The sequence below is a fragment of the Python bivittatus genome, unplaced genomic scaffold (assembly GCF_059951505.1).
Source record: "Python bivittatus isolate LINGU-HERP-01145 unplaced genomic scaffold, Pbiv_v1 ctg000340_np1212, whole genome shotgun sequence".
Lineage (NCBI taxonomy): Eukaryota > Metazoa > Chordata > Lepidosauria > Squamata > Pythonidae > Python > Python bivittatus.
The window spans coordinates 446,365-513,143 of record NW_028277056.1 but is presented as its reverse complement, the minus strand read 5'-3'; the positions used below and the strand labels follow the sequence as shown (position 1 = coordinate 513,143).

The 66,779-nt window shown below is 61.2% G+C and overlaps 4 protein-coding genes across 11 annotated transcripts in view; 3 read left to right on the top strand and 1 right to left on the bottom strand.

The window, feature by feature from the left end:
* Positions 1 to 5,092, top strand: part of CUNH11orf42 (chromosome unknown C11orf42 homolog) — a 5,905-nt gene extending 813 nt beyond the window's left edge. The window contains exons 2-3 of the mRNA XM_088140864.1: positions 3,704 to 4,409; positions 4,962 to 5,092. Of these exons, the coding sequence (XP_087996990.1) occupies positions 3,704 to 4,409; positions 4,962 to 5,092 (837 nt within the window). The remainder of the gene's footprint in view (positions 1 to 3,703; positions 4,410 to 4,961) is intronic.
* A 560-nt stretch (positions 5,093 to 5,652) lies between these two features.
* On the bottom strand, positions 5,653 to 24,957 carry FHIP1B (FHF complex subunit HOOK interacting protein 1B). 8 transcript variants are annotated; one of them, XM_088140333.1, is made up of 14 exons: positions 24,279 to 24,328; positions 24,027 to 24,074; positions 13,194 to 13,340; positions 12,786 to 13,078; positions 11,981 to 12,592; positions 10,665 to 10,823; positions 10,074 to 10,160; positions 9,529 to 9,696; positions 9,160 to 9,239; positions 8,564 to 8,733; positions 7,469 to 8,386; positions 6,715 to 6,893; positions 6,464 to 6,626; positions 5,653 to 6,159 (listed from the first exon to the last, which is right to left on the bottom strand). In XM_088140333.1, exons 4-14 carry the CDS (start codon positions 12,924 to 12,926, stop codon positions 5,723 to 5,725), a joined length of 3,114 nt encoding a protein of 1,037 aa, XP_087996459.1. In that variant the 5' UTR covers positions 12,927 to 13,078; positions 13,194 to 13,340; positions 24,027 to 24,074; positions 24,279 to 24,328; the 3' UTR covers positions 5,653 to 5,722. The 8 variants fall into 8 exon arrangements, with proteins under 8 accessions (XP_087996459.1, XP_087996456.1, XP_087996454.1 ...); XM_088140330.1 differs by lacking the exons at positions 13,194 to 13,340; positions 24,279 to 24,328 and adding an exon at positions 24,754 to 24,957; XM_088140328.1 differs by lacking the exon at positions 13,194 to 13,340 and having other exon boundaries at positions 24,279 to 24,357.
* Positions 24,958 to 29,743: 4,786 nt separating this feature from the next.
* Positions 29,744 to 35,700, top strand: CNGA4 (cyclic nucleotide gated channel subunit alpha 4). The gene is made up of 5 exons (XM_007443151.1): positions 29,744 to 29,895; positions 29,986 to 30,099; positions 30,483 to 30,589; positions 33,438 to 34,433; positions 35,300 to 35,700. Exons 1-5 carry the CDS (start codon positions 29,744 to 29,746, stop codon positions 35,698 to 35,700), a joined length of 1,770 nt encoding a protein of 589 aa, XP_007443213.1.
* Positions 35,701 to 48,863: 13,163 nt separating this feature from the next.
* Positions 48,864 to 55,732, top strand: CCKBR (cholecystokinin B receptor). Its single transcript, XM_088140832.1, has 5 exons — positions 48,864 to 49,052; positions 50,007 to 50,258; positions 50,481 to 50,736; positions 53,129 to 53,256; positions 54,514 to 55,732. The coding sequence occupies exons 1-5, from the start codon at positions 48,938 to 48,940 to the stop codon at positions 55,047 to 55,049; spliced, it is 1,287 nt and encodes a 428-aa protein (XP_087996958.1). The 5' UTR covers positions 48,864 to 48,937; the 3' UTR covers positions 55,050 to 55,732.
* Positions 55,733 to 66,779: the final 11,047 nt, after the last annotated feature.

Sequence of the window (66,779 nt, the reverse complement as noted above, 5' to 3'; positions counted from 1 at the left end):
GGGGGCCGAGGTGCACACCGTTGTCGCCGTTGCCGCTCAGAAGGATGCGGAGACCGAGGGAGCTACTCTTGTGTCCCGCAGGGGACGTGCCATGTTTTCCATTCTGAACAGAGCAAGAACTACCCACGAGCTGACTGCCCATTCCACCCCCTCTAAAGAGAAGGCGGATGGCCAAGAGAAAAAACTGTCCGCTCCCAACTGCCAAGGAAGATGGGAAATGCTTGAATTGCGCACAGGGAGCAGGCAGCCAGGAGCAGGGCACGAAGAGGTGGGGAGGGAGGGGACCCGAGAGAGGAGCTGGAGCTCTGGAACAGATTCCAGCTCCTCCGCCCCTGCTCTGAGGTTTCCAGGCCCCTGAAGAGGGACTAAGCAGGGAGGAAGGACGGGTGCTGGGGATGGTGGGGATTGGAGGCTCCCCCCCCCCCCCGGTGGCCGATCAGCCAGCGAGCCTATCAGGCGAGGTGTGCCTTCCTGGGCACCCGGCTGGCATTTGAACAGACATACCTTGGGACCCTGCAAGGGATGACGAAGAGCTGCGGAGGTGTTTGCAAAGGACGTGGCTGGGAAGAGCGGGAAGGTGAAGAGTGAGGTGGGGGCAGCGCCTGGCAAGGAATGGGTTGTGCCTCGGGGGAGCTGGGAAGGCTTTAAGCTGAATCCCGTAGCGGAGGGAGAGGAGAGCCGGGAGAGTGGCAGGACACCAAGTCTGGGGCTGCGCTTTGAAGGTGGGTCAGGTGTGGAGGTGCCCAGGAACGAGCGTGTAAATACAGGAAGGGAATGGTTGCGTGTCCCAGCTACTCAAGTCTCTCTGTACGAGTGCACAGAGTATCCAACAGGTATGTAGACCTTTGAGTATATGGGTCAAGTCAAGAGCATTGGGATAAGAAAACGAGAGAGGGAAATCCAGAAGGATCCTGTTCTGGAAGTGGTTTAGACTGCCAAGTCCTGCAGAAGATCTGGAAAAATACTGTCCTGGAGCAGATTACAGACCTTTCGGACAGGAAAGACGTAAGAAAGAACAGGAGACTTTAGCAGCCCAGACATCTGTTGGAAAACCCACTCGGCCAAGCCTGTAAGGTCCCAAAAATTCCTCAGAAGACATGCCAACGGTTTCATTTTTCAGAAAGCTGAAGAGGAAAAAGCAAAAACCCATGATCCCGCATCCTTGGCACCGATGCTCGGTTGAAACACCTCCAGCAAAGGAGAGTCCACCCACTCCCAGTGAAGTTTGTTCCCTTGCTGAACAGGAAAGCTTTCCTGAAGCCCAAACGAAACCTTCAGCCTCCTAATTTAAGCCCTTGACCTGCCTTCTGCAAGGACACTAAGCCACTCTGCCCCATGTTCTATGGGGCAGCCCTTCAGAGGCTCAAACGCAGTGGTCACCTCTTCATGGCAGTCTTCCCTTCTCCAGGCTGAACATCTCCAAGGCCTTCAGCTGCTCCCCTTTTTTTCTTCCAGGCCCTCATCATCTTGGTTGCTCTCCTCTGAACAAGCTCCAGTTTGTCCATGTCCCTCCTCCGAGGTGGGGCTAGAAGCTCAGTCAACGAATATGGAGCGAGGCTACGGGACCTAGAGATCAGAAAAGATTTGCATACCTTCCTGAAAAAAGGGAGGTGTAAGACGATGTTCAAGTTACCGAGCCATCGTTCTGATTCTAAGATCTTATAAAAACAGAGCCGTACAGGGAGAGAAAAGGGCCGCACAAGCAGGCAGGTTTCAGAACAGACAGCAGGGCGTGAAATCAGATAGCAAATGTAGGGCAGGTCATGTACAGTGCAAGGAAAATTTAAAATGTTCTTTATTCACTACATCATGCCAAATTCAGGCAAATGGGAGCATCCCAACACCTGATCATTTTTTGAGGAACTCTTCCCCTGCACAAGTTTTTACTATAAGAACTGAGTCTGGAGAAGTGAAGTGATTTAGAGTAGCATAGAGAACACACACTGACCCCACATCTGCTTAACTGCAGAGCATATACCCTAAGAATGGCAGAAGGACCTCAGAATCCTCAGGTTGGAAGGTCTCCTGGTCCAACCTGCTGCCCAGGGCAGGAACCCTCAGACCAGTGATTCTCCACCTTGGCAGCTTCAAGGTGCGTGGGCTTCAACTCCCAGAACTCAGGCCGGCTGGGGAAGTCTGGGAGTTGAGGTCCACACATCTCAAAGTTGCCAAGGTTGAGAAACACTGCCTTAGACCACCCTGGGGAAAAGCTTGTTCTGAACACCTCCGGGTGGAGTCCACAGTGGCTCTTCCACGGCTTCACAGCTGGAACCGAACGGAAAGGCCAAATGTGAGACGTGCACCGCTGCATGACCCAGAAGTAAAGCTGAAAAGAGCCCTTAAAGGAAGGAAGAAGGCTGGCTTGCTCCTGAGAGGACAGCAAGCAGGAACTCGCACACTTCGGGTGGGGGGTGCAGACGGATGAAGGACGACGCAAAGCGCCTCTGTCGGCCAAGACCAGGGCAAGTCAAGAAGGGAGGACCAAGGATAAGGAGAAAGGAAGAATCCAGGAAGGGCGGGAGGCGGGCCACGAGGGGGTGACCTGGGGCTCGGCTCGCTGGCAGCACACTTCAGCAACCCAAAGCCACTTCTGCTTGGCCCGAGGGTGCAAAAGCTGGAGTGCTGGAAGAAAAGAGCGGCACGGCTTAGAGAAGGGCAAGAAAGGGCACTCCAGCACACCACTCTTCAGTACTTGTAATGCCACGTTTACTCCAGAAGCCACCGGAAGAGGCCAGAGAGGGCAGAAGCCCGTTCCCAAGGAATCCAGACCCGATCCCTGCGGGGCAAGCCAGCCTTCGAACAGTGGCCGCTGGTCTTCCACGTAAATTACGCTCTGCCGCTCGTTCCAGGAAAACCTCGGCCTTTTGGAGAACGGTCAGGCAGGCCGCCTCAGAGGCAGGAAACCAACCGGAGGTTCCGTCGTGCAGGACTGAGGGTGTGCGATGCTGTAAGATGTGCATCGCTCACGGAGCCATGTTCTGTTCTCCATTCTAGGCAAACATTTCTCAGCAAATGGATCTACAGACCCAGTTTTTTCTTCAGGAAGACCACCAGTGTCCTCCATCAAGGCTTTTTAGTGCAATAAAACTCCAAGACCCTTTTGAAAATGCCCATTTTGCTGGGAATTCCTTTCATTTGCACCCTTTCTCCGCAGCAGTGTGTGAGAGGGGAATTTGGTTGGTTTGGGTGCCCCACAAGGAGGCATTCGGGTGGCTTGGCTCATTTTTCGTTGCCGTTTCAAGCTCTTCCACCCTGTTCCAGATGGCATCAGGGGAACAGAGGGGTTTGGGGAAGTATAATATTGAACGGAGGCAGTTCTTCCACGTTCTCCTCTAACCCACCCCGCTGTTGACAGGACCCTTTTTATTGGGAAAGGGTCTGCTCTGGCCCACTCTGCCCCTGCGCAGTTCAGAGATGGCTACTTCTCCTGAAAGGGACAAAGCCAAGTAGGCCCTTGTCCAGAGGGGGCTGACCCTGCCCACCCACCCACCCACCCCCCGTTCTGCCTCCCTCCCCCCCCGGGCCCGGGGCCCATGCTAAGACTTCCAGTGTGCATGCAGAAGAGAGGGACTTCCTTGGAGCACAAGCAACCCTTCAGCTGCCCAGGTTGCAGAAGGCAGGGCAGGGCAGGGCAGGGCAGGGCAGGGCAGGGCAGGGCAGGCCCCCTCCCCGTGACGCCCTCTCCCTTTGGTCTCCCTGGCAGGTCATCGAGGAGCGCTTTGGGCCCACCGTCATACCGGTCCCCTTCCTGGAAGATGCCGCCTCCTACGACCTCCTGACGGTGCTGATCAAAAAGCCGCAGCTGGGACAGAACCTCCTGCGCAGGCGGCGCTGCCTGGTGCCCATTGGGCCCCTGGAGAAACTGCTGCCCGGGGGCACCGCCACGCGGGAGCTGACCCACTGCACCCGCGAGTACAGTGCCCGGGTGAGGGGCGAATCCCGCTACGAGGAGACGCGGCTGGTAGACGGGGCCCTGCGGCACATCCGCCTCAGCATGGCTGGCGTCCATAAAAAGGTCGCCTTCCTGGTGCTGCGTCCTGGGGCGGTGGCCCTGCGCCCCGACCTGCCATGGCTGCGCTCCCAGAGCAGCATCTATGTGGTTTACGAGGTCTTCTACGCCAGCAGCCTGTCGCTGGCTGTCACCCAGGGGGCCGAGCACCGCCACTTCCTCCAGGAGCAGCCTCTCCCCGTAGCCTTCTCCTGCCTCAAGTTCGCCCTCAGCCACAAAGGTGTGCTGGGCTCCCAAAAGCCCATGGGCCACACCCTGCCCGCCCGGGCCGCGTGGGTGAGGATGGCAGTGCTGGAGGCCTCTCCCCCAGCCAGGCCTCTGGAGCCCCCCCTGCCGAGAGACGGCACAGCCCTCCGCAAGCGATGGAGGGCCCTGGGCAGGCCCCTGCGGAGAGTCGCAGGTGAGAACGGGGGACGCTGCCCCCACTTCTCCTCCCCAGGGGATGGGGGCACTGGGCTTTTGGACCTCCAAAAGTTAAGCCCAGGAGGGTCTGTTTTCCCCAGATCTTAGAACTCCCAAAGGCTCACCGAGCTCCCAGACACGCTTCAGCTATGCGATCCTCCTCTGGGACGCCAGGGCACGAGGGCGCTGCCATCCCGGCTGCCTGCAGGGCCACCTCCCCTTCCCTCTTGCTCAACGGTCTCCCTGGAGCCGAAAGGGGCCTTCCTGGCGCGGCCTGCCTGGGAGCGGGCGACGGGGCCGGGAGCAGGCCTGCCCGCTGGGCTCTCCCCCTTCCTGCCCTCTGCCCCTCGCCACCAAGGGAGAGGGCCCCCCCACGCCCCCCTTGCTCCAGCAGCTGCCCACCCGCATGCTTAGGAAGAGCCTACGCAGAGCCTCCCCGCGCCTGTCCTCAGCAGCAGGAGGAGGAGGACCCGGGCATTCCTGGGAGGGGCGGCCCCCGGGGGCCCTGGGGCGCTGCCACAACGACCCCCTTGTCCTGCGTCTCCACCAGGGAAGTGGCCGTTCAAGCAGCGGCGGGCCAGGCTGGGGCCCTCCTGCAGCAGCCTGGCCGACCCCGAGAGGCACTCCATGTCCCTGCCGCTCCTGCAGGGCATCGTGGCCGAGAGCGACACGGAAGAGTGACGCCGGCAGCAGCCACGCCCGCAATAAAGCGCCTCGTTTGCACGCAGCAATGCTGAGACTCTGGCCTGGCGGGGGGCGGTTCTCCAGGCAGGGGACCACGGCAGTGGATTTTTCTTAAGCAGGGCAGGTGGCAACTCCCCGCCCCCCCGAGACCACCCCAGAAGACAACGGTCTGGCTCTGCCAATCCAAAGAGAGGGCCAGCCCCGAGCGCCCACCCTGCGAGATGCTTCCCTGCCTCGGGTCCTTGGCAACCTGGCACCGGGGGCACCTTCCACACCATGGCTGCCCAAAGGCTTGTTCGGCCTACCTCATGCGGGGAGCTTGAGGCGCCCGCCCCCGCAGGGAAAGGAGACCCCCGCAAAGGAGCACAAGGCTCCCCGGCTTTGCTTAAGGAAAGATGCCCCTACCAGAGCCCCGGGCGCAGAGGAAGGGAGAAGGGCAAAGAGCAGCGCTGGGCATCAGGACCTCACTGCCCAAGGAGTCCACATCTGGACGGGCACAGCAGGGGGCGGCTCCCTTGCAGCGCACAGACATGCCGCGGAGGAGAGACAGAGACAGCTTCTTTTATATATATATATATCTATATATATATATATATTGCCACAAACAAGTTCTCCAGAAAAAAACATTCATTCCCAATAAATTAAAAAGGTCCATGTCCTGGTAAGGAGCTTTAAAAAGGGGGGCCTCCCTGCAGGGCACCGCACCCCGCCCCAGCGGGCCCGGCAGGCGAAGCCGGGGCGGTGAGATGCCAGGGCGAGGGCACCCCAGACTGTCACTCCACCGGGGGCTCCAGCAGGAAGGGCGAGGTGACGGCGTGAGCCTGGGCAATGGCAGCCAACTCCTTGAGGAACTCGCTGAAGATGACCGCGCAGTAGACGGCGTTCTTCACCCGCAGGGCCTCGCCCTGCTTCTCTGCGGAGCTGCGGAAGAGGGCGCCCCCCGACAGGGCCTGCAGCACCTGGCCCTCGCGCACGTGCTGGAGGGCCAGCTGGGCGGCCTGGCGCGCCCGCGTCGGGCTGTTGGTGTGACGCATGATCAGCTCCCCGATGGTCGGCTTCCGGCTCTTCACTGGCAGGAGAGTGGACGCGGGTCAAGACTGGCCAGGGGCGCTGGGTCCCAGGCAGCTTCGGGGTCCGCAGCCAAAGGCTGAACCTCTGGGGCGGCCCTCCTCCTCGCCCTGGCTGCTGGGGTGCCATGCCCTCCCTGCCCTCGCGCAAGCAACCGCAGCCATTCCAAGGAGCCCCCTCCCGCCCCGGCCACCCCTCCACGCGCAAGAGACCAAAGCAGGGAGCCACGGCCAGCGCCTGGGCCACGCCTTCTCCCCACAAGTTGGCTGGCCTCTCCCGGCCACGCCCCACATGGCTCACCAAGGGCCTCGGAGCGGCGCAGGGAGGGCACGCTGTTCGGGGCGTCGGAGCAGTCCGGCTTGCCACGCGCAATCAGGAACCTCTTGGCCTTGAACAGCAGAGATGGGAAGTCCTCCTGGCTGGCTGCAAAGCCCTCGATTTTGTTCTTCACGGAGCCCAGGACCTGCGGGAGAGAAGCAGGACCCCTCAGCCCTCTTTGCAGGGAGGGGCCTCGGTGGTGCTCCCCAACGCCCCACCCATCGCAGGGCTACCTGGAGGAGGGATTTGACGCTGGGCTGGAAGACCATGTTGGTGTTGAGCAGGAAGGAGCGCAGGAGGGGCTGTGGGTAGCAGGCCAGCTGAGCGAGGAGCCCCGTGAGCAGGAAGTTCACGTAGAGGGAATTCTGCAGCATGTTCTCCAGCTTGGCCAAGAGGATGCCCAGGAAGGGGCCTGTGGACAAAGCCTGCGATCAGGCAGGCGGGCTGAGCCCCTGGGCTGCTACAGCAGCAGCAGAACACCCCCCGCCCCCCCACTGAATCGGGGAAGGAAGGAGCACCGGGATCCCACCCCCCAGAAGCTCCCAGGGCCTCCAGAACAGCCAGCCGTACAGCAGAGCCCAGGACATCGGAGGGCACACGTGGGGTGGGCAGTCCCAGACTCTCCAGGCTAACAGAAGGCCCGGGGGCAGGAGGGGTGCTGATCCTGCCTCTCAGAAGGCCCGTGCTGGACTCGGAAAGGCAGCCTGAGAGGGGGAGGACTCCCCCCCTCCACTTCACTCTACTGCCTTGGCCGGGAACCACTGTAACTAGAGTGTACCGAGAGGCCACCCGACTCCAGATGACTCTGCGCAGCGGCTTACGTTAAAAAAGCAAGAACAGTTAAAAAGAAACCTAAACAGCTCGTAAGCACCCAAAGGTTTACGAGGGTCTTCCCCGGGACGCCAACGTGACGGACAGGCCGGGTCCCCGGCACGAGGCCAGCTTGCAGAAGGGAAAGGATGACCCTGGGCTCCTGGAGAAACTCACCGGTGAACGGCTGGCTGGGAGGCTGCCCCGAGGTCCGGGGAGGGCTGCTGATGATCTGGGCCAGGGGGTCAGCTGGCTGGGCTGCTGCGGTGCCCTCGGGGTAGGAGGAAAAGTGGCAGTAGGCCTCCTCTTCCTCGTGGGAGAGTGGGTCGGGCTCGGCGGGGGGGCCTGACACAGCGGCTTCCTCGGCTTGGCCCCCATTCGCCATCTCGTCTTCCAGCTGGCACAGCTCCAGGTGGAACTTCTCAACCGCTAACGGCCCTCCGTTCTCCAGGGGGGCCTGGCTCAGCACCTCGTCCGCAAGCAAGTCCAGGCAGGGCGTGCTCTCCCAAGGGCCGGGGGCCGGGACCGAGCCGTTCTCCAACGGGCTCTCCTGGGGGCACCAGCGGACCTTCTTGAAGCCCGTGTCCACGTGGGCCCCGTTAAGCAGCGCGCTCTTGTCTTTGGTGTCCGGAGGTGGGGGAGTGCTGGGCGGCAGGCTGACAGGGGCCTCTTCTAGGCTTGCCCCCCGCTTTTTAGTCCGGGGGGAGGCGGGCGCAGGGTCCAGCGGGCCAGCCCTGGGGTGGACGGACGCGTTGGCTGCCGAGGCGGCGTCCGGAGGCGGAGCTAAGCTGCCGGCACCAGGCTCCTCCCCATCGTAGGGGGCCGACCAGACGCGGCAGGCCCAGACGCAGTGGTCGATGTTGAGCCGCGCATCCCTCAGGTATTCCAGGTAGTTCCCTTCCAATTCCGAGACCTCCTCCCATCTCCCAGGACGGTGACCGGGGCTCCCAGTGGGCGTCCCTGGAGACCGGGGCGTGGGACTCGGGGCCTCAGTGCTGACACTGGACTGGCGGGTGAAGAAGGAGATGCGAGACGGCGTGGAGGGCCTGGGGAGGGTCACCACGGAGGAGGAGTCCACGCTGGGGCTGCCCTGGCCTGGGGGCCCAGATGAGGTGAGGATCAGTGAGGGTCACCTCCACCGGGACCCCAGCACAGCAGCTCAGGACAGCCCCCGTTCCTCAGCAAGAGAGGGCTGTGCCTGCTCCAGGAAGTCCTGATGAGAGCGCCCTCCCCCCAGCCCTCTCCAGGACACAACCCCAGCAGACCCCTCACCTTTGGACCAGGTGGCACGTTCCTCCTCCCGCTCAGGCGCGGGCAGGCTCTCCGGGCAGCAGCAGCGGGGGATCAGCGAGAGGAATTTGGCAGCGGCCTTGCCGTACAGGTCCAACTCCTTGACTGCCCGCTTCTGGCTCAGCATGACGTGGCTGCAGGGGATCAGGTACCTGGGGGGAGGACAGCAGCCCATGGGCAGAGCGCTAGTGGCGCCATCTGCAGCGTGCCAGAGGCCCCACCAGGGGGAGCTCCTCCCCCAGAGATGCCCAGCGGATGCACAGAAGGCGGGCCTGGTGCAGGGCAGCTGTTCTAGAGGGAGCAGGCTTTCCCGCCCCTCCTCCTGAAGGAATGCCCAGCAGGCCTTCAGCTTCTGGCTTCAGCACTGCTGGAGGGCCCCCCACCCTCCCTTCCCCACAAAGAAGCGCGCTCTGCACCCCCCCGCTTTGGGGAGGGGCAACAGGCCCTCCCCACTGCAGGAGGGGGCCCTCCCAGCGGCGAGCCCCCAAGCTCTGGCTGGCACTGCCTCCTGGGCAAACAAGCACCTCCATCCAGGGCCCCCAGAGAGGGATTCTGCCCGGCAGGGAGTCCCCCAGTACCTCAGCACCAGCTGCAGCAAGACGTCCTCGCAGTGGAGGCCGATCAAAGTCCGGAAGAGGCTGAGGGAGACCATGCAGAGCTGGGGGAGCAAGGAGGCGGCGCAGGATGAGATGAAGCAGCCCCCCCACCCCCCACTGACGGCCAGCAGCCCCGCTCCTCCAGGGGGGCCTTCCTGAGCTACAAAGCCGTCCTGGCAAGTCCAGCTGCGGCCACTTGAAGGCAGCCTCCCCGGAGACCGACTCGGTGAGGGGGACGCCTGCTTCCCCCCTTCCGCGGTCGTGAGGAACTTGAGGGGAGACCCCAAGTCGCGCGTTCCTCGCGGCCTCCTGTCGCCACCCGTCACGCCCGCGCCAGACTGGCTGCCTCACCCGGGAATTGCTGGCGATCCGCGCCACCAGCGTGTCGAGGATGGTGCTGCTGTCGTGGCGGTGGAGCAGCAGGAAACGCAAGAAGGTCTTCAGCAGGGCCGTCTCGCTGACGCTGCGCAGGAAGAGGTCCAAGTAGGCCGTGCTGGCGATCATTTCCTCGATGGACGTCTGGCGGACAGAGGCACCTCAGCAAAGCTGCTCCCGCCGCGGAGGTCTGCGGCCGGGAGGACTCGTTGACCCAGCGAGGGGAGGGGAGGGGAGGGGAAGACGGCGCCCGTCTCCTCCTGAGCAGAGGCCGCCAGCAGCGCCGTATTACAGCTCGTGAGCTCCGCCTTTGGGGACAGCAGCCCCGGGCCCCCCAGCCCGGCGGCCATCGATCGTTCTGCCGCACCGCAAGCCTCAGAGCCGCAGGTGCCCGACCAGAGGACGGCCTGGCCCGCTGCTGCCAGAGGACAAGGCCCATGGAAGGCAGCTCACCCAGGTGGCATTCTGCTCCTCTTCCGAGGGGAGGAGAGAGGAAGGCCCAACCTTGCTTGAGCTCTCACCTTGTGCAAAGCCGGGCCCATAACTGGCACCAGGAACCCGTTATGGATGTAATCCACCAGCTGCTTCTGGACCAGGGGGTGGGCCACCTGCCAAGGGAAAGGGGCAGGTGTCGGAAGCGGTGCCCGGCCCGGAGGCCAGAGACGAGAAAGAGCTCAGGGCTGCTGCACCCAACAGGTCCGACTCAGCCAGCCTGGGCCTCACCAAAGCACCCCAGAAGGGCAGCCGCCTCTCCCAAAGCTCGCCCCCCGAATCTCAGCGCCCCACCCACAGGCCTTCCTCGGAAGAACAGCTCCAGGCACCCTGACGCTCTACTCCAGGGGGACCCTCAGCTCATTGTTCTGCCCCAGGACCTCTCTGTAAAACCCTAGAGGGGGAGGGCCCACAGAATCCAGCATCCGAGCGAAAGCCGCCCCAACAGAGAGGGTGCCTAGCCCCGTTTGGGCACAGCCGGCGGCAGAGAGACCTCTCTCGTTCGCTCGGAGCCTGCAGGAGCCGAAGCCCCGAGTCTGTGCTTGCCCCCTGGACTCCGAAAGGGCTGGATTTGGAGGGGCTCCTGGATCCCCCTCTGCCCCAGCCCTCAGCAGCCTTACCTGGATGACTGCGTTGCAGAACTCCAGCGAGTTCATGAAGAGGACGAGCGAAGGGACCCCGATCCAGTCCTCGCGGCGCAAGAAATGCCAGTCGTCCCCTCGGACTTCCAGTTTGCGGGGCAGGGAGGAGTAGAGGGCGCTCAGCCCCGTGGCCAGGACCTGGGCAGAGATTTGAGCTCCTGTCAAAATGGGGGGTCCCCTACACGGGACCAGGACATGGAAGAAGGCTGCACGGAGTGTCACCGTGGGGAGAGAGGGAGGGACAAACTGCCCTCAGTGCAGACAACGCCCAACCGCCCTGTGAAGCGGCCGCATTTTTACCAATTTGATTTCTACCCTGCCTTTATTTAGGAGTGCTTCTCAACCTCCCGCTCCCAGAATTCCCCAGCCAGCCAAGAGAGACTCTCTGGTGGCTCAGCCTGGAAGAGCCTGCTGCCCATCCTGGGCAGGAAGCGGCCCAGACCATCTCTGGGAGGAAGGTGCCCGGGGCTTGTGCGGGCCAGGCCAGGGTGTGCCAAGAGTGGGGAGTCCCCTTCGCACTCATCTGGAGGAGGGGGAGGGGTACACGGCCTCCCCCAGTTGCGGGTTGCCTCATCTCCTTCCAGGCAAACGGGCAGCCACCACCTCGGCTCTGTGCGCACCACAGAAATGCCCCTGTGGGCTGGGCCTCCCCTGGCAAGAAGCACCTCCCGCAGGCCGCTCAGTTCGGACACCCTTCCGACACGCAGGCTCGGCCACGCCAGCGCAGAACCAACCGCCTGTCGGAGAGCAGCAACCACGCACCCACCCCGCCGATCGACCCCTCAACTCCTGGCGCTGGACCAGGGTCTGCCAAATGACCGGGCACAGCAGCCCCGCAGAGGAACAGCAGCCCAGAGGCAACGCGCAACGCTCTTTGCTATTTCTGGCCTGACATTTTAAATCTCTTCTCCTCCACAGCCTGCAATTCTTAAACCCAACGTTTATCTTCATTTCTAAAACTGGTTAATCACCCTTTAGCAACAGCTCTCAGGGTAACAAATATAACCAAAACCTCAGCTCAAAATACATACAGAAGCGTAAAAAAATAAAGGAATTAACATAATCGCTTTAGGGCAGCTGTTAAATAATAATTACAAGATCGTACTGCAACGCAAGCACGTGAATTTAGAACAAAAGCTGAAGGCCTACTTTGCAAAAACCAAGAGAGGCTCTGGAAGGAACCTGGATGCCAACCAAACGAGCAGGGCAAAGGGCACCCGTGCCTCCCCTCGGCTGGCAGGAAAGAAACTGCCGGCGACCGAGCAAGTCGGGAGAAGGGCCTCCGGGTCCCTTACCGGGCAGAAGTAGGAGTGCTCTGTGATGTACCGCGCGACGGTGTGGCTGCCGGCTGACATCGCCATGAGGAGGAGCAGCGCGTCACGCGCCTGCTGGCCCACGACCCCCTCGTGGTGGATGAAGGGGATGAGCAGGGAGAACAGGAGCAGGTTGGGCGGGGCCTGCTCCGTGGGGCTGTGGAAGAAGAGCTCCAGCAGCGGGGGGTCCCGGGCCACGGAGACGCACAGCTGGTTCAGCAGCAGCACCAGGTTGTTCTCCAGGAGGGGCGAGGCCGGCTCGGCACACAGGCCCAGCAGCCGCCGCAGAGGCGCCAGCACGGCCTTGTGGCGCAGCAGCGGCTGATGCGACTGGCTGATCAGCATCTCGAACAGCTTCAGCAGCTCCACCTTGCGCTCCTCGGGGACGTCCCGCTGCAGGTGCCACCCCAGCAGGTGCTCCAGCACGTTCTCCGACACCGCAAACTCCAAGATGGGCCCCATGGCCATCTCGGCACGCGGGCGCTCCTCCGCCAGCAGGGTCACCATCTGGTAGGTGTTGTTGCGCACGGCACTCAGGTCGTCAGCAGCCCCCGGGGCCATCCGGGGCCCGCGCTTCTCCAGGATCCTCAGCACCTACAAGGAGAGCAGGCGGGGCTGGGCTTGGCTCCTCCCCGCCAGGGCCAGACCCACCACCAGGGGGGCACTGGCTTGGGGAGGGTCTCCTGCACACCCTGCTCCGTGCGCACCGGCTTCGGCCACCGGGGCTCTGCCCGCCTCTCCGCGCTCCCCCCGCCTGAGCCCAAAGCCACTCACCTGAGCCACTCACCTGAGCCCAGTGGTTCTTGAAGACCATCAGGCAGGTTTCGGGGTCCGCCATCACCGGGCCCTGCAGGCTGGCAGCCCGGCTCGCCCGAGGCCCAGCCGCCGCCCGCGGGTTCAGTTTGCTGAGCCAGCTCATCTTCTCCATGGGGAGGGGCTCCCCACACCAGAACGGCAGGAATGGGAGGGGGCTGCAGGTAGGTCAAAGGTGGCCCTGAGGCTGAGTGGGGCACAGCAGGCGAGGAGAAGCTGCCAGTCTACCGGCTGGAGTAGCCATGCTGCTGCAGAGGCGGTGCCGAGCTGCAGACACAAGGAGGAGAGAATGCAGGCTGTGGGGGGGCGGGCGGGCGGGCTGGCTGCCTTGGCACAAGAGCCCCCAGGGCTGGAGAATCTGAGCTCTGGAAAGGAGACCAACCAGTAAAGGAGAGGGGCAGGCGCAGCTGGCAGGCAAACAATTCGGAGCCTTTTGCAGGTGGAAACGAGCTGCTCCCGACCCCCAGAGAGGAGGGAGGCCTTGCAATGCACTTGCTGCAGACCCTTCAGGAGAGTAAAAGGAGACCCTCTGGAGCAGAGGGTCGGGGTTAGAAGCAGGTGGTCCCAGCCCTCCCTTCCAGGTGCCCGGACCCTCCTCGCCAGGGAGCAGGAAAACCAGCTTCCCAGGAAGAAGACGGCTCTCCCAAGGGATGGAGGGCAAATTCGGCGGGCGTCCCCAAAGGCAGCCAAGGGCTCAGCACCCTCCGAGCCGTTTGGCCTGGCAAAGGCGGCACGTTCTTGACTGAGTAGCAGCCCCGGAGGAGGAACCACAGCTGCCCCGCCAGCGTGAATAAGCAACGTGGGAGACACCTGGGAAGTCCTTGGCCAATTGCCAGCAGTTGGCTTGACACACACCCCCAGTGGGTTGCATGCAGCACATGCGTACCCAAGCGCCCCGGAGGGCCCGGGCACAAACCCTAACCCTAACCCTAATCGGGGGTCTTCTCTGGACGCCAAGGAAAAAGGGGACGGATCCAAGGAGAAGGGGAAGCAAAAGCCGCACGACGGGCAGTTACCATCTGAGCAGTCCTCGCACAAGAAGGCCCTCGTTCGACACTTTTGTAATGTCGTGCCACCACAAGCCGAATCAGAGCTCAGAACGCCCTTCTACAGATGGGCAGTGCGAGGGTTCACTGGCAGCTGGGTGCAAAGTTCGGAAACGTCCCTCTCACCCCAGCTGGAATGTGTCCCTCATCCAGGGCACGGCCGGGCCATCCCTGGATGAGGGGCAGACCTCCTAAAACGCCCACAAAACCACCTGGAGGAGCAAGAGAGTTGCCCCCCAAGACGTGAAACGGGCCCTGCGCGCAAGAGTTACAGAAATCAGTCTCCGCATTTCCAGGAGCTGCAGTGCCCCCAACCTCACAGACAGCTGAGTTCACATGAGCCGAGGGGCACAGCCTGACCTCCCACCCGGGGGCCGCCGTAGCTGCTCCGGACAAGGACCTCGGCTGCCTCACCAGAGCGACCGCCAGGCAGATCTGCCAGAACCCAGGCCCATGCCCCGTCTGCAAGAAAACTCTGTGGAAACCTTAAAGACACAAGGACCCAGCAGCCACAGCCAGCTCCGGGCCAACGAGGGTCCGGCTCCCTGGCCCCCGAGCTGCTACAGCGGGGAAGCGAGCAGGCTGGCTGAGGGCCCGGCTCCAGCTTTTCAACCCACAAGGTCCTGGGCAGTCAGAGGGCCTGGGGAGACGACCCAGCCATGCATCCGCCAGAACAGGCCGGCATCGCCAGCCGGGGGGTGCTGCAAGAAAAGCCTGTCAGCTCTGCCGCCAGCCAGGGACTGGGCAGACGGAGCTCCCCACAGCCTCGGAGGCGACGCCGGCCAGAGGGCGTTGCGAGAGACGTGGTCCATGTCCGCCAGCCGAGGCAGAGGGACAGCCAGGGCCGCGGCACCCACAGCAGACAAGGAGGGATGGCAGGAGCGCAGCACCGTGTTCCCGGCCTCACCATGCGGGCCATCTCCGAGCCTGCCCAGGAGGGGAGGGGAGGGGAGGGGAGGGGCAGGTTCTTCCCTGGGCTTCAGAGCAAGAGGGGCCATCAGTCCCGGGTCTCTCTTGGCGCTTCCTTTGCGAGGAGGAGACCGCCAGCATCAGCCCTCATCCACCTTCACGTGCTGGATCGTGAAAGCTTCTCACGTACACCGAAACAGCCACGTGTGCTACCTTAAAAGGGCACTCTGTGGTGACACGACGACCATCCCCAAGAGCCAGACCCAGAGGCGCACCCCACGACAACACAGGGCAAGAGAGCTGGGCAACCTCTCCTGACTTACCGGCCGCCCGCACGTTCAGGCCCGCTTCTACTGCAGTCCTGGATGTGAACAGAGGACTGAATGGCCGGGCAGTGGGGCAGCGGGGGGCTCCCGCCGCACAGCAAGAAGCGAGCAGCGAGGGGTGGCTGAACATCTCCTCTGCGGGGCACAGACAGGCCGCCCCAAGAGGGCTCGGGGTGGGCTGCAGCCCCAGGCCCACGGCTTGCCAACAGCAACCAACTCGCCCAGGGGGCATAAGAGCCAAGGAGAAGCGCTCCCCGTTCTGTGGGCCAGCCCTGTGCCTCGGCCACCGAGGGGCGCTGCCACCCCGGTCTTTCCACACACGGCCCAAGGCCACGAGAAACAAAAGGTGGACCAAGACTGGCCCAACGGTGCTGGGGCAGCGCTGCTGGCAGCCCCCCAGGGTTGGTTCTCCATCCCGCCCTGGGCCGGCCCACGAGGGAGCACTCCTGCAGCAGGGACCCTACAGCAGGGACCCTACAGACTCCTCCTTAAGGGGCCACAGCGCGCCCAGCCCTCTTGGCAGTCCTCCACCCCAGGAGCAGCAGACTTGCCCCCTTCCCTTCCTCGGCCACTGGCTTTTCCCTGGCTGGGCAGACACCCACGGGGCACACCCCATCCCGCCCCAGCAGGAGCCCATTTGGGGGCTGACCAGTACCCCCTGCTGCCCACCAAGGTCACCTCCTGTCTCCGACGTGGAGAAGGCCTCCTCCAGGCACGCTGCCAGGACGAGAAGGCGGAAGCAGCTGCCAGGCTGCTCTTTGGACTCTGCCCTTTCCTGGAGCCTGGCGGGCACTGCCAGGAGCCCTGAGGTGGCAGCGGAGGCGGCCCAAGCCAGCAGAAACTGCCCCCTCCCCCACCCTGCCTTGCCTGGAGGCAAAGCCATGCAAAACGCCCACCCGGGATCAAGTTGAGCTGGGCATGGAGGCACGCACTTCCAGGCCCCGCAGGGACGCCCCAGCCAAAGCATTCTGCCCGGTGCGAGGAGGGATCAGGCCCTCGCGCAAGGACCGTCAGCTCCCCGACGGTGGCCAGACTCTCAGCAGCAGCCCCCGCAGGGCCCAGCAGAGCAGCCCCCGCAGCACGAAGCCCGTGCAGCCCACCCAAGCGCAGGACAGCCAGCGTGCCTCAGGGCCTTCCCGGCGAAGCAGGGGGGCCGGCCTTCCCCAGGCCCTCACAGCCCACCGGTGTAGCCTTGCCCTGAACCAGCTGCGGGGGGAGCGGCTCGGCAAGTGCAGGAAGAGGCAGCTGGACCCAGAAGCCAGCCTAGATGAGAAAGGGGGACCCTGTCTGGCATCAGCTCCCAGCCGGCAAGGCAACACTTGCGGCTTTCAACGTCAGCCTCCCTTCAATGGCCAGGAAAGTCTACCTGGTGGTGTCCGCTTCCTTTTGATTAGCCCCGTCATCCCTAGGAACTGCCTGGGTAGGCTGTGGCTTCTGGGAACTGTAGTTAGCAATGTTGACCTCCGTCCGAGGTGAACATCAAATAGCGCTGAGGCTGACGGCTCCCTGGTACCGCGTCAGTTCCTGGAGGGGCACCTCTGAGGGCAAGCAGGCTTCTCTAGGTCACTCCAGCAGCCCTTCGCGCCCCCCTCACAGGGGCTTGGCTTTTCCCCTTTGGAACTGGGGGGCAAATAACAGAGCAGCCCCCCCATCCAGATGCCTCTTGAACCCCACTGCCACCGCCTGCCCCGGTTCACAGGTCCCCAACCCTCCCAGCTGCCTGTAGGGATATTATGAAGCATTTTTGCCCTGCAAAATTTAAAAAAACATGAGAGCAGGCCAAATATAAATAGAGTAAAAATGGAAATGCGGCATTATTGAGCCATAAACAAACCGTGTTTAGTGGCCAGATGTACACCGTTGCTTAGGAAGGGTAACATGTGGGGTTCGTTCAATTCACTAAGGTGCGGTTGACTTAACCAGGCTTCACTGGATAAGCCACAGTTCAACAGAACCACACACCATGATGGCTTCTTCACAAGATACATTAAGCTACAAACCACATCTTAACGTGGCTTTGAGGAGAAACTTGATTTAAATTGTCCCTCTCCTCATAGACGTGGGTGGCCACTGTTATGCCCCTGGGGGAAAAGAATAATTTTGAGAGAGAGAAAAACACCTCAGCAAATCTAACAAATTCCAGTCTCTGAGACCAGGCAGATCAATCCCAGGAAACGGGCAGAGGTGACCAAAGAACCACTCCTGGTCATCCTCCGGAAGCCCCAGCCGGACCCGGTGAGGCCCGGAAGCCCAGAGGACGCGGCAGAGGCCGCCCCCACCTTCAGAGACCAGAAAACCAGGAAGCCCGAGCCTTTCGCCGGGCCAGGCGGGGACTTCCAACCAATCATCAAGCGGCCTGGATGACTAAGAGGGGCCGGCGTGGGCTTCCTGCGAGCCACCAGGGCCAGGCCACCCTCGCTTAGGAGATCGGGGGACGCCACAGACATGGCGGGCCTGGACCTCCGCAAAGCCTCTGCAGGGCATCTCACAACGTTCTCCCTCGTAGACGGCAAAGTGCGGGTCAGGGGACGCCACTGCTGGATGGATTCACAACTGGTGAACGGCGCGCCCAAGGCGGCCCGCGATGGCTCCGCTCGGGCTCGGAGGGGAGCGCCGAACGGACTCCCCGCGGCTCCGTCCCGGGCCCTGGTTGCTCAGCCGGGGACTAGGACGACTCCGGCCGGGAGAGGGGAGAGGGGAGATCCGCGAGACCCAGGCGGGCTCAAGCAGCGGCTGAAAGCAACGGGACGGGGCCGAGCGGGGCCGAAGGCCGGCGCCGCCTTGGGGCGCGCTCACGGAGCGCACGGCACAGTCCAGACCGCGGAAGGCCTCGTTTGGCGTCCCGCTGCCGGCTCTGGGCACCGCCGGCCAGAAAGAGCAGCGACGGATCGGAGGGGTCCGGAGGAGCGCTGCCCGGAGGGAAAGGCGGCCGAAGAGCCCCGGAGGCCCCGGGGACGCCTGGTCCGCCGGGCCGGCCGAGGGGAGGTAGAGAGCGGCCTTCGGACGTCACGCAGGGGAGGGGAAGCGGACGGCTTACTCGCTGCTGCCCCAAGGGCAGGACCCGAACGAAGGGGTGAGAAGGGCACGCGTGGAAGGAGGCTCACGCTGGACGTCAGGAGGAGCATCCTGACTGCGTGCCACTGGCCAGCGGAACAGGTGGGCCCTCCTCCGCCAGCGGCTTTCAAACCGAGGTCATCTGCCAGACGCTGTTCAGGACCCTCCCCGAGCGGGGCCGGGGCCTGGTAACCTCGGACGTTCCTTCAGTTCCAGGACTCCTGTGAGTCACTCCTGCTCAGTCAGGAAGTCCTCTGTCTGGGCCAGCTTTCCTGAACGGAAAAAAGGGCCAAAGACGACAGCTCACTCCTTTGTCGGAGCTGCTCCGGAGACCCACAAGGCTGACCAGCCACACGCACGCACACACACACACACAAACTGCCTGCTCTCCCTGTGCACAATCTGAGAGGACCCAATCCAGCTGCGATCGGAGATCAAAAGGCAGCCAGGCTGGCAAAAATGCACGGTGGCGTAACGAACCTGCACCCCCACGGACAGGGCTGGGGCCACAGTTGTTCCCACCCACTCCATCATGGTTGGGGGGAGGTTATAACGGTGCAGGAGGCCAAATTCCACAGGGCCCCTCTAGACCTTCCCCTGATCCCAGGCATCAGGGCACGCAAGGGAGCGTGCCTAAGAAACGCACCCTTTGGGGCTGAAACTAAACTAGCTGGGTGCTGGAATTCACACGTGCTCGTCCCCCCGACCTAGCTAAGCAGACCCCCGCAGGTTGGTGACCAGGCTCCCAGAGCGGAAAGGTTCACGGGTGATGTTGCACTGATCGCTCCCCCTCTGCCCAGTCTACTCTACAGGGCTGTTGTGTAGATAGCGCCGGAAAGGGGAATGCTGCGGTCAGCGCCTTGCGGTCCTACGGGAAAGAGGAACCTAAAACAAGGTGAGAAATGGCAGCCTCTTTCCCAGAATGCTCAGAGCTCAGCCAATGGTTCGGGCCTGGAAAGAAGTGTCTGGCGGCCCTGCGCTGTTTGACATACTTATAAATGAGCTGGGTGACTTTCAGCAAAGCCCTAGGTTTATGCGGGAAAAGGTTAAAGGCGTGAACGATGAGGGATACTGTCCTGGGCAGCCGCTCATCTGAAAAGGATTCAGGCATCTTGGTGAATCATCAGCTGAACTAAGCCAACAGCGTGATGCAACTGCAAAAAAAGCCAACGCAATCCTGCGCCACATGGAGCGTAGCCTAGCATCAAGACAAGCCACGCCCCTTCCTCTTCTATGCTGGTCAGACCACAGCTAGAGTCCTGAGGGCACTGCAGGTAGGAAAGGACACTGACGCACCCGAGTCCATCTAGAGGAGGCAGGAGCCAAACGCAGGAGGCCCGGGCTGGAGAAGAGGCGGCAGCCAGGAGATGTGTCGGCTGTCCCCGAAAGGGCTGGCGTATGGAAGGCAGGGCGGGATCGTTCACAGGGGCTCCAGAAAGCAGATTTCCCTCGAAGAGCCGTGCAGCAGGGAGCCAACCCAAGACGTGCAGCGCGGCTCTGTAGGCATCCAAACAGAGGCTGGGTGGGCATCGCATCGGTGGGGACTGCAGGGGCCAGACTAGGTGATCTCCAAGATCCCTTCCATTCAAGGCTAGGAGACTTTCCCTGCGCGGATCTGGGGGGGGAGGTGCTTGAAGGCGGCCCTGCAGACCTCCCATCTCTTGAGGGGGTTGCATCCCCCTCACCAGGTGACTCCTGTCTCTCAAACTGGGGTCTGCTGGAAGGCGGATGGCAAGCGGGGCTGTGGCACCCAGAACTGCACCAGGGCCTGCGCTGGTGGGCTCCCCACCAATTCCCCAGCTTGTCACCAGCAGGCAGTTCCCTCCACAGGAAGCAGACAAATCCTGGGACACAGGAGGGGCACCCCCCGTCCAGGTCAGTCTGCCTCACTGGCAGCAGCCGTTCTCCAGGGCGGCCCAGACCCGCCGGGGACCGACCCTGGGGCAGCGCGATGGGCTTCTGCCGGCAGATGCCGCTCAGTGGGGGCCCATTGACGGGCAGGCCCCGTCTGGAAGCCGCCCCCCTTTGCTCTGCTGGGGGGGCAGAGAAGAGCAAGCAGAGTGTTCCAGGAGCGGCCGCAGCAACGCCCCCCACCCCGGGATGGCATCACGCGGGCTTTTTTATTTTTGGAAGGCGGCGGCAGAGAATCACGTTGCCCAGACGCGTAAGGCCGGGGACGGAGGGGTGCCAGGAGACATGGCTCTCCCCCGGCCAACACGCACGCAGAGCCACTGCCAAATTCAGCCGGCCGAAGCCCACCCCAGAGGCCACGGGGCGGCTGTCCAGGGAACCCAATCCGGCAGAAGGTAAGCAGGCCCGGCCCCCACAGCAGTGTCCCTTCCCAGGACAGCCGGCCAACGGCTCAGTGGCCCCGGCTGCACGTCGGGGACCGTCTCCTGCCCGCTCAGCCAGCTGCAGCTGCTTCCCCCCAAATCACGCAGGTCCCCCCTTCAGCCCAAGTCACCTGAAAGCTCCCTTCAAGCAGAAACTGAGTATTAGGGGAAGGAGGCAGAGGGGCTTTCTAAAAGCCCCCCCACACACACACAATTCAACCGGCCAGCAGCAGGGGCTGGAGAAACATCGCAGCCAGGGAAGCATGTGCCCCTCCAGCGGCCACTGCCCTCCAAGCAGGGCACCCCCTCGCGCGCCCAAGGCAGAAAGGGCAGAAACTGTCGGTAGATGAAGACGCTCAGAGGACCCTCCATCTGTGGGTCGGTTGCAGGAGCCCCCCAAAACCACCGCCCACCGCAGCATAAAGGCTCCTGACAGACCCCAGACACTGAAGGCCAGGCAGCCCAGCCCAGGACGAGGGGAGCCCCATTTCCCCAGGGGAGTGGGAAGGGACAGCTGTCTAGAGGCACTCTGCGCCCCACGTTTCCTCCCCTGCAAACCAGCAGCCCCACATGGACCAACCCTGCAAGCGTTCCCAGGACTGGGGGCAGCCGCTGCCCCACAGCCCAAGAGATAACAGGTTAAGATGGGGCTGAGGCATCATGGGGGGGGCGTTTCAAGCATTCTGATGGGACAAGAGAGCGCCCGCTGTGCCACACGCTTCTTGGAGGCGGGGAGGGTGCGGCTGGGCTACCTCTCGCCACATGGAGACCCTCCCCAGGCAGGTGCTAAAAAGAAGAGGGGGGACCCCAAGAAGCTGTTTGATGAGCCCGCGGCTCCCCCAAGCAACGCGGTCTCCTTTCCAAGACATGGAGCTGCCCAGAGAGGAAGGGAAAAGGCACTCTGCGGCTGCCTCCTTCCTCCCGGGCACTGGCCGAAGACCGGCCTCTGCCAACCCTGCCCTCGCATCCCCTTGCCTGGAGGAACGGAGCAGAGGAGGCGGCCCACAGCCCCCTCCCAGCGCCACCCTGGGCAGCGAGACCCCTCATGCCCTCGCCCATACCGAGAGGCAGCAGGAGCTAAGCTACCCTGGTGGGGGAGGGGGTGGGGGCAGGGCCAATCCCAGGGGACCAGTGCTGGAACTGGGGGGCACGCCCTCTTGGCCAGCCAAGGGAGCATTTCTGCTGGCACCGGGGGGCTGGCTTTTCCTCCCCGCATCCTGGTTGAGCTTCTTTTTACAGAGATCCCAAGGTCAAACCAGAGGTACTTGCCCTTACGAACATGTAACAAAACGAACCCAACGAAGCCGGAGTGAGAATGGTGGGGAGTCTCCGGGGCAAACGCCGGGGCCAGATCCAACCGCGGGGCAAGAGAGCCCCTTCTCTGGTGCAAGGCACCTGCTGGCCGGCGACCTGGCCCACGAGGGGTTGGCCATTTGCGATGGGACCTACCGAAGGAACCAGCACGGTTCGGTTCGGGCACAGCAGGTCAAGCGAACGCAGCCGGGGCTCGTGGGTCATGGCGCGAACCGAGCCCTAGAGAGCAGGGACTTTTCTGCAGCAGAATTAGCAGAGGGCAGCCGAGACGGCAGAGCTCTCCACGCAGGGGGAGGGAAGGCTGCCAAGGCCTCGCTCCAGGGCGACTGGCGACAGAGCAGCTCAAGGAAGCTTGCACGCCAAGAGGAACCCCACAAGAGTCGGGGCGGGGGCAAGGAAAGTCCTCGGCCACCATGAGAGGAGCCCAGATCGCAGGGCAAAGCCCCTCCTAGGACTCCACACAAGGCTCTGCTGGGGCCGTGCCTCTCCTCCGTCTCAGATGGGGGGCTTCCAGGCCGGGCCCCCACCCCCCACTGGCTTCTCCCCCCCCCCCGCGTTCCCTTTATGCCAGCCACGCAGATGGGCAGACAGACGCAAGGGCCTCTCTGAGCCAGGCGAAGCTCCCAGGGTGGGGCCAGGCAAGGGCCCCGCGGGGGTTCTGCGGGAGGGCAAGTCCAGTCCAGGGCAGGAGTGGGGGGGCGGACAGAGGGCCCATCAACTTCTCAGCAAGCAGGCGGAAGAGCGTGGAGCCCTCCGTCTCTTCGCACCCACAGATTCCCCCGGGAGGGCCGCGAGAGAGGGCTGAGCGCAACAGAGGACTCCCGGCCTGCCCCGCCTGGCCCCGCAGAAATCCACCCGCTTGGGCCGAGGGGGTGGCGGAGCCGCATTTCACAGCCTCCGGGCTAAATTTAGCTTCTTTAGCAAGGCGCTTGCTGGAGGGCGGTCGACCTTGGAAACAGCAACACCCAGGGGAAACAGAGGCAGGAGGGCGAGGGCGGGGGGGGGGCAGCAAGCCCTCCCTCCAGAGAAAGGGAGGAACCGGCCCGGGGATCCCGCCCGCAAGCTGGGCTCACCCCGCAGCAGACTTCGGTCGCAGGACCTCAGGCCCTCGCCTCCACGCCGCCACCCCGGAGCAGGCCCCACCCTGTTTCTGAGCATCTGATCCGGAGGGGCGCTCTTCCAAGCCCCCGCCCCGGCTGCTCTCTGGCCGCGGGAAGGGACCGCGCTCCTTCTCCACGTCCCCGGCCCGTCAGAGCCGGACCCGGGGCAGGAGCGAGGACCACCCCCATGCCGCCGGGGGGGAGGGGGAGCCAAGGCGGGCGAGTCGCTCGGCCCCGCCCGCAAACGCAGCCGCGGCGGGGGGAGCCGGAGGAGGCCTCTCCCCGCGAGACCCAGGCGGACCCCGAGGGCGCGTCCGGGCAGGCCGGCTGCGGTAACGCAGGCCGGGCTGGACCCCCGCTCCGCGGCACCTGCGGCAGCCCCCGGAGGCCCCCCGAGGCCAAGGCTCCCGCAAGGAGCGGCCCACCAGAGGAGGATGCCTAGCCCCGTCCTGGGGAAGATCTGCCGCCGGAGCGGGCACGACCGACAGGGGCGACGCCGCGGCAGCCGCTGTTGCCTGGCAGCGGGCACCCGACTGCGGGCGGAGGACTGCAGCGGCTGCACAGCCAGCGCCCCGGGGAGGGGAGAGGGGAGAGGGGAGAGGGGAGGGGAGCCCCGCGGGACCGGCGGGCAGGAGGGCGCCGCCCGCCAAGCGACCGCGTCGGGCCCGGAGCAGCCGGCGGGGTCCCGGAGAAGCCCCGCGGGAGACCGCAGCCCTGGCAGAAGCGGCGCCCCGCGAGCAAGAGCCGCCGCAGGGCCCGCGGGGGGGGCCTGCCCTCCCAGAAGGGCCGTCGCGGGAGACCCCGAAAGCCGAGCCGGGCTCCGTCGCCCCCCGCTGGGCGCCTCCCTGCCCCGGGGCCCGCAGCACCCCCGCCGGGCAGCGGCGCCCCCGCCGACCAACCCCTCCCGCCCGGCTGCGGCGCGCGGCTCCCTCCGGGCGGCAGGACGGGCGGAGGGGCCGGGGGCCCCGCCGCGCGCGCAGCCCGGGGCCCCGGGAGGGCGGGGCCAGCCGCCGCCCGCGGGCGCCCGGTTACCCACCCCGCGCCGCCTCCAGCCCCGCCTGGCGCGACGGAGGGCGAGGGCAGCGCCGGCCCCCCCGGCAGGCCCCGCGCGCCCCGGCCCGGCTCCCGCTTACCCGTCCGGGGAGGCGGCCGGCGGAGCTCCCGTCCCGCACGTGCTGCAGCTGCGGGGAGGAGAGACACCCGGTCAGGCGCGGGGGGCGGCCGGGGGGCGGGGGCGGGGGCGGCCCGCCCGCATCCCCATCCCCATCCCCACCGCCGCGGGAAGGCCGGCCGGCCGGCGCGCCGCTCGCAGGCCGGCCAGGGGAGGGGAGGGAGGCGCGCCCGGGGGCCCGAAGCCCCTCCCCGGGCCCGGGGGGCGGCCTTACCTGGGTGCCGCCGCCGCCGCCGCCGCCGCCATTTTCCCCGCGCCGCCGCCCGCGCAAGCCCCGCCCGCCGAGAAGAGCCCTCCCGCCGCAGTCTCCGCCTCGGCCCGCCCCCACCTGCAGGCCCCGCCCCGCACGCGGCGGAGGCGCTCTGCACGCGCCCAGGGGCTGCGCTGGGCGCCTCTCCCCGCGGCCCGCGATCCAGGGCTTCCCGCGACTCGGCCCGGCCGCGGACGGCTCTGCGGAGGCGGTTCTCGGGGTCTCCCGCGGGCAAGGAAAGCCCGCCCCGCCAGGCCCCCTCGCCCGGAGGGGCTCCCGGGCTCCGAGGCTCTTGCCTGGGCTCCTCCCTCGGCCCCCCCGGCACGTGCCCGCCCCAGTGCTGGAAGGCGCGCTGCGGACCCCCTCCGCTTCTCCCCGGCAGCGCCCGCCCTTACGACCCCCGCCGCCCCCAACCCACGGTCGGCCTCGGGGCGCGGACCTTTCCAAGGGGCTGAGAGCCGGCTCTTTTCCCGGGCGCTGGCGCCGAGTGGACCGGAGTCCCCGCCGGGTCGCCTGCTCCTGCAGCTGGCTTCCTTCCGTGTATCGTTTGTTCCTGCCCGGGGATTGCGCCCCCAGAGCCCCCGTCCCTGGAGGGGGGCGGCCCTATCAATTCAATCGGTCGCGCCAGTGGCGGGGCCTGTTTGACGCAGTACCCAAGCCGTGGCTCATGGAACCGTGGTTTGTTCAGCGGGGCAGAGTGGCGGGATCCACAGAAGATCCGGAGCACTAAGCCATGCGGGGGGGGGGGTCTTGGCTCAGTGCGTCACCTGGATCCTTGCAACGGGGGCGCCGTTGCCAGCCGGGGCTAAACCGCCGGCTGACCAGGCGAGGGCTTGGCAGGGCGCTTCGCGGAGCCAGCGGCGTCGCCCTGCCTCGCCGCCTCGGTTGCTCCAGCCCTTTCCTGCCGAGCGGCCCTTCTGGGGTTGCGGGCGGCGGAAGCACCCGCGCGGGGAGGTGCCATCCTTCCTTCCGCGCGGATCCCGCGGTCTAGCGCAAGCACCCACAGCGTGACCTCACCGCGCCGCTGCTCCACCAGTTGCCCCATCGCCGCGGAGGGGGCCAAGCGCTGAGAGGGGCGTTACGCCACTCCGCGCAGGCCCCGCCCCTTCCGTACCCCTGTGCAAGAGGGGCGGGGCTCGTGCCGGGACAGGGCAAAGCTGCTCCGGCCCCTCGGGTGAAAGCGCGGAGGGGTCCGCCGGAAGGCGCGGCCTGCGGCTCCCTCGCCCCTCGCCGCTCTGCGTTCCGCTTTGCCTAACGGGGAGCTTTTGTGCCGTCTTCCTCCCCCCATCGAGAATTCCTCCAGTCTTCTTCGTCTTCAGGAAGCGGTTTCGATCCCGTGGAAACACCCGCCCCAAACGCGGCTGCTGCGACCAAGGCGCGTTCTACGCCCGGGTCCCTAAGAAAGGGGTGAGAGAAGCCTGCCTGCCAGCCTCCAGGCCCCGGCTTAGAAATCTGCGGTGCAGCCACGCTTGGAAGATGCCGCAGCCCTGGACCCCTGGCCCACGGGGACGGGGAGGTGGAGGCGAAGTAACAGGGGGTCTGCTTCTGGGGAGGAAGAGGGGACAACGTGTTAGGCAGACATCACCCACGCTGTCAACAGAAGTATGCACTGCCAAGGCCGGGGTCTTCCCAGCCATCACCCAGGAAAGGTGGACGGTCAGAAAAATCTGTCTTGGAGAAGACCTTGGACCCTGAGAAGGTCAAATAATTCAGCAGTAGAAGAAGAAAGACCAGGCTGTTCCCTGAAAGACGTTAGGCAGGCTACGCAAAGACAAGAGTCTTTGGAGAAGTTCCAGGTGCTTGGAAAAATCCGAGGCAATTGAACAAGAGGCTGGCCAGAGACAAGGGGGCTCGGTGACCGCTGATGACACCAGCAGGAGCGTGCAAGAAGCAGCCCTGACGGACCATCCTGGCCAAATGCCCGTCAGGTCACCAAGGGTCAGAAGTGCCCAAATAACTGAGCAGCCACATCCATGATCTCTCTCCTGGACAAGGCAGGGGTGAAGTTAGGACTTGGGGCCTCAGTGTGACTGTGTTGGCATGATGTCCCTGCCCGTGGGGAAGCATTATCTACCCAGTTAACCAATTTTACAATTTTGCACAACACCGAGTATCACCTGACTGCACAGGATGGGTTACAAAGATCCACCTTTGCATTTTAATGACCATTCCTCCAGTTTGAGGAGATTCCCTTAGCTCTATCGGTTTGCTTTAAGTGTCCTAAATAAATTGGGGTTTATATGCTGGTCTATGACCGTAATAAAGATTTGATTTGATTTGATTTGATTTGATTTGATTTGATTGGGGCTTCTTAAGGCAGATCTGGCCACCCAGAGTTCCAGATCCCAGAGGCCCCTCCTGGTCACATGGCTCCACTACAGGGATTCTGCCCCCATGAGAAGAGGAAGGGTCAGAGGACCAGAACCGGGCCCATCCCACTCTCCTCCTGCCACCCAGCAGGCAGACGTAGGAGAGAAGTGGAGTGGGGGAGAGGATGGGAGATCAGGTTTTTTGGTGCCACTCCACCCCCCCCCCCGCTCTACCGCCTGAGGGGTGACCAGGTCACTTCCACCTGCCCACACACGGGGGGGGGCGGTGTCTGAGATGCCCAGCGGCCTTCCAGGTGCTGCTGGGCCTGATCTACCAGGGCTGGGTGGACAGCTCTGCCCACAGGTGGCAGCTGCTTCACCCCACATCCCTTCCTGGCAGGTCTCTGATCCCACAGAACTCCTCCATGCGACAGGAATACTAGTGGCCAAAGATCCTCTCCCCACCCCCAAGCCTTGCCAGCCTGGAGAGGCAGGAAAACGCCACGGTGGAAGCGTCTGCTGGAGCACTGGGTCCGGCGGCCTCTCCAATCCGCAGTTAGCAGACGCGCAGGGGGGCCCGCAGGCTGGGCTGCCTGCTCTTACAAAAGATTCAGAAGAGGATGTCCAGTCTTCTATTCTGCTAAGTTTATACTGGGGGGAGGGGGTGGGGAGGGGGATATGTATAAGACAGCGTTGCAGACAATCCTGGTCCCACAACGTGGTTGTTGGCTGGGCAGGGCAGTTTTAGTATGTGTTGCCAGAAAATATAACAGAATTTCTCCAAGCGACCGTCCCTGAGCCCCTTCCAGGGCATTCCCTGCAGGCCGAAACGAGAAAGCCCCGCGCAGGAGCCTGTTCTAGGCCTGGAGGGGCCCCGCCGCCGCCTCTTCATTCCGGGATCCCAGCTGAAGGGGCGGCTTCAGAAATGGGGCAGGAGGGGCTCAAGAGCAGCAGCCGAGCCGCCCCAATTCTGCAGAGAACAGAAACACGGGTCTCGTACACCCGACGGCTGCGCGTGTCCACACACGCGAGGCCCAGACCAACTACCCACCGCACGGCTGCGCGTGATGGAAGCCCCTTCGGGCGTAGCAGGGATTCCGCGCGGCCGCCGCTGCATGGAAGCCCCGGCTCAGGTGGGCGATCTCAGTCCCGACTGCCCGGCGGGGCTTCTGCCTGGGGGGAGGGGGCACGCACGCCCCGCGGAACGCTCGCCCCTGTGGTTTTGCGCTGCGCCCGAGAGGGGGACAGGCTTGGCTCGGCCCAGGGCGCCTCCTCGCCCGCCCGGGGACCGCCCCGCCCCGGCCTCCGCGCCCCAGGTCCCCCCGGACCCCGCCGCCCCGCCCCGGCGGCGCGGCGTCCCTGATTGGGCCGTTTAGAGTCGCACCTGCTGCCTCGGACCCGGGGGAGCCGCGTTGCTACGAGCGGCCAAGGCGCGCGGCGGCGGGGCGCTTTGCACCACAAGCCGCCCACATCCCGCCATGAACGGGGTGGCCCGGGGTGCCAGGAAGGGGGCCAAGGCCGCGCTCCCCGAGACAGCCGACCCCCAGGCGCCACGGTAAACGGGGCTCGCGGGGGGGGGGGCGCGGGCATTCTCCGCCGCCCCGGGAGCGCAACTGGGACCAGGGCGCAGGGAGGGGCCGGAGGACGAGCTGGGGAAGGGCCCCTCGAGAGCCGCCGCGAGAGGGAAGCGCGGGGGGTCGCTGGAGGGACCGGAGGCTTCGCAGCCGGGGGGGGGGTCGCTGGGGGCTTCCCAGGGAGAGGCGCGCAAGCGCAGTTGCAGCAGGTACCAGCTTCGACCCTTCGACCCTGCCGTGCCTGGAGGTCGCCAGCACCGGCGGCCGCTGCTGGCCCCAAAATGTGCAGGGGAAGCCGCCGCGGGAAGGAGCCCCGGCGCTTTCCTTAGTCCAGAACGGTGGCATTTCCACAACCTCCGTGGCACCGGGTCAGTGAAAGGCCGGGCACTGGCCGCGGCAGGCTTCTGCTTCGGAGTTGTGGCTTGGCTGTTGGGCTAGCTTGTGGCCATTGCCTGAGCCACGAGGCGGGCTCCTCTGGTCATTTTCCAGCGCGGATGGCGTGCAAACTGCCTTCTGGTTACCCCCTGGAAGCGGGGCTTCAGATCCAGACAGCCCCGCTGAAGCCTTTCTTCCGGGGAAGACTGCAAGGCCGGTGTGAAGCTGCCCAGGTCTCACACTGGGCGACCACCGCCCCTTGCAGGGCCCTGAGAGGCATCTGGGCAACCTGGCCCACAGAGGGGTGCTGCAGGGCCCCCCTTAAGGTGTGGCATCCCCTAGAAGCTTCCTGGCCTCCCTCTTTCCTCACCTCCTGGCACCAGGCAAGGCCTCTGATCCTCTGCCCCAAAGAAGCCTCTCAGGGATTCAGCTGCCTACAGGTGGAAAAGGACCCGCACTGGTAGAATTTGCTGCCCCCCCTCAGCAACACCTCTCTTGCCACCAACGCAAGGCGGGCAGGTGGTGCCGTCCTAATTTATGGTGTACACTGAAGACGGGAATGGAGGATTCCCCAGCCTCGTCCCCCTCCCCACCCCTCCCCCGAACACCACAGCAGGGGCCGGGGCTGGGAGTGGAGGTGGCTGGACCTGTCATGACGTGGCGAGTGTCTTGCCCGGTTGCCCTCAGAAGGAGGGAAGTTGCCGTCAACTGCCTGTTGGGCTCCTCTGAGGCCTCGCTTTAGCAGCAAAAGCCTAAGGGAGCCGAACGCTGGCGTAGTGCTATTCCAGAAGCGCCCTGATCCCCAGGAGCAAAGAGAGTTGCCCACGAAGCAGCAGAGGGAGCTCTCTCTGTCTCCTGCTTCACCAGGCGGATCCCCGAGCGCCACCGCTGATCCGCTGCCCTCAGAAGCCTGCAGGCACGGCGAGAGAGAGCCCCATCTGAAAGAGGCAGGACTCTCTTGGGGCCCAGCCAGAATGGTCCTGAGGACGGCGCCCAGCCACCGGAGGGGCAGGGGAATGCCTGCATGGGCCTGGGCAGACCGGCGGGAGCTGGGGTGGTCCCGGTTCCCAGGAACCACCAAAGTGGGTCAGCAGCTGAGTGCTTGAGGAAGCGTGCCACCGGGCACTGAGCAGGAAAACTTCTTTGCGTCTGGTGCTGGGGCGGGGATCCGATGGCGGAGCATAACCTCATGAGGCCCCGGGCTGCCGCAGCATGCCTGCGCTGCGACTTCGCGCAGGTGAGGAAAGGCTGTGGCCGCAGCAGTGGCCGCGTTCCGGGGCAGCTGGAGAGCCACAGCTCCTCTTTGAGGATGACCCTCCCAGAGTACTGCCCGCCGTGGTCCACTTTCACAGACACACTCGCTCCCTCGTGGATGGATCCCAAGAGTTGTTTTCTCGGCTTTCTCCTCCCCAGCAAGGACTCGGGCAGGAGGAGCTACACCCTGGACCCCTCTGGAGATCGATACTACTGCTGGCTGGTTCTCATGGGGCCTCCCATCCTCTACAACTGGGTCATCCTTATCTGCAGGTGAGGGGACTGGAGGGGCCACCGCAATGTGCGATGCACAAAGTGACTCGCAAACTGCGTCAGAAAGTCAGCGCAGGGGAAGGAGGCCGGCTGAGCCAACGTCGTGCGTTTCTTGAGCCAGTAAGTGAGAGCCAGAACAAGAGGCTGCGCAAGAGCCCGGCTGCCTCACAGAGAAGATGTGGCCTGCCGGGGCAGGTGGACCCTTGCCTGAGAGGCCACCCCAAGGGGGCAGAACAGGAGAAAGGCCTCTGGGGGAGAAGGAAGCCGCAGAGGGCAGCCTGGCCGGGGACGGAGCGTGGTGGCTGCCCGGTTCCCTGCCCTGGTTCAGGAGCTGGGCCGGAGCAGATGCTGCAGGGCCCTCACGTGCCTCCTGTCCTCCTCAGGTTCTGCTTTCCTGAACTGCAGCAGAGGTACCTGCTGCTCTGGCTGGCCCTGGACTACCTCTGCGACCTGCTCTACCTGATGGATATTGTGGTGCATTTCTATACCGGTTAGTCATCTCATCCTGACCTGCAGAAAGAGGTCCCACCGGGTGGCGGGACCTGCCCGCTTGGGGATGCTGGACAGGCTGGGGAGGGAAGGGAGCCCCTCCAGAGGGAGGAAAGCTTGGAGGGCCTGTCCCATCCCCACCACCTGCTCCTGCCCCACAGCCTCTGCAAGGACCCAGCACAGGAGGGCGTGCAATGCAGGCGGGGTGGGGCGGGGCAGCGGGGCCCTGGAGCAGAGATCTCCCCGTCCTGCTACCGCGTCTGTGGAGTGCTATCTCTCGTCGTCCCTTGTCTCCCCACAAAGTGGGCTGGGCCTCCTCCACCCTCCCTTCTCAAAGATCCTGCAAGCGCATTTGGCAGCTCTGAGCACGTTCAGGTCCCCCAGCCAAGCATAGAGTTGCCAGTGGGTGCAACCAACAGCGCTCAGCACCCCTGTGCAGACCTTCACAGTAAATGCACGGAGATCTTTGGAAGCCCTGGCTGGCGGGATTCCAGGGCTCCTGGGCCAGCTGAAACTCATGTGTCACACACCTGAGAAGCTGGGTTGTGATTCCTCCCCCTGAAGCAATTGTAAATACCCCCAGACTCGGCACTGAGCCCCCTGGATGCCAGAAGTGAGGAGTGTGGCGTAGAACAGGGTCAGCAGCGAAATCTCTATGGGGAGACACCGGCCTTGGAGGAAGGCAGGATCTGCCTTGGGCCCCGAGGGGGAAGCAGTTCTTGGAAGGGGTCTCCTTTGAAAAGTAGCCAGACCAGCAGCTGACGCAGCAGGGAGTGGGCAATGGGGACTATTTGTTTGCTAAATGTATAAGGCCACCCAACTCAAACAAGGGGAGTCTTGGGAGACTACCCTCTCCCTCGCTCTCCTCTGAGCCAGGGAGAGAAACACCTCTTGCTAGACTTCCTGACTCTGAAGGGAAGACTCAGCCACAGCGTTTGGAAAGCTTCAGAATTTTTGCATGGATTTATGCGTTACAACCAGTCTGTTTTGCACAGGAACACTGAGCACTTTTGGCTGCATGTGTTGACAGCCCTCAAGACTCTGGGAGATCTGCATCCAAAATGAATCCAAACACACACTCAGAAGTTACAAAAGCAATCCCCCGCGCCCACCCCGCGCTCCTCCCCAAGAGCTTCTTAGATCTCACCTGCTTTGCAAAATGTCAGCCAGGAGAGGGCTCCCTTCAGCAGGCAAGGTGTTCGGAAATGTTTGATTGAATTTAGAGGTCGCTCAGCTCCAGCAGCAATGGGACATAAGAAAGGGATGTAAAGCCAGCACAAAAAGAACCACACGTGTCCAGAAAACATACAAAATAACCAGCATCTCCCCCCACCCCCAACTCGAGAGGCTCAACAGCCACCCCAGCTCCAGGCCCGGCAGAACAGATAGGTCTTCATGGACTCTCGGGAGTGTGAGAGCCACAGGGATCTCTGGTGGGATGATGTTCCAGAGGACAGGCACCACAACAGAGGAGGGCGCTTCCTGGGTCCCGATAGGTGACACTGTTCAAAGGGACCAGGTTGAATTGGATCCCAGATCCCAACAGTGAAGGGACCTCGCCACACCCTTGCTGCTGAACCTCTCCCCTCCCGTCAGCCATCAGACCACTGCACTGTGAGCCAGTTGTAGCTCTGGGTCATCCTGGGGAGCAGCCCTGCCTGAAGCGTCTCACGGGAGCCTACCCATGAGATTATAGCGGCATGAAACACTTTGCCAGGGCACAAAAGGCCCGCAGCTAGCGTGCCCGCCAAAGCTGAGCCTCTCGACCACGGCTGACACAGCAGGAGGTGTGAGACCAGGAGGCCCCAGGGCACACTTGGGCTCTTTGCGGGAGTGGCCCCCACTCGCAGCAACCTGGCGATTGGAACCGATTGCCCGCAAGCAGGAGGTCTTCCTGGTGAGGTTTAATCTGCGTCCCCAGCACAATGCAGAGTTCAGTGTCGTCGGCTTCCTGATGATACCTCACCCCAAACTGACAGATGATCTTTCCAGCAGTTTTGTGCAGATCCTACAGAGCCTGGGGAAGGGGGCCTCCCAGCACCCCTCACCTGACCGCTCTTCCCCCACATCCGCTGACTGGAACCGCCCACTATGGAAGGAGCAGAACACTGCCCCACAGTGCCTCCCCTCCCAGCGACTGTGGGACCCTGACCCTCCGAGTGGGCCCAACAGGATACCATCACTGATGGCGTTGTTCTGCACCATCACAAGGGACTGGGCGCGGTGGCCCCCCAACACAGGCCTTCAGCCAGGGGACCGAGGCAGTTTCTGTCCCATGACTTCCCTTTTGACTGGAAGGGGTCCAGCTTTTCCATTTCCTTTAGCTGAAGTCCCACCACCTTCTCCAGAATCCTGCCCCCAAAGGATGGATCAGAAGTTGGGGAGAGTTCTCCAGTCTGGCTAGGTCAAGAGAGGTCTCCTTCAAGGCAGGCGGTGACTCTACCTTCCTCAGAGGGAGTGATCACCCCCCCAGTCCAGCCACACACACACAGCTGCCCAGAGGAGTCAGCAGGGTCCAACCCACAGGTGGTGGGGCTCCCTGTGCATTTCCTTGGTTTCTCCAAGCTCAAAGCAATCTCGACAAATGCTGTCCAGCTGCAGAATAGATTGCTCAGTGGCCTTCCGTGCCCTGAAAGAAAGACCACCTAGCTCTTCTGAGGAGCGCTTCAAGCGTTAGCAGACACCTGTCTGCTCTACCACCACCACAGTCCATTGACTGTGGAGAGGAGCAATTTAAGCCGGGTCTTGCCGCAGAGTGGCTTACTCCAGCTGGTAGGAGCTGGCCAAAGGCCCCTTGGCCAAGCACCTCTCCTCCTCCTCAAGCTGATGGTCCCCTGTTCTTCCGCCAGGCTTCCTGGAAGAAGGTTTCCTCATTCAAGACCACTCCCAGATCTCTCGGCGGTACCGACGGTCCTCTACCTTCCTGTGGGATCTCCTCTCTGTGCTGCCCACAGACCTTCTCTACCTGCATGTGGGGCTGGGCATGCCCGCAGTCCGAGCCAATCGCTTGTTACGGAGCCCCCGGATGTTTGAGGCCTTTGACCGGATCGAAACCCGTACAGCACACCCCAACTCCTTTCGCATCTCCAAACTGATGCTGTATGTCTTCATCACCATCCACTGGAACAGCTGCATTTACTTTGCGCTGTCTGACTTGGTTGGCTTCGGGACAGACGAGTGGGTCTACCCCAATAGCAGCTTGCCCGGATTTGACCGGCTCCTTCGCCAGTATCTCTACAGTTTCTACTTCTCCACGCTCATCCTGACCACAGTGGGTGACACCCCCATGCCCCAACGTGAAGAGGAATACCTCTTCATGGCCATCGACTTCCTTCTTGCTGTCATGGGCTTCGCCACCATCATGGGCAGCATGACTTCAGTCATCTCCAACATGAATCATGCCGATGCAGCCTTCTACCCCAACTACGACCTGGTGAAGGGCTACCTGCACACGCACCGGGTCAGCCAGAGGCTCCAGCACCGGGTGGTTGATTGGCAGCAGCATCTGCAGATGAATAAGAAGATGACGAATGAGCTGCAGATCCTCCAGCACCTCCCGGAACGCCTGCGAGCCGAGGTGGCCGTCAGTGTCCACTTGCCCACCCTTCGCAAAGTCCAGATCTTCCAGAATTGTGAGCAGAGCCTGCTGGAGGAGCTGGTGCTAAAGCTGAAGCCCCAGGTCTACAGCCCGGGCGAGTACGTCTGCAGGAAGGGCGACATTGGTCGGGAGATGTATTTCATCCGCGAAGGGCAGCTAGCCGTGGTGGCTGACGATGGTGTGACCCAGTACGCCGTGCTGGGAGAGGGGCTGTACTTTGGAGAGATTAGCATCATCAGCATCAAAGGTGAGGGGAGGGGGAGGGGAGGGGAGGGGAGGGGAGGGAGGAGGCCCCCAGGGTACCACTTGAGCTGCAGAGGAGCAGGGTGGCAGACTCCCCTGCTCAGAATTCCAGGGTTCCTTCCTTTGGAGGTTGAAGGTCGTGCCTGTTGCATCTCCCTCTTCACATTCATCGAGAGGTCAGGGGACCACATGCTGCTGCTTGTTGACTAGATTGGGAGCCACCCGTTGGGGACGTGACAGTTGAGAATCAGGGAGATGACCCCGAGGGAAATACGCAAGAGCCATTCCGTAAGCAGAGAGGGCTGGAGCACTCTGTGAGTCCTCGGAAACCAGATAATATTCAGAAGCAGCTCAGACAGACACCTCCCTGATTCGCTGGGGTAGGCAAAGCACTAGTTATTATTGACTATCTCGAAGTATAGTTCTAGTCTCCCTGTGGAGTCTGTTGCCTGATCTGGTCTACCTTGAAGGGCTGACAATGAACCCCCAAGGTAGGCCAGACGTGAGAAACAGCGCTGACCTCCGTTCCAGGTTTGTGGGGAGAAATGCAAGGTCTGTGGAGGTGGACCAGTTCCAGGTCTGCGTATGGCCAGCCAGAAGACTGGCGGAAGGGTCATCCCCAGGGGACGTGGCTCAGGCCTTGAGGGGGATACTCACAATCCTCTGAACCACAGCAGCTAAACTAACTAAACAAATCAAAGTGTGTTGGGTAAACTAGGTCATTGAGCTGGGTTAACTAGGGCTGTGCAGATCTGTGAGGAGCCCTTTGGTGAGGATTTGAGAGAAGCGTCCCGTGGTTTCAGCTGCAGTCTTTAGCACATGCAGAAGCCTCTTCCAGCCACTCACAGCCCCCCTTCCCACCCACCACAGGGAACAAGTCCGGGAACCGCCGCACAGCCAACATCAAAAGCATCGGCTACTCGGACCTCTTCTGCCTGTCCAAGGAGGACCTGAAGGAGGTGCTGGCCGAGTTCCCCAACGCCAAGGCGATGATGGAGGCCAAGGGCCGGGAGATCCTGCTCAAGATGGGCAAGCTGGACATCAACGCCGAGGCGGCTGAGATCGCCCAGCAGCAGGAGGAGGAGCGGCGAACGGCAGCCCTGGAAGAAGGGCTGGACGCCCTGCAGACGAAGCTGGCCCGGGTCCTGGCAGGGCTGGAGTCCAGCGCCTTCAAGATGGCCCTGCGCCTGGAGCGCCTGGAGTGGCAGTTGCGGGACTGGGGCGAGGGGGAGGGGCGGTTGGAGGGCACGGAGGAGGGGGTCGAGCCTTAGTTGTCCCCCAGCTCCCCTTCACCAGCAGACCTGTGGGGCGGCAGCTTCTGCTTGCCCAGGGCCTGCCAGTTGGGGGAGGCTTTTTTAGGGAAGCAGTCTTCCTAGGCCTGGGGTCTTCCACGTCAGACTGAGTGGGGAGGAAGAGAGGCTGGCTGGAAAGGAATGGAACCCACAGCAACACGCCCCGTCGGGGGAGGGTCCTGACCCAGCAACCACTAGCTTTCCGCATGCGGGGAGGAGAATTCCCCACCATGCCCCCAGCCTCTGCCCTGTGCTGCTGAGCAAGGCTGTGCCAGAGCACTCCCGGGCCCAGCAGCCCCTCCCTCCCTCTCTCCCTGCTCTTCCTGAGTGCGGGAGACGGAGGGCGCAAGGCCCGGGCTTTCGGGGAGGGGCAGCTGACCAAGAGACGGACTCCTAGGAAGTGAATGGCCCCCCAAGGGGGGGCCAGAAGCAGCTGTTCCTCCTGCCTGCTGGGAGGGGGTGCCACTAGTAGAGCAAAGGAGCCCCTTGAGCAGGCCTGCTGCGGGTTGTGGTGGTTCAGAGCGAGAGGAGTCCTCGGGATGGGGCTCTGCTGGGGCTGCCAGCCGCCCTCCCGAGCACCACCCGCGAGCCCCCTCGGGGGGGGGAGGCGGGAAGAGGGGAAGCCAGGTGGGCTTCAATCCCGCTCTGGGTCCTGGAGGGAGGGAGGAGGGCAGGGTTTGCGGGGCGGGTGCCAGCTCCGGGAAGTTTGGGGAGGAGGGGAAGGCCAGAAGCAGCTGCTCACCCAGCAGGGCGGGATTAAAGGTTTGGGCGGGTGGATAGAGCAGCAGACAGATATTGGCACTGCACACCACGGACAGCAATACGCCACACCGTAATCCTCGGTCTAAAACACGGCGTCATTCTTCACCTAAGGCAAATGATTACATTTGAGGTGGCTGCTTTTCGCCCGGCCTGCAAGGGACTTCCTGGCTTCCCCTTAAGGCTCCTTTCCAGGCCCCGATCCGGCCGCAGCTCCTGGCTTCCCCGTGGAGGGAGCGCCTGCCTCTGCGGGAGGACAGATGGCTCTCTCCTTGGCAAAAGCTGAGCTACTTGTCATGCTGGCAGCAACGGGGGCTCTTATGGGGTGGGGGTGGTCCTGGGGGAGTCAAGGGGCCGAGGCCTGGCGGGGGGCTGGGCGAGAAGCAGGGAGGGAGCTGGCTCGCGGCCCAGTTTGGCCCAGTCCCGGCTGAGGGCTGAGGCTTCCGCCCGGCAGCCAGCCTGCCCCTCACGCCCTGCCCCTCCAGGCAGCCGGATGCGAGGGGCTCCAGCAGAGCTGTGGCGGACTCACGTAATGCAAGGCTTGGGAGGCGCCTCAGAGGCCAACCAGTCCAACCTCACACACGGGGCGACATTCCCGACGAAGGCCCTCCAGCCCTCTTCACAGGGGAGTCTGCCACCGTCGGGGTGGTTGGGTCCACCAGGAAACAGATCAGTTGCCTTGCAATTTGCGCCCACGGTTTGCTCGCTTGACCAACTGGCCGTAGGGGAGCCCCCAGCCACGCCACATGTCCCAGGCCCCTGGGCGCCTTCACTGCTCTACCTTCCTGTGGGTCTGGGCAGAGCGAGAGCAGTGTTGGGCACTGCCCGCCTGCCCTGTGCTCAGCTGCCCTCAGGAGCCCTGGCCACGCGAGGGTGTGGATGGCCTGCTGGGCCACGTGCCAAGACAGAGAACCCTTGGGCTCTGCTGCTCTCTGGAGCTCACTCACTGCTGCTGCTGCTTCAGAGGAGGGGGGGGGTCTCCCTGGCAGTGGCTTCCCCAGCTTCCACTTTGCGTTCAGCAAGCGCATGGGTGGCCGCAGAGGTCTGCCATGCTGCAGGCTCCAACATGAAGCAGAAGCAGAAAAGGTGAAGCTTCAGGTGGGTGGGTGGAAAATTCCCCCTGTTGTGAGCTCGCAGGTGCTGGGAAGTTAAGGGCTTTTGAGCGCCTGCCCCCCACCCCCGGCCTCTGGCCTCTAGTCTTGGGAACGCGCTTGGTACGTGTGGCCCTCCATCCGGATGCTCCTGGCGTGCGTCTCCAGTTTGTTGTTCCTTGCTTTCTTACCGCAAGTCACCCAGAGTCCTCTGGAGCCAAGGACCCTCTAAATTGTACAAATAAACGAATGTGTAATTCGTGATTTTGGCCGGGGACAGCGTCGGCCACCTGCAATAAAACTGAATTGTTAAGATGAAATGTCCCCTCCGGAATCCTGTCCTCCGGCTGACGGCTCCTGGAAGTTGATGCTTCTGCAGACAGAAGGCAAGCTGTCCTGGCGAGGCCCCCCGGCCTTTCCCTCCCTTGCCTGTTTACGCAGAGTCGGGGAGGTGACCTTGACAGGGATGCGCTCGCGCCGTTGCCAAGCAGCGAGGGTGAAACGTGTCTCTGCCTCCGGAACACCCGGATAGCATTAGGAAGCAGCTCCGACAGACCCCCCCATGCATGGGAGGCGGAGGGGAGGCGTGGCGTGGCGTGGCGTGGCGTGGCCAGGTTGCAAACTCCTGCTATGGCAGCCAGTCTCAACCGCAATAGTTTTAGCCTTCCTGGGGAGCAGATTTCTTGGTCTGGTCTGCCTTGTGGGGCTGACGGTTTTGTGTGTTCTCTTTGGTTTGCTTACGAGCCCGCAGGGTGCCCCCCCGTTAGGTTAGGGCTAAAGGGAGCCGCGAATGAATTCAAGAGGCGGCAGCGTCGTCAGGAGCTCTCTTGATCTCCCCGGCTTCCTCTGGGTCCACACAGACCCAGAGCTCTCAGGCGCTCACACCTCGCAACAGCCGTTCCCCACAGCTGCGCCTCCAGCTGCAGAAACGCTGCGGGTTCAGCCAAGCACCCCCTTCCCACCAGAGCAGCAGGTGGGCAGCCGTAGGTCGTGCTGAGGGGAAGGAGTCACCCGGCATTGGGAAGGGTCGGGGCTCCTCTCCCCATAAAATAAAACTGCAAGGAACACAAGGCCGCCTCCTTTTCCGTTCTTTTGAAGACGATCTTCCACCCAGGGAGTCTAAGGCCGCTGGAGCCACAGCAGCCCGCACCCGCCACTCTGGCGGAGTCCAAGCGCCCGCGTGCCGTTCTTCTCTTGCGGCCACGGGCCCTTTCCTGCTGCGGAGGGCGCGGGCACCGCCCCTGCAACGCGCAGGGGGCTTGATTCCTCCGCAGTCTTTGCTGGACCCCTCCGGTGGGCTCTGTGCTGCCCCCACGGAGGGTCCGCCACAGCCTCTCGGTGTTTGCAGCCAGAGCCTGCTCCCTGCCTCCGTCCCGCCTCCCTGACAGGACATGGCTCATCGGCCGTTAAGCCGGCTTATCGAAATTGGCTCGATGACGATGCGATGCCAGCCACCGCAGTCATAAAACTCACAAGGCTGGCATCGTGAGCAGATCTGGGGAGCAGCTCCTAGCGGAGGAAATGCGTCCCCTGGCAATCTGCCCCAGAGGAAAGAAGATGGTGAGCCCCTGGGGTTTCGTGGGCCGGAGGTGCCTCCTTGCGAGGGGGAGGTGGGGGAGGCAGAGCCAGAGGGGCCGCCATGCAATCATGCAACAGTGCCACGGAGTCCACCAATCCACGGGATGACCAGAGAGAAGCGCGGGATTGTGGGCTTCCGCGGCACACAGAATTTGCTACAAGGCCCAACGCAAAACTCCCCTTGTGGATTTCGCCCTCTTTTATTAAGAAGGCATGTCAAACAAGCCGCATTTTTTTCAGTTTTCATAACCTGCCTTCACAAACCCCCCAGAAGCCACATCTTCCTTTCTTCCTCCCTCCCTCCCTCCCTCCCCCCCCGAAAACCGCTGCTCTCGTGTTGTTCACAGCAAACTCATTTTGTACTAAACAGATTGGAAGCGCAGGGTTGGCTTAATGCGGAGAGATGCCCAGGCCTTCCCATCTACGGGTGAGGAAGGGGCTCGCCCTACCGGCCAGAGCGCTCCTTGGCGGGCCTCGGGAGCCCCGGAGGCGGAAGGGCAGAGCCCCCTCCTCGGCGCTCTCCCGACGGACGCGTCCCGTGTCGAGGGGAGGAGGGCCTCCGCCTGCCCGCTCGGCTCTTCCTGACTGGCAAAGGGAAAAAACTCTTCCCCCCTCCCCCGGCTTGGAGGAGGAGCTCTAGAGCAGAGGAGGGAGGGGGCCGGAGGAAGCTCTGCGCCCGGTTGCTGCCCGCTGGGAATGGGGCGTCCCTCTGCCCCAGCCCCGCTGAACCCGGCTGCGCAGTTAAGGCAGCAGCCCGTTCCCGCGCTCCCCGCAGCGAGGGTCCAGGCTGCTCCACGGCTCGTCCCCCAGGCTGAATTGCCCCCGAGCCCAGCCGGCAGCCTGGAGGCTCAGGGCCTCGGGCCAGTCCGGGCGGCCAGCAGGAGGTCCTGCTCTCCAGACAGCTGGACTCTGCGGGCCCACCAGCGGGTCGCGGCCACACGCGACCGGCAGGGAAGCATCCTCAAGAGGAGAGGCCCGTGCTCCTGCGCACGTGCAGAGCGACCTTCCCTGCAGCCAGCCCCGCGTCTCCCGCTTCGAAGCTCCAGGGACGAACCGCAGCGAGTCGGGCACCGCGTGGGCGGTCCTTGTCTCCGCTGCCGCCGCCTTTCCTGTGGGCTGCGCTGGAGACCAGCCGACCTACCGCCTTCCCAGCCCCCGCCACGCTTCCTTCGGTGTCGGAGCACAAGCCACGCACGCACGCTGGCATCTGGCGAAGCCGGTGGGGGCTGACGCGGCCGGGCCTTGACGTGCCCAGCCGCTTCGGTGCTGCTTGGGAATGCCGTCACCCCAGTTCAGAAAAAGGCATCTGGTCCTCCAGCAGCAAATCTGGAGACAGGTGGGAGGCTAAAGAGAAGCTGTGGGGCGGGGGGCTTGCCGAAAGAGCCACGGCCCCGAAGGCCGGCAGGGGCAGCAGGCAGTGAGAGAGAAGGGAGCCCCCCAACCTGCCAGCCACGAGCCTTGCCCTTCCCCGCCAGAAAGCCAGTGCGCGCAGCCCACCCTCCCCTTTGGACGCCGGTGGGCATCCAGACAACCTGCTGAGCCTCATGTGGGTTATTTGCCAGGGCAGGGAAGCATACATCTCGTTAACCCCCCCCCCCAACACACACACACTCGTAGGATTCCACCCGGGGGCTGAGAGCACCCTGCTCCGAAGCCCAGCTTCTCCCTCCCTCTGCTGGGTGCATTCTGGCCGGTGGACGCTCAGCCTGGATCAGGAGGCTTCCGAGCTGCATTGCCCCGCATTGCCCCACCACGGAGGAGGAGGAGAAAATGGAGGAAGGGGGTCCAAGAGATCTTTGGGCAAGTCCACAATACCGTGGGATGTCTGTGACCCAGGGAGCAGGACAAGAGCAGATGCAGTTACTGGCCACGTTCACACAGCATGTGTAACCAGATCAATGAAAGGTGTAGTGGCTCCATTCACTTGACATACTTGGCTGGGTTAATCTTGGTTAGTTTTCATGGCCAAGCTTGTTGTGGAAACTTGGCCCATTTGGTTAATTAAGGGTGCTAACAGACTCTGTTAACCATGGATAATCCCCTGAATATGTCAGTCTTGCATCGGTTGACTAATGCCAGAATATGTCACTGGCGTATCATGCCAATCGTGGTGCAACGTTATGGTCCGGTGACAATGAGCAGCTGGGTGTGAATGGACGGGGGTCAAGGATGGCGCCCAGAGGCCCAGTTGGGACTGCCTCGGAGGCAGGAAGGTTCTGTCGGGTGATCCTGGCTCCTGCGGCAGGTGGGGAAAGACCCAGCGAAGCACCTGGAGAAGGCCCAAGAACTGAACACAGAGGAGCCTCTGCAGAGGCACCGAAGGCCAGGAGGGAACGGAGCCGGCCAGGCTTTCGTGGCTGGCCACGCCTCGGGGGAAGGCATGCGCAGTATGGGAGCTGTAGTCCTTGGGAGCCATCACACAGAACAAGACGCGGGTGTCCGGCCTCCGCTCTTCCGGAGCTAACGTCTGGCCAGCTGGAAGGGATGCACTGGTGTGCAAATGTGTGAGCTTTAGCCCAGAAAGCAACTACAGTTGCAAAGCACATTTGTCTTTATGTGTCTGTCCCGGAAGAAACAGAGAGTGCAACCCTTGGTGTGCCAAAGCGTTTGCTGCATTGCACAAATGCGGTGAAGTGAGTTTTACACACCTAGCCAAAGCTGGGTTGTGGACATGCAGGGATCTCCCAGCCTCCTTACCTTGGAGGCTGTTGCCACCGGAGGCGAAAAGCCTCTCTCTTCTCCTTCTGCATGGCACACATTCAGCACCAGGGCAGCATCAGGCAGGGCCGGGAATTCCAGCCGGAGCCCCCCGCCACAATCTCTTGCGTCAGCGATTAACACCAGCACAGTCAGGAACCGGGAAGGGGCAGGTCCCCAATCGTCACTCCAAAGCCCATCAGTCTGCAAAGCTTCACAGCTGGGGGGGAGAAGGGGAAGGCATCTAAGCGCACGCAGCCCTTTCAAGAGCCCCCCTTGACTCAGTTGCTGCACACAGGAACTCCCCCCTCACCAACAAGTGAGGCGAAAGAAGCGCCACGTCCCGGGAGCAGCTGTTTCTCCCGCTTCCCTTCCGGTCATTCCTGGCGCTGTAGGAAAAGGAGGGCTGGGAGGCGAGCAGATCCTCGACATCTCTGCAACCTGCAGGATGCTTAGGCAGCTCCCGTCGAGGTGGGGGGGCGTATTCTCTCCCCCCCACACACAGTTATGGGTGGCTCCTACTGTTCTGGCGTTTCACAAGCAACCAAGGCAGGCAGGTTCCAACAGGTGGAAGCGCCTATGAGGGGCTCGGTGAGCTTGACTGATGATTTTAATAATTTGCGCCACATGCAGTTTGTAATGCTGTGTTTCGGTGGTGGCTTTGTGGCACCCATTCTGCCCGGAGCCCACTTGAATTGACAGAGGTTCAGATTTGGTGATGTCACAATTGGTTAGTAAACACAAGTCAACTGGGAGAACAACCAGTCTGTATTCTCCAGAATAGGAATACTTACGAAATAAGGCTTATTATATGGATTGCTATTTACAGGGAGTTTATGTTATACGACCCTTCCATCTTCCTGAGCTGCTCTTTCAATTCTTCAAGGACTCTATGTTTCTTAAATATGTTTTTTCCCCCTGCCAGCCAAATTCCTCAGGTGTCTTCTTATCTCAAAGTCCTTATTTATTTATCTATCTATCGAATTTCTAGGCCACCCAACTCCAGAGCGACTCTGGGCAATTAGACAGCAGAAAGAGAAAACATGATGTCCAAAGAGCCGCAGTTGCCAAGGAAATCAACACGGCCTTCTCCCCGCATCATCTCCAGCCGAAAGGGGCCCATCATACCCCCCAACCCAAGGCCTGTAGAAGCAGCCAAGCGTTTAGAGCTTGCGCAAAGCTGGGTACGGACAGTCCTTTATTTCGGAAAGCTGCCCTTTAGGTTTATTTCATTATTTATTTTAAATAATTGGTTTTGCTCTTGAATTGTCTTTTGTAAAGCCGTTTATTTATTTATTTATATATCACATGCATATAGCTTATACAGTTATAAATGTAAACGATTTTTACTTCTTATGAACCTTTCAGATTTGCCCCTTTTTCAGGTTTGTCCTTTATTTTTTCCGAGAAAGTACGGTCATTGTAGGTATGGTGGGGGCCGTATGGACCTCTGGGGGATGCTGCTCCAGAGCAGTGCTTCTCAACCTTGACAACTTTTAAGATGTGTGGACTTCAACTCCCAGAATTCTGACAAGTACAGAATTCTGGGAGTTGGAGTCCACACATCTTAAAGTTGTCAAGGTTGAGAAGCACTGCTCTGGAGGGTAACCCTGACGACCGACCGAGCTGGCCTGCATCCGGGGTCCTGCTAGGTGACCTTGCTCAGTCGAAGGAAGTGAAACAAGCTGAGTCTGTCTGATCCCATGGGAGACAGACGGTCCCTCAAACTGCCGTTTTACTCTTTGCTTCTAAAAATCTGGAGCCTGGGAGCACCTTTTCCAACTAACACCTTTTATTTAAGGCATGAGCTGCAGCTCGCTTCATCAGTTGTATAGAGTGGCTTGACTGATGTGGGGCTTAAATTGGGATGAGGCAGGGGGGGAAGACAGGTTGGTTATTCCACGTGAAACAGATTACAAGTACCTTAGCCATCGTAGTGGGTTAAAAACCCACTGTGTTTCTAAGGACCCCTCCACCAGGTGTTTTCAGCTACACGGACCACCAGGAGGCACCCCAGGCAGGCTTCATCCTATTGGGACCCATCAGATGTGGGCAGCCTGATGTTGTTCTATGGGGTTCAACCCCTCTGCTGGGAATTAACTCACAGACCTTTGCAGGTTAGACAATCATCTGCAGTGCCCTTTAAGAACTGCCCTTTAAGAAACTGCCCTTTAAGAACAATCCAGGTCCTGGTACACACTCAGTGGCTCCAGGAAGGGATATCTAGAGGCTCTCAGGACAGCCCATGCGGTCCATCGTCCCGTAAGTGCCGTGCAATTCTTAAGACCCCATACATGGAGGGATGACATAAAACAACATCTGTACCTCTCTGCTTCGAGAGCGTAAGGGAAGGTGGACTGCGTAGGCCGTTCTGAGAGCTTCACCACGTGCTGATTTAATTTACAGTTCTTCCCTCCCATCAAGTTCTCTTAACTTTCCGGTAGCTAAACAAGCTTTGGGGCTGTTTTCCACCCAACCTCCATTCAGATGGAACATGGTGAAAGAGACTGGCTCCAGCTCAGCAAAGGAGAGGTTTATTTATTCAAACTATAAGCTGAATAAATTAAGGGGAACTGGATTGGAAGAAGATGAGCGTGGTTTTAAAACTGGAGGAAGAAACATCAATAACCTGCGCTGTGCCAGTGACACTACTCTGATAGGGTGAAAATGCAAAGGATCTGCAACTCTAGTAATAAAAATGTAGTGAAAAAAATGGAACTAAAATTAAATATAAAGAAGACCCAACTAATGACAACAGGTACAGCAGCCGGCCTCAGAACTGATAATTAGCAAATCGAAGCGGTGGAGAGCTTCTGCCTTTTAGGATCAACCATCTACGGGAAAGGAACAAGCAGTCAAGAAATACGCCACGGGCCAGCTCTTGGTAGAGCAGCCATGAAGGCCGTGGAAAAATCTTCCAGCGCCATGATACGTAGAAAGAAATGAATCATGCAGGGAGTGGCTTTCCCCGTGATCTCTACGGAAGCCAAAGCTGGGCTTTAAAGAAGCAGGGCAGGATGCCTTTGAGCTTTGGGATCAGAGAAGACCCTGAGAAGACCGCGGACGGCCCAGGAAACAAAACAACGGATCATTGAGCAAATCCAGCCAGAGTTCTCACTTGAGACACAAATGGCCAGGCTCAAACGGTCCTACTTTGGACACGTGATGCTGTGATGCTAGGAAAGGTGGAAGGAAAGAGAAGATGACAACCGGCAGCAGAGTGGAGGGACTCAGCAACAAAAATGGAAGACAGGAAGGGCCCAGTTAGGGTCAGATCCTCCTGAGGAAGATGTATCTGCGTGGCTGCTGAGAGCTGGTGGCTCATAATCAAATCAAATCAACATGTAAGAAGATTTAAAACTCAAAGGAAAGCAAAAAGCAGCAAGAGGGAAGATGAACGTAATCGCCAAGAAGGCCTACGAGCAAGCAGCAAGTACCTGCAGGATGCAAGTGAGAAGCCCCAAACCGCACAAGCCAGCTCAGTTCACAAGCAAAAGGGGCTTTTTGGCCATGTCGGTAGAAAAAGGAAGAAAACCGGGCCCATTGCTTCAAGATGCTCACCCAAACACATCACTTGCTGGCTTTTCACATGACTGTGTAGTTCATATTAATAAATTATTATTACTACTACTACTGTACTACTACTATTACTATTACTTCTTTAGCAAGGCATGGTACAAATTAAAGTTACAAAACTCTACCCAATAAAATTAGTTCACAGCAAAATGGCTAATCCAGTTAACAAATAGCAACACTAAAACAAACTAAGCACTAACAACCATGCCCATTTAAAATAGCACCCTGTGATATGAGGAGCTTGTCACATAATTAAATTGAAACGGGTATTTACCAAGGAGCCTTTCGGAGTAACGAGCGTGCGATGGGGTAACCAAACCCTACACAAGCCTACGAATCGCGGCAGACCGCTCCGTTGGCTTGGTGGGTCCTTATAGGGCTTTCTGAGACCTTGAGACTTCCACAGAGGTGAAGGCAGGAGGAAGCTGGTTCCGGCGTGTGGGGTCAGCTCCCCCTGAAGGCCGGGAACGAACTGGGAGGCTGAATAAATAAGGGGAGAGGAGCCTCGATTCCCTCCTTTGCCAGTCTTTTTCAGCCAGAGGCTTCCTATCCTGTGCATAGTTCTGCACGAAGACAAGGAGATGTTCTTCCACCCTCATTTTCCTAAGGAGGTTTCACGGCTTGATGCGGCCAGGGCAATCAGTCTCTCTCTGATCACCGCGCCCATCCTTCCACCTCTTCAGAAATATCAACAGAGAGGGAGGCCCCAAAACCTGTCCTGAAGCTCCAGAGGGTAGGAGCTCTTCCTGAGCTCTTGGGCCACCTTCCTCCACCTCTTTGTGTCCTGATCCCGGCTGCCTCTTCTCTCCCTCCAGGAGCACTTGCCTAATCCGGGGGTTGGACGGGGTATGGCACCATCACGCTGGATGCCCAACAACCCTAGAGAAGCCTGTCAGCTGGGCCATCCTCACCCCTTGGGCCAGCTGTGCCATGTGGGAAACAGTCCTACACAGGATAGCTTGTGAATTGGTCAAGGGATCCTCTGATTTCCCTCCAGAATCCAAAATCTTCTCTCCTCCCTCAACAGAGCCAGGAAAAAAAATGGGAATGCGATGCTCGGTTTCCGAAACAGCAGGCAGAAAGACAGGTTCATCCGTTAGGAGAAGTCAAAGATCTCGTGCCTCCCAGGCAGACAGTTGCAACTGGGCCCCTTCCGGGTCACCCCCCGCCAGCGAAGTCCCAAGCACTGAGACCAGGCCCCGGTGGGCATCTCTGGGGCAAAGTAAGGGGGCATGCCGGCCACACTCCTCAGCTGGCAAACCACCTGGTGCTCTGGAAATGAGCAGAGCCCGACGTGGCCTACAGGCACAGGGCCCCCCACAAGCGGGGGGAAGAAGGCCAGTCCCTCTTCCCAGCAGGCAGGCAGTGAGCTCTGCAGCCGTTCCTGCTCTCACCTGGTCCGTGGGTGCAGCTCTGCTCCGAGACTGGCCCGGCGGTGACTGCGGGGTGGCCGCCAGGAGTCCACAGAGGGGATTCCCGCCAAAGCCCCCCTGCAGGGCAGCCTCCCCCAAACCCGCTTCTGCCACCGGCAGTTGAAGGGAACCACTGCAGGGGGGCAGAGGTGGGAGAAGCTGAAGATGGGGTGGGGGCGGGCGGCAGCCTGAGCCGCAGGCCTGGCATTGCCAGCGACCGCCCAAGATGCCTTGTGCCGCTGACCCCTCGGCTTTGTGCTAGCCACGGCTCTCCTGCTCATCCACTCACCACTGACCACTTTGGAGGCGCCCAAATAGCCCCTGGGGAAAAGCCCCCCACCCACAGCCCTCTGTGCTCGGGTGCTGGGGGAGGCACGACCTGCAGTCTCCTCTGCAGCTGCCAAGAAAGGGCAGGTCAGCAGCCTCCGAGGCAGCAGAAACAGACCGGGGCAAAACCACACTTGCCTTCGCCGTGGCTAATTGCCCAGGCCACGTTCTAGCACCAGGCTAAGCCACAAACCACTTCTCCTGCCTGGTACCCAAGCACTGCAGTAAACTTAAGCACCCCCCCAAAAGCCCCTCCAAATATGCAAAGGGGAATGAGGCCCAGGCGTTTGGCCCCAGCCAATGGACGCTGCAGCCGGGGCGGAGTCAGAAACCACAACGGTGGGGCTGACGCTGAAAGCTCCCCATCCAACGTGGCAGGGCTCACTGCACTCAGGCAGCTTCTGGCGCAGGGTGCTGTCTGTCTGGCCCTGCGTGATGCGAGAGCACCTACCCTGGTTCATTTGGTAACCCAGGGAAGCCTTTCCCACGCCCGCTGACCAGGCCTGAGCAAGGGACCAGGGAGGGAGGGTGTCTAGGCACCACTTGGCCAGGAGGATCTCAGCCCTGGGGGCAGCCCCAGCCCGAATAAGCAGCCCCACCAAGCAGCCGACGTGCTGGGCACCAGACCTGGGCCTTTGGGTGGAGCCTGCGAGTGCGATCCAGTTTCCCCGGAGGCAGTTCAACCAAGAGCTCCGGGAGGGGGCAATTAGACTCCTGGGCACTTGTGCCACAAGGCCCTCCTGCCACGGCGCTCTGGTCACTGGGCGCTCCAAGGCAGCTTAGAAAGGGAGGCCTCCAGAGGGAACCGGGACAGGTCTTGCCACTCCCGGGGCAGGGCCGCAATGAAACCAGGTTGCCCCTCGGAAGGCTGGGCGGGCGGGCAGGCGCAGAGCTCTCCGTTCAGTTGGGGTGCTGAGCCTCAAGGGGGACGCCCATGGGCCAAGAGCAGCCCCAGAATGAGCTTCGAGAGGCGCTGCACCCTGTGGGCCAGGGCCAGGGCCAGGGCCGGGGCCAGGGCCTCCCCCTCCGCGCCGCGACGCTCAGAGCTGCAGCTCCAGCCTTCGCCAGGTAAACAGCACCTGTGTCAACACCGGCCGGGCGCCTCCGGTGCCCCGAGCAAACAGGACGTGCCTCGCCGGCCGGGCGCTGCTGGGAGACCGTCCTGCCTCGCAGGAGGCCCCCGGGCCCGGCAGCTGCTGGCCTGCTCTTCGCCCCCTCCCGCAAAAGGGAGGAAGCGGCACCTCTGCGCGAGAGCTGCGAGGGATCGGCTCGCCCCGGACCGCGGGGGCCGCCGAGTCGCCTTCTGGCCTCGACGTTTCTTCTCGGGCCCGAGCCCTCTGCACACGGTCCCCGGGATCGCGCGCAAAGCCCTCTCCCCGCCCCAGTCCTGCCGCGACGAACTTGGCCGAGGGACCAGGCTCCGTCCGCCGCGCCTCCAGCCCCGCTAAGCTCAGCGCCGGCCAGACGGGTCCCGCAGCGCTCGGCCAGCGCGCGCCGTCGTCGTCGGGGCCCGGCTCTCGGGCGTGGCGGAGCCCTCCGGCCGCCGTCAGGGGGCGCTCTGCGCGGGGCTCGCTGTCGGCGCTGCCCAGAAACCGCGGCGGCTGCCAGACTCCGCGAGCGGCCGCAGGAAGCGGAGCAGACCGCGGCGGCGGCGGCGGCGGCGGCTCTCGCCCGGGGCTGCGCTGGGGCGACCCAGCGGGGATGGACGCCTGGCGCGGAGGCGAGCCGGGCGGAGCGCGCTGAGCATCCGGGACTGCCCTCCGGAGGCTCGCCGCGATGGAGGAGCCACGGCTGCTCAACGGGTCGCTGCTGTGCCGGCCCGCGAACGGCTCATCCAACAGCTCCTGGAACGGCACCGGTGGCGGATGCGACACCTCCCGCAGATCCCGAGGTGAGGCTCCCGAGCCTGTCCCGCAGCCCCGGGTGAGGGGCAGACTCCCGCGCCCCGCCCCCGCGCCCTCCGCAGCCGCCCCGGCACGAATCCCGGGGCGCGGACCGCCCCCCCCCCCGGCGCGTCTGGCTCCTGCCGGCAGCCCTCGAGGGAGCGCCGGCGCTCTACGACCCTTGCCCCTTCCTCCTGAGGCTGGGCGACCCCGAAAGGCACCGAGACCCACTGGCAAGGCTTCCGCGGTGGGGAAGGACCCGCGTCTCTCCGAGCGCCCAGCTCTTGGCCGCCGCTTTCTGCTTTTCCCAGTCCTTGAAGGGCTTCTGCGCATATGAAGAGTGCATCTCCCTCCCTTTCGGTCCCCCTACCCAGGAATCCCGCCTCGTCGGCTGCTGCAGAGGGGTCCCCTTGGCGCCGGGGGGCGGGGGGGCGGATGGAGGCGCAGCTTTGGACTTCCCGAGCTGCTTGGTGGGTTCTCACAGCCCCGACCCCGAAGAAAGGCACCCCTCCCCAGAGTCGCCCAGGTCGGCCTCCCTCTTTCCAGCAGAGCGGCTGTCAGACTGGACCTTTTGGGAATCTCCAGAGCCGAGCAGGCAAGGGAAGCCTTGCCCTGGCGGGGGTGGGGGGGGCAGCGACATTTTGGACCCTTCTGTTGGGTGCATCTGGAGACCGTGGTCCATGCCTACTTTCCCTCCCCACCCTCTGTTCTGGGTTCCATGGGTCCCAGCCGCCCTGTCAGCAGCACCCAGGGAAAGGCCTGGGGGCAGCAGGTGGGCATGAGAGCAAGGCCAGGCACAACACCCAGCTCCCAGATACCCCTCGAGGTGAAGATCCCAGTCCAGGTTCAAACGGGGGGAGAGAGGGCTTCCTTGCTGTGCCTGCCCTCTCCCGCAAGCGGGCCGTGGGGTACCAGCCTGGCCCTTGACTCCGCTGGGGGGTCCTCTGCTCTGCCCCTTCCAGAGCTGGACCTGGCCGTGAGGGTGCTGCTCTACTCAGTGATCTTCCTGCTGGGCCTGTGTGGGAACGCGCTCGTCATCGCGGTGCTGGTGGTGAACAAGCGCCTGCGCACCGTCACCAACTCCTTCCTGCTCTCGCTGGCACTCAGTGACCTCATGGTGGCTCTCTTCTGCCTGCCCTTCACCATCATCCCCAACCTGATGCACTCCTTCATCTTCGGGAAGGTCATCTGCAAGGCCATCGCCTACCTGATGGGTGAGGGGAGCTCATCCTGGTTCGGAGGGCCAAGCGTTCTCTGGGCCCAGCTGCGTTGCTGGCAGAAGGGCCAGGGTGGGGGGCAGAGGGAAGCCGGCCGGCTCCTGTGCCTTGGCAGCTGCGCCCAAGGCTGCACGGCCTGCGCCCACCTTCGCCCTCTCCCCGGGAAAGGGCAGGGTGACCAGGGGCTGCCTGACCTGCCTCCTCCCCTCCCTCCCGCAGGGGTGTCAGTGAGCGTCTCCACCTTCAGCCTAGTGGCCATCGCCATTGAGCGCTACAGCGCCATCTGCAGGCCATTGCAGTCCCGCGTGTGGCAGACCCGCTCCCACGCCTACCGGGTCATTGCCACCACCTGGATGCTCTCGGCCCTGCTCATGCTGCCATACCCGGTTTACAGCACCACCCTGCCTGTGCCCACCCACCCCCATATCACCCACTGCAGCCACAACTGGCCTGGGCACCACATCAAGCAGGCCTGGTAAGTTGGGGGGCTGGACTGGACTGGACTGGTCGGGGGGGTGCCAGAGAGGAGGGTCCCTCTGGCAGCAGATTACACAGGGCGGCCTCCCTCCTGGCGCAGGCATCTCCGTTCCTGTAGCCTGGGTGCCCAGCCAGGAGGGCTGACCTGCTGCCCGTTGAGGAGAGCCAGCGAGAGTGGAGGCAGGCCCTTGGGGGCCTCACGCGATTGAGCCCTCTCTCTCTGAGCTGAGCAGGAGGGCACAGGCCCAGATGAGACCTGGCAGGGTCTCTTCCCTGGCCAAGCCCTGTTTATGGCAGCGGAGCACGGCAGCCTCCGCCCACCCGTTGGGGGTGAGGCAGTCTTTGGTTCAGCCGTGGCCCTGGCCCATCCTGTGCTTTGCGTGCAGATTGAGCCCCCGGGGTGACATTTCGGTGGGAAGCGTATCACGAGCTGCATTTTTTTCCTGCTGTAAGAATGAGGAAGCGAGTCTGTGTTTTACGCTGGAACTCCTCTGCCACCATTTGGTCTTGGCGTCTTGCATTTTGTGGCAAATGTCACGACGCCCTGCATCAGCATTGCAGATACGAAGCCCCAGTTGCCGGCGTTATTAGGAGATGTCGAAGCCTCTGCCTTAAATGGAGCAGTTAATATGAATTAGACGCCTATCTGTGTTGGCCTGAGGACCAGTTCTAGCTCCGCACCGGATCACCAGCAGTGGACAGCCCAGAAGGCAGAGGGGCGGCACGGTGGCTGGGGGCAGGATCTGTGCCTTCTCTCTGAGGTTCAGAAGGGCTTCCTATGGACATTCCCTTGGAAAATGGGGCTGGGGGCAAAGGAGAGGTAGCAGTTACGAACAGAGAGCTCATGCAGCAAGTAGCATTTCAGGTACAAGGCCCACCTTTTTCCAAACACACATTAGGTGATTCCTAGTTTTATCCCCCATGGCCCACTTTGTCTCAGGCAGCGACCCAAATGCTGGTCCCATCCACCCAGGCATGACTGGTGGGTCAGGAGCACGGAGCATCTGCGGCCAGCCAGTTCTAAGACGAGCTGCTCCACGGCCAGAGTAAGAGAGGGGAGGGGGCGAATGGTGTGCCCTTCTCTCCCGCACAGCTCTGGCCTGGAGGGGGCTGATGCGCGGCCGGGGCTGCCCGCCCCACCCCACAAGCCTGCTTTTAATTGCCTTTAGGCAGACAAGCAAGTTGGCCCAACAGACAGCGGGTTTTCTCCCGCGGAGTGGAGCGATTCCCCTCCGTGCCTTCGGGTTCTCTCGCCACACAAAACAACACTGAGCATGGCTGTTTCGAGCTCTGTGCACAGTTGTGGTTATCTTAAGGATCAACGCTCAGGAATCCCATGGCGGGGAAGGAGAGGGAAGGGCCAAGGGTCACGGGAGGGTTTGGCCAGGGGAAAGGAACTGTTCTCATGACCAATCCGGACTGGAATCTCACTCTCCACTGAGCACAAAACACTTTGGTGGCTGTGGGGCCCCTTGTTTGTCTCCTGCTTTTAGTTTGCTGTTTTGATTTATGCCCTGCCGCTCTATGCACCTGGATGACAAGGGGGAATCACAGAAAGAGGAGAATGAGGCATAAATAAATCAGGCAAATGTCAACAGCCTCATAAATAGGATGTAAAGATTCATGAGGAAGCACCCTCCTTTCCGACAAGTCAAGGGCCCTGTAGAAACACACAGCTGCAGCCGATGATGTTATCTCATTGCATGCCTGTAGAAGGCTCCCACAGGGAGCCAGCCGTGCAGGTCTGGAGGGGGCGACCCCGCACAGGTGGCACCATTGGTGCTCGCCCAGGACTGCCTGCAAGAGATCAAGGCGGCCAAGCGTCTCAGGAGGCGCGAGGGCCTTAAGCACCCAAAGCCAGCAGGGAAGGGGCTTGGCCACGGGTTCCCCACCCACCCGCCAAACTCCCAAAGCCCTGCTCTGCTCTGCCCTTCCCAGCCAGCCCCTCCCGGCTTCAGAGGAGCCACCCTGAGAGCTGGCCGAGCTGCTGCTGCTCACTCTGTCCCAGGATGGGTGGAGTGCCAGGCCCTCTGGCTGAGGATTCCCCCAACAAGGGTGAGGTTGCATATGAGCCCAGGAAATGCAGGAGTCCCTTGGGGGTTCCCCAGGAGACAAGGCTATCGGGGGCGGCTTCCTTCAGGAAGAGGAAAGGCCTTCCCCGTGTTGAGGGTCCCCAGCCTAGACCTCTTAGGCCAAGCCTAGCGGTTCCACTGGCACAGCTTGCTAAGCCTGAGGGGCTTCAACCTGGCTCGAGTGTGTGATCTAACGTGTTGTGCAAATCAGCCTTTTCCACTGGCGTAGGGCTCAGTGCACCGCGCAAAGGGCTTTGTCTTTACTCAGTTCATGCAGGTTCAGCGGCTGGTGTGGCTATCCCCTTTCTTCCCTGCTAGGTATGTGCTGCTCCTCCTCACGCTCTTCTTTGTCCCGGGGCTGGTCATGATAGTGGCTTATGGACTGATTTCCTGTGAGCTCTACAGGGGCATCCAGTTTGAGATGGATCTCTCCCGTGAGGCCAAAGGTGCGTATAAGGTGAAGGAGGCTGGGGGCAAGGGCCCTTTGGAGTAATCTCTGCGTATCATGAGAAAGCAAGCTGAGGTCAAGGAGGCATTTTATTGGGGAAAGCAGCAGGAATTGCACAACTGGGTTTGAGGCAGATACTAGTTTAGTTGATCACGGGGATATAGTAGATGTAATATATCTTTACTTCAACAAATAGCTTCTCATTCTTGTAGACAAGTAACAAAAAATGTAAGGTCCAAGAGACCACTGTGAGGTAGATCCGTAGCTACCTGAAGAATTGCACCCAGCCAACACGCAGTCATTGTGTTCAGGTGGAAGGTCCCGGGCCCCGTCCCACTCGGCCTTTTTATAAACAGCTCAGATGACTCCATAAAGTGACGCTCATCAAATCTGGAGCTGCAGTGGGACCAAAGCTTAATAAAAGAAGGAATCAATATTTAAGCCATTCTTGGCAGGTTTAAATGCTGGACCAAAACCAAGAAGATAAAATTCAGCATAGATAAAGTGAATGCTTGCATTTAGGTTTAAGCAAAAAAAATAAAAATCAAAAGCACAACTGTAGGCTTGTCTTGGCAGCAGCAAGTGCCAAATGATTCTTAAGTGGGTCACAAATGGCGTGTCAATTGGTGGCATAGTGCAACAGTTTAAAACAGCTACGGAGGGTTAGGCTGCGTTAACAGAAATATGGGATTAGATAGCAATTTGTGCTGCCTTGAGGGTGAGGAAGTGTTCAGCGACCCTCCAGGGAAAGAGGGAGAGCGAACAGGCTGGTGTATGCACACCCACAGCTTGAATTTCTGCCCCACCCTGAAGCCAAGGGGAGCAACAAGAAGAAAAATGGCGGCGGGGGGTCACTGTGCATAAGGCAGAAGAATCCAGTCGGTCTGTGGCTCCCGTCTGGACTGCAGCCGATGAAACATTCTGGGTGGCCTTGCTGTCCTGGAGCATCCTGCCTCCCGCGACTCTGCCCCTCGTGGCATTGCAGGCGAGAGAGAGAGAGGGCAATGCTCAGGGAACTGCTCACTGGGTGCCTCTAGCTCCCCCCACCTAGAGACCACCTGTTTGGGCCCCATTTCTGGAGCATCCCCAAACAGAATCACTGGGGCTGCCGGCTAGGAAACCAGTGGGGCACTGAACAATGAGGAGCTGCATTCTGCTTGCCCAACCGCCACGGCACCCTGGAGCCCCCTGAAGCCTCTGCCAGGGCCGGGCATCCTCACAAGGCGCTTCTGAGGTGTGTCTTTGCCTCCCTCAGCTCAGCAGAACGGGGTCACGGAGCTCCTGGCCCCTTGTGATGAAGGCGACGGCTGCTACGTCCAGGTGCCGCAGCCCACAGGGAGCGCGATGGAGCTGCCGGCCTTGACCCCAGAGGACGGCGCCAAGCAGGAGCGGGCCCGCATCAACAGCTCAGAGGCCAAGCTCCTGGCCAAGAAGCGGGTCATCCGGATGCTGGTGGTGATCGTGGCGCTGTTCTTTGTGTGCTGGCTGCCCATCTACGTGGCCAATACCTGGCGGGCCTTCGACCCCATGACCGCCCACCGCGCCCTCTCCGGGACCCCCATCTCCTTCATCCACCTCCTCTGCTACTCCTCCACCTGCGTCAACCCCTTCATCTACTGCTTCATGAACAAGCGCTTCCGGAAGGCCTTCGCCAGCACCTTTGCCTGCTGTGCCATGCCCTGCTGGCACCGGCGCCATCACCCCCCCGAGGAGGAGGCCACTGCCACTGGGGCCTCCTTCTCCAAGTTCAGCTACACCACAGTCAGCAGCATGGCCCCCCCCGAGCACTGAGGCGCTCCTGCCCATCACCGATGCCCAGCGTGCCCCCAAATTCATTATCTGGGGACCCCAAGGCCTTTTCTCTCCTCCCTTCCCCACACTGGGGCTCCCCCTGCCTTCCCCCTGCCCCTTGCTGCCCCTTCAGGCCAAGAAGGAGATTTCTTGTGCCCAAAAGCCTGGAAGAGAGCAGCTCTGTTGAAAGGTGGGGGGGGCAAAGCTGTCTTCTTGCCCACCCCCCTTTGCAAGGCCAGAAAAGAGACCGTCAGCCTGGAGGCCTTTGGCCCCCTCCCAGCTACAAATGTCCCTCCTCTTCCCTGGGCCAAATGGGACCCCCTCCCCGCTCCGAACGCCTTAATTGCTGCAATGCAAAGTCCCTTTTCTCCACCTGCTCTGGATGAAAAGTGGCTGAAAAGCAACTGATGGGAGGAGGGGGCGTAAAATTGGGGACGGGACGTGTGCGGTGCAGCCCCGAGGGGGTCAGGCTCCAGCAAAGCCTCAGTGCTGCCTGAGGTCAAGAGGTGACGCTGACTCAGCCGTGACTCAGCAGCCCCATTGCTGCTGGCTTGCCTTGCAGGGCTGTGGCAAGTCCAGGTGCCGAGTGGCCGAGCTCAGTCTTGCCCCAGGAACGGCCCAGTCCCCGGAGGCCTCCTTCCCTCTGACGCCTGCGGAGAAAGGCTGTTTCCGTCGGGGGGGGGGGGGGGTGTGGCTCTGTGCCACTGCCCCCCCGCCCCCCGGGAGTGGGCTTTGTGGGCCCCGCCTTCCACCAGCGGAAGATCCCCTCCTCCACGTGGGCCGGGGGCTGAAGAGGGGGCTTTTTCTGTAGCTTTCTGTCAAATAAAGTTCTCGAATGGCGCTGCTGCTTCCTGCTGCCGAAGCAGATGGAACAGGCTGATCTGAGTCTCTGGCACAGACTGAGCGGGGGGGGGGGGGGGGACGGGGGACGCCTTCTGTCCCGCCCCTCCCTCTCCTTCCTCCCCCCCCCGCACTGCTGCTTGCCAACGCCCACTGCTGGGGACTGATCCAGCCCTCCTCCTGAGTCATCTCAGGGTGCCAGAGAAGTGGGGGGACCCCCACCCCGCCTGCTCCTTCCTGCCGCCTCCAGGTGGAACTGCTTCTCCTACGCAACACGAAGGACCTGCCGACGCGCAGCCCTCGGCCGCGGTACTCCTCCCCCGGCCAGGAAGGGCAGGCCAGCGCGCCAAGGCCTGCTGCCACCTGCTCTCCCCCCCGCCCCAGAAGCAGCCCGGGAGGCGCCGGCTCAGCCAGAGCAGTGCCTGAGCCAAGCGGGCCTGGAGATGGTTGCTTGAGTGATCGCGGCCTGGTGGCCCGAGGCCGGGGAAGCCCTGTGGCCAGCCAAGCCTCTGCGGCCAAGGGGCAGTGGGCCTCCGCTGGCTCCTCCCACTTGATCCCTCATTGAATCGGCCATGCTAGGGTGGCAGCAAAGTCCCCGGGCATTGGCACAGAGATGGCACTTCCTGGGCAAGCAGGGTGTCTCCACCGCCTTGCAGCCATCGTAAGGGTCTGTAGGTTTTCAGCGGCATAATGGGCAAGCGAAGAGACCCGAGGGAAGCCTTCGGATCCCCGTTCGCCGATGCTTTTTGACCCCGATGGAAGCCTAGGAAGGGCCCAGGACCCCTTCCTCTTCTCTTCCTCAGCAGCTGATTGGAGAGGCCCCCGATGCCTGTGGGTAGCCAGGGGGCATGGGTAACCGTGCCCTCCATGAGAACTCGGTGACCGGATTCACCCACGCTGCCGGACTAGCCTGGGATGGGGTGGGCCGGTTGGTAGCTCCACGTGTGGTGGGAACCCGGGCGCCCCACGAAACCGGAATCTGACGTGTTGGTTTCAGCTGCGCCTGCCGGGGAGACGTAGCATCTGTGCAGGGTTTAGCACGCGTGAGCGCAGCCAGTGTGTTTCCGGAGGGTCGCTAATTTGGGGTTTGAAAGCCGTGTGGAGAAAGTCACCTCGGGTTTGCTTTAAAACCAGGTACAGTTCAAAGAGAGGCCTCATATTTCCCAGTCACAGAACTCATCTTGGGCTTTTCGTTCATTCAACCTTCCTGGGCACATTCATGGAGTTTCCCCGGCAGGGGCTTCGAGGGGGTTTCCGTGGAGGGACATTATTCTCAGTCTAGCCTACTGGCCTGGATTTCTGGTGGTCTGTCACCCAAGTAGTAATCAGCCTCGACCTGCCTCTGTCTGAAGATCAGCCAAGCTCCACCAGGTGCTTCCACCTACGGTAGCCACGAATGCAGTGTGCAAACATAAATAAGTGCCTTGCTTCCCCTCCACAAGTCCCATCATCCTTGCTAAAGATTGTTAGGCTTCTAGGCCAGGTGCCCCCCAGGTGTGTAAAGTCTGCAAGCTCCATAAGCCTCTTCCTGGAGGGCCTGCCCCATGCAAGGGTGGTGGGAAATGCGCTCCAGGTCACCTGGCTTGCTCCCCCCACGTTGGGCTATCAATGGCTCCCATCCAGCCCCATGGAAGTCTTTCTGGAAAGCAAACCTGAGTGCCTGGAGCAAAATGCAAGCCACAGGGATGAGGGTCTCACGTGTCCTACTGGGCAACGGAAGGGCCTGGTGATTATAAGGAAAGACGGAGGGAACTTCGGAAGACCTATACGCGGTGCTGGAAGAGAAGCCCATCTTCTCCACCAATCCAGAAGCCCCCTGACGGTCCTCGGGGGCCCAGCCACGCTTGGGCCACAGAAAGTCACCCCTCCTCCTGCCGCTCACCTCCCAACCCCGCCCCTAGCCAAGTATCCACTCAAAAGACAGGGAGGGTTCCCTCGGGACAGTGAGTGCTTCTCAACCTCGGCAGCTTTAAGGCGGGTGGGCTTCGGTTCCCAGAATTCCCCAGCCAGCAGTCCACAGAGCTTAAAGCTGCTGAGGTTGCCTCAGGGGCCGTCCTCCTGCCCGCACAGCCCCTTCCCCCCCGCTTCTCCGGCGCCGGGCGTTGCTTCGTCCCTGCATCCGAGAGCTGGGCTCTTGGTCCCGCCCCTCCCCTCCCCTCCCCTCCGCTCCCCTTGCGAAGGGCAGCAAAGGGAGCTGCCGCGCCTGGCTGCGGCAGAAGGGACCCTAAGCCATGCTCGGATTCTCCGGGGTTCCTCCTCTTTTTTTCTTGGTCCTTTTAAAAGTGGCTGTCGGTTTGTGTCATTCTTTTTGTGCTGATGTGCTCCTGTTTGCTTGTCACAGTAAGCGGCTCTGAATCATTTATCAACAGTCTGCTGTGCTATCTAACGCAGTGAGGCCAAGGTAACGCTGAGCTGGAAAGCCCCGCTGCCCCCCCCCCGCCTTTCTTTAGGAGGCCTTTCCTCTCTGCTGGAAACATTTAGACGTTGCTGCTTTGCAGAACTTGGAGGCGCCGTCTTCGCTTGAGCTCGCTGAGCGAGCAAACAAGCAGAGGAGTCCGGGGAGGGGAGGGGAGGGGAGGGGAGGGGAGGGGGCAAAAGCGTCAGGAAGGAGAGACTGGAGGGGGAGAGGCAGACGGGTTGCTGCTGCTGACCATTTCCTGAGCCTGCTAATTGCCCACTGTGGGTGTGCGTCGGAGCTTTGCCTGTTACTGGCCTAGCTGAGGCAGCTTCAGGGGACATATAAGGAAGCTAGTTCACCAGGGAGAACAGTTCAGTGGAGGAGATAAAGTGGAGGCGCTTCTTTGGCCTGCTTGATTTCAGCAGAGAAGCATGGAGATGGAGAGGAGGCTCCCGGGACCCGCGGGGGATGCGCCAGGTTTATTTTCCATTCTGAAGATGACAAGCATTATGCACAGATGCCACAAATGCAGGCCGACAGCCCGCCCCACTCCTGCCACAGAGAAGGTGAAGGGCTGAGAGGCAAAACTTTGTGCGCTGGGAGGAAAGGAGGACAGATGCTGGGGCGGTGGGGATTGGGGCCCCCTCCCAGCAGCCTATCAGCCACAGCGTCTGTCGGGTGAGGCGTTTGACGGGAGACAGAGACCCCTTCCTCCTGATCACACCTTGGGACCCTGCAAGGGATGACGAAGAGGTGCAGAGGTGTTTGCAAAGGACGTGGCCGGGAAGAGCGAGGTGGGGGCAGCGCCTGGCAAGGAATGGGTTGTGCCTCGGAGGAGCGGAGGGAGAGGAGAGCCGGGAGAGTGGCAGGACACCAAGTCTGGGGCTGCGCTTTGAAGGTGGGTCAGGTGTGGAGGTGCCCAGGAACGAGCGTGTAAATACAGGAAGGGAGCAGTCAGGTTGCGTGTCCCAGCGACTCCAGTCTCTCTGTAGGGAGCATGCAGAGTACGGGGAACAAACAGGAACCTTCATGCAGGGAGGCAGACAGGATTTAGTAGGTATTACTACAGTGCAAGGATTGGGGGTCAGGACTTACTCAGAAGGAAGAGCAGGCAAAGGGGCAGTTTCTTTCAGCCCGTTAGTCACAGGCGGGCTTGTGCCCCAAAGGCTGCTCCAGTTTGCGCCACTCCAGAGCTGGTGCCTGGCGACCACACTCTGCATCAAGGCCAGGAAGGGGCCCCATTGGCAGCAGAAGCAATTCCTTTCCTCCGGGGCCTGTTCCCTTTGGGGGGCTGGGGAAGAGCCAGCGCAGGCAGCCTCCGGGGTGTTTGGGCTGCTTGGGGGAGGGGTGACCACGCTGGAACCGCATCTGCAAAGCAGGCATTGCCGCCATCTTGGTGCCAAAGTTCTTCTCGCGTGGGTGATGGGACACACTGTGCCCAGAGCAGCCCAGTCCACCTTATTCCTAGCCCTGCTGCTGGAGCGGAGCGCCCATCTTACACAGGCCCTAACCACATTTGACTGGAAGGGGAGGGGCTCTGCTGGCTCTTGAGCTCTGCCCCCCCGCACACCCGCTGCCACCCGTGTGCGTGCGTGTTCTTCCGAGAGAGCAAGAAGGTACGTGGTGGGGTGTCCCGCACTAGGTCCTCAGGAGGAAGGGAGGTGGCAGGGCCCCATGGCTTTTGCCTACAAAAGAGAACTTCTACCATGACAGGCAGCGCCGCCTAGCAGTGTGCGGCTCTTGTGGAAAAAAGGCAAATTCTGTGCTTGGAGTCATCAAGAAGGCAAGCAGAGCTAAAAATGACCTTATGCAAAGCTATGCTGAGAGCGCCCTTGAAGTCTCCTCCCCTCTCCTGGCACTGCCCCTTTGGAGGGGCAACCCAAACGGTTGGGGGCTGCAGCAGCACGCCGGGGTCCTATAGCTTAGGGGAAAGGAGGGGAAGGAGGCAAGACCGAGGTCCATAAAAACACGCAAGGCACTTGGGGAGTGGGAGAGCAAAGCTTTGCTCCTCTTACTTGGTGGAGAACTTGGGGTCATCCCTTGAAATGGTGCTGGGCTGACACAGTTCAAGGCTGGAATCCACTTCTAGTGGTCGTGGGGATGATAGCCATTTGGAGGAATTGAAAAGGGGTCTGGAGAGGTTCATGGAGGACCGAGCTCTCGGTGGCTCTTTCCCCTTCCTGAATCCCAGGCGACGGGCCCAAAATACTGATTGTTGGGGGGTGCCAGGGATGGAGGCTCCTGCCCTGCAGTCCAGGCTTCCAGGCTCCCCAAAGGCATCCAGCAGGCCCCTGGGGGCCCCAGAAAGATGGAGCAGGTGGACTGAGAGCCCCTCCTAGCAGGGCTCTTCTTTCGCTTCTGTGGCCTGTTGCACAGTCGCTGCTGGGGGAACAGTAGTGGTGGGGCCTTGAGCGCCCCATGGGTAGGTCTCACCTGAGGATGTAATTTCTGCCAGTGACTCAGATGTCTTCTAAGGGCCAAAAGGTCCATCTGACAGTTGTGGTAGAACAATAACTCCCCAAGTAATGCCGAACAACTGGAGAGGATCTAAGTGCTGGTTTTATTCTGCAAAGCCAGAAGGCTGCAGTGAGTCACTGGTCCCTTGCGCCTGGAGCAAGCATTGCAGAAATACGCAAAACCCATATATGGGGTTGGTCAAAGAAGTGGGGGGCGTCTGCGCAAGACATTACTTAGAACTGAGACAGGAGCAGGAGGTGAGGCCTGGAATGTCCTTGGGGTGTGAAAGGCCACAGAGGCACGCCTGGAAAGCTATCAGAGCACCCCTGAGTCCAGGCCGGGTCAGCGGTCTGGGGTGGTTCTAGCAAGCTTGCAAAGCGGCTCCCTCCATCGCCACCGTTGCGGAAGAAAAGAAGGGCCAACCGGGCGTGTTCCTGGCTCCTGATTTCCAAGAGCTTGGACGGGGTCATAAATTCTAAAGGTTTGTAGTTGCCGCTGACAAGGGCTTGCTGATTTATTTTATTTTATTTTATTTTATTTTATTTTATTTTATTTTATTTTATTTTATTTTATTTTAGTGCCTTTGAGTCAGTGTTGGCTCCTGGCGAGGGCCTGGACTAGTCCCTGCAGTTTTCTTGGCAAGGTTTTTCAGAAGTCGCTTGCCCTGGCCTCCTCCTTCCCGGGGCTGAGAGAGGGGGACTGGCCCGAGCTCACCCGGCCGGCTTCCTACCTCAGGCGGGACTAGAGCTCACGGTCTCCCAGTTCCTGGCCTGGTGCCTTCACCACTACACCAGACTGGCTCTCAACATATTTGAGACTATGCAATCAAATGCTTACGCGATTCCATATGGATATATATCAAAAAGGTACGCAGGGATCTTCAATAGACACTACCTTCTAATAGAGGTTCTGCTAATTATCAATACAATCTCTACTTCTTCCCCAACGTCGTCATATTTGCCGCCATATCCTGAAGTTGTACGGGATTTTATGAGACCATCTAGCCCACGCCCAGAGGCTGCAGCACTCCAACAGAGGTCTGGCCGGGATGAGTGAATTTTTCCAGTCAGGGAGGACCAACCTCTCGGCCCCAATCCCTGTTGACAGTAGACATTCTTCCCTTTGCTCAGAAAAGTCTGTCCCCAAAGCGGAAGGAGCAAGGACTCTCAGGCTGCATTCACACACAACATGTTTAATTTTATTACTGAATGAACACCTTTCCTGAGTTCACACAAAACATTACAAGGGAGTTGATCACTCAGAAAAAGTGGTGGGGGAACACTTACCAGATCTGTGGCAGATGGCACAAAGCTGGTTGAGAAATGCAGAATGATCCTGATCATCTGAAAGTCATTTTAAGACTCCATCAACTTCACCCAGACCCACCCAGACAGATCTGCCTGGTTCCCAATGGGTGCCCGGGGAATTTCCCAGCAACGCAGCCGGCCATGCAGCCATGCAGCCAAGTCCACCTCTGGACTGAGAGGCAGCCAAGAGACAGGATCGCTTGGCATGGCCTCTCCCAGTGGGCCAACGCAGGAGCTGCCCCCGTTCATCGAGGAGCTCAGAGAGATGGAATGGCAGAAGAGATGCCTACAGAGGAAGCGAAATACTGGTAGGAGCCCATGGCATTAAGGGCAGCAAGACCCACCCTCACTGTGTCTTTGGACATCATGCAGCAGCACCACTTGAAGTGGCCCAAAGACTTTGAGCATGATGGGGCTGAAAAACTTCCATCTGGCTGTTGCAAACAAAGCCACTAATGCTCCCTGGGTGAGATGCAGAAGCCAGCAAGTGGACTCACCATATCACCTGGGATCCATTTGACCCTACAGGATTACCTCCCCACCAGTGAGCTGGATCCTTGTCCATCCTGGCCTGTTTGGCCAGCGAGGGGCTGGATTCAGACATAAATGAATGCCTCGGAAGAAAGGTGGCTTTGGTGCTGACCTGGCTTTGAAGGAGGCAGTGGTGTGCCCAGTCCTCAGGTGGCTAGCCCTCGATCCAGCAGCTGTGGACAATTTCTGCTCTCTCTCTGACATTCCCTTTTGGGAGAAAGTGAAAGAAAAGGTGAAGAGGCCATAACTATAGGGAGTCCTGGATGAAGTTCTAGATCCCTCCCAGTCAGGATTCAGGCCAGAGCATGGGGTGGAAACCACTAGTCACTCTGGCGGGTGCCCCTTGGCAGGCTTGGATGGGGGAGGGCAACCCTTTTGCTCCTGATGGCTATCGCAGCAGCCCTCAATGCAATCCGTCATGGGATCCTTCTGGACTGCCTGCAAGAGTTAGGGGCCAGGAGCACTATGAGGTTCCAGCTGGGGGGTGAAGAGTTTGAGCCTTTGGTAGTTCCAGTGTGGGGAGCTCCAGGCTTGCCCCCCATCTCTTTTTACCATTACATGAAGCTGTTAGGAAAGGTCATTTGTTGGCCTGGGTTGAGGTCCATCAATAGGCTGATGGTTCCTAGTTACGTCTCACCCCAGGCCAAGCAGGAGATGCGGTGGAAACTTTGACTTGGTGTCCCAGCAAGGTGCGCTGTCTGTGAAGAAGCAGTGTGATGACCCCACTGTCCACCACAGCATCATCTGGGAATTCCCCTGAACTTACAGCTCCTGCTAAAGCGTGAGGGAGCCATGGCAGGGAGGGTGTTGGACCTGCTTCGCTGGTATGTCAGTCGTCACCAGTCCCGGAATGAGTCATGCTGGCTACGCATACCCTTGTCACCCCACTTTTGGACTGCTGCGTGAGTTGAACCCCTCACCCAGAAGCAGCTATGACTGGTGCAAAATGCAGATGCTCCCCTGGCTGGCTGGTGGAAGGCAGCACAGACACGTACCACTTCTGTCACGGGAGCTGCAGCTTGCTTCCCGCGCAAGTCAAGGAGCTGGCAATAAGCACAGGTAGTCCTCGGCTAATGACAGCAATTGGGACCAGAACTGCAGTAGCTAAACGACACAGTCGTGAAGTGCAACGTCACGTGACCGTGCCACAGCAATGCCACAGCAACAGCAGTTCCGGCACTCCCTGCCAGCTTCCCCATTGAATTTGCTTGTCATAAGCCGGCAAAGAAGGTCACACGTGGCAATCAGGTGCCTGCAGGGACACGGGGACGGCTGGAACTCTGAGGACCGGGAGTAAGTACCACTTGTTCAGCACTGTCACAAGTTCGTTGGTGGTTAACCGAGGACGCCCTGTATAAAGCTCACGTGGCTTGGGTCTGGGTTATCTCCAGGCCGTCTGCTCCCCATGGAATTTGTCTGCCAATGCGGCCAAGGAGACGGGGTGTGCTGTGGGTCCCCACCGTAAGGGCGACCTCAGAAGTCAGCCTTCTGCATTGTGGCTTCCTCCCTAGGTCGGGATGGCTCCCTCCCTGCTAAGGGTCGGGACGGGCGCTGACCCGCCGTGCTGCAGGGTCTCCCAGAAAGAAAGGGGTTGAGCTAGCTGATGGCTGCACGGGCACGGCTGGTTCTTCTGCGCTGCCGTGGAATATTTTGTTTTGTGGAACGGATTGCCTGCGTGTTGTGCCGTAATGTGAGCTGCCTAGAGTCCACAGACTGAGAGCCCCTCTGGGTCCCAGAAAAGCAACAAATAAATAAACAGAAATGAAAGCAAGTTCTTTATCTCCAGAAGAAGCCGAACCCCTAGGCTCAGGATGCCTGGCTTAGTAAGGGCACCTGTAAAAATGTTTTGAAATCACAGCCGTTGGCCAGTGGAATAGAGCCAGCAGTTTGACGTGGCTGCAAAGTAAAGGCCGCCGGACAGACCGCCGAGGTCCTGCCACACAGAAACAGGTCAAACCTTGTTCTGCTTCCGGAGAGCGGGGCACGGAGTGGGCAAGCTGCGGGAAGGCAGATCTCACCCTAAGAGCGGCAGGGGGATGTTCGGCTCCCCTCTCCTGCACGTGCAGGCCGAATGTCCGTCTGCCAGGGAGGCCTTAACTTCGTCGCTGCCCTGGCCCTGCAACCCATCAGAGATTATCCTCGTGGGGAGGGAGCCCCCCCTTGGGAGCTGCTGCCAGCAGACGCTCCACCCTGAGAGGCTGTGGCACTCCGGGCTGGCGGACGAGGCACAGCCAGCCAAGGTCTGCCATCTGAAGGCCTCCCAGCACATCCCTCTGCCAGGCAAGGCCCCGGTTCCCCTCGAGCAGCAGTCCGAGGTGCAGGATGAAGGGCTGCTGCAGGGCCTCCGCGGCCTAGAGGCTGAGGTCACCAGCAGAAGCCGTTCCACTCCTTTGCCTCCCCTGCCCGCCAGCTGGCACCCGTCCGGGAGGAAGCAGATGGGGCTAGGCCTGCCCAGCTCCCCTCGCTCTGCTGGCAGGGCCGAGAGCCGTGGCTGCTGCAGCTGAAGCAGCCCTACGGACTCCAAGCTGCCGGGTTGCACACAGCGAAAGGGGAGAAGTGAGGGGCTCCCAAGAGGGCCCTCTTCTGCAGGGATCCAGCGGCAAACGGGCAAGGCACGGCTGGGCTGAGGATCCCTCCGGCGGGGGGGACTCTCCGGCTCCCACCCCCTTTTGGAAGAGCAGCGCAGGAGCTGCAGGAACGGGCCGCAGCCGGGGGGCAGCCAACTCCTCCATGCCAAATGCCCTTGAAAGGCAGCAGTCGCTAGCTCTGCCCCACAAGCCCCCGGGGGTCTGGCTGCCAAATGTTCCTCCCCCCTCCTCCCAGGGGCTGCTGAACCCAGGGCTGTGCCAGCACGTTTCCCTGCACCCGTGGATCCTCACCCGCTTGCGCACAACCCCCACAATAAAGAAGTGCGGATGGACTGCCCGGGAGCAGACTGAGGCTCCTGCATGGGGTGCCCGGGCAGCCTGAAGGAGCCCGGGTCGTGCTGACCGTCGGACGGCGCTTCCATTCCTCATCTGCCGAACACGCTTCGTAGCCTCACGGCACCTCGGAGCTGGCAGGGCCCTCACGCTAATGCCCGGCTCAGGACGGGACTCCAAGTTGACCCGCCTTGCTAGACGACCGTCCAGCCTTTGCTGTGGTGCTCGCAGAGCTCCACCGGTCTCTGAGTCCCTGATGCCCTGAAGGCTTCCTGTGCAGACGAGCCTTGAGGCACTCCCCAAAATATATTCAGCACCTCGGAGATCCGGGCGGCCCCGGCCGTGCTGGCTTTTTGTAACGTGCTAACAGCCCAGTTGTTCCATCGGGACTTTGGGTTGTGCTGTTAGGTGGGCCCGGCCGGTTGGTTGGTTTGCTGTTGTCGGTTACTGACTGTAAGACGAGCGATCTGTTGGGACCTCTGGCACATGATGGATGGACGGATTGTGGCTGTAATTCCTTTTTCAATTAATTGAGTTGCTTTGCTGTTTCTTGGTGTTAATTTGTTAGCTGCTCAGAGTTGCAGTAGCGAGATGGGCACCCATATATATTGCTGAAATAAATAAATAAATAAATAAATAAAAATTAGAAAGCCCTATTCATTAGAAAGATGTAGGTGGAGAGGGGAAAGGAGAAAACTAAAGCCAAATTCATCCAGGACAGGCCTGGGCAAAGAGAGGGGCTCCAAGAGTTACCTGGAGGAAGTGAGAGCTCGTGGATTTCAGGGAGAGATCATCCCAAATGGCAGGGCCCACCACAGAGCATGTCTGTCCACCAGGAACACAGACTGGCATAGTGTCAATCATACCATACACTGCAGGAATGTTGGACCAGGACTATGATGATGAAAGCAGTCCCTCAAGTACCTGGATCCAGATTCTGCCCTGGGCAAGCCTCATTTGGAGTACTGAATCCAATTCTGGGTCTACGGTTCAACAAGGACAGTTACAACCTGGAGCAAGTTCAGAGGAAGGTTACCAAGTCCTACAACATACAGGATCCAGACACATTTAGACTACAGAAGAGGCAACTGAGGGGAGACATGATGTCAGCCCTACAAGGTTGACCAAACTAGGAAATCAGGTCACTACTATTTTTATGTAAAGCTATAGTAACAGAATCTTGCAAGTCTGAATATGCTTCCCCCCTCCCTCCCTTTATCTTCATGTGAACTGGGGAGGGTCGAGTCTGAGATGTTTTCTCAAGTTACTTTCTTGG

Excerpts from the sequence above, each read along its gene's own strand:
- FHIP1B (XM_088140330.1), bottom strand. The coding sequence starts at position 12,926 with ATGGAGAAGATGAGCTGGCTCAGCAAACTGAACCCGCGGGCGGCGGCT. Across the intron at positions 12,593-12,785 it reads TCAAGAACCACTGGGCTCAG|GTGCTGAGGATCCTGGAGAA; the intron begins GTGAGTGGCTCA and ends CTCTCCTTGTAG. Across the intron at positions 10,824-11,980 it reads AGCACTCCTACTTCTGCCCG|GTCCTGGCCACGGGGCTGAG; the intron begins GTAAGGGACCCG and ends ATCTCTGCCCAG.
- CNGA4 (XM_007443151.1), top strand. The coding sequence starts at position 29,744 with ATGGCGGAGCATAACCTCATGAGGCCCCGGGCTGCCGCAGCATGCCTG. Across the intron at positions 30,100-30,482 it reads TGGGTCATCCTTATCTGCAG|GTTCTGCTTTCCTGAACTGC; the intron begins GTGAGGGGACTG and ends TGTCCTCCTCAG. Across the intron at positions 34,434-35,299 it reads TAGCATCATCAGCATCAAAG|GGAACAAGTCCGGGAACCGC; the intron begins GTGAGGGGAGGG and ends CACCCACCACAG.
- CCKBR (XM_088140832.1), top strand. The coding sequence starts at position 48,938 with ATGGAGGAGCCACGGCTGCTCAACGGGTCGCTGCTGTGCCGGCCCGCG. Across the intron at positions 49,053-50,006 it reads CACCTCCCGCAGATCCCGAG|AGCTGGACCTGGCCGTGAGG; the intron begins GTGAGGCTCCCG and ends TGCCCCTTCCAG. Across the intron at positions 50,259-50,480 it reads GGCCATCGCCTACCTGATGG|GGGTGTCAGTGAGCGTCTCC; the intron begins GTGAGGGGAGCT and ends TCCCTCCCGCAG.